This window comes from Aphelocoma coerulescens, unplaced genomic scaffold (assembly GCF_041296385.1).
Source record: "Aphelocoma coerulescens isolate FSJ_1873_10779 unplaced genomic scaffold, UR_Acoe_1.0 HiC_scaffold_151, whole genome shotgun sequence".
Classification (NCBI taxonomy): domain Eukaryota; kingdom Metazoa; phylum Chordata; class Aves; order Passeriformes; family Corvidae; genus Aphelocoma; species Aphelocoma coerulescens.
The window spans coordinates 196,844-267,303 of record NW_027183501.1 but is presented as its reverse complement, the minus strand read 5'-3'; the positions used below and the strand labels follow the sequence as shown (position 1 = coordinate 267,303).

The following is a 70,460-nucleotide window of genomic DNA, read 5'->3' as shown; positions in this document are numbered from 1 at the left end:
AAAGCTGAGGAAAGGGTGAAGATGCAGAGGAGCAAGTGCTGTAAACCCCCCTGGCACTCAGACAGAGCAGACCTTGCCGTACTCCCAGCAGATCTCTTGGAGAAAGTGTGGGATGGCAAGGTTTTCCAGGAAAGCAAAAGGAGGGCAGAGATGAGGGAATAGGCTTCCAGTTATTCCTTTAGCTGAAAGCCTGGGGGAATTGAGAGGGGCCACAAGAACTGTTTGTGTAGGAAAATGGGAGTTTGGGGGCTGAATCGGAGTTTCTCTCTGGGGCATTTTTGAGGGAAAAGCTGAGGTGCTGTTTAAGGGAGGGAATGCACATTTTTGGGGTGGAAAAGGTTTAATCAATATTGTAGAGGAAGTAAAATGTTGGGGGTAAAAGTGGATGCAATCTGGAGGGGACAGAATGAATATTTTGAAGGCAAAATGGGGAACTCCGTAGTGGACAGAGGGGGAACATTTTGGAGGCAACACTTGACAAACTCTCTGGGGTGGAGAACGAAGACATTGAGGGAAAAATGAGGTGGTGAGCAGTGGGCACGTAGGGAAGGTTGTGGGGGTAAATCTTGAGAAAAGCCCCGTGGTCTTCAAGAAATTCTTGAAATCCTCTTGGACGGAGGAATTCAGCGGTGGAAAAGCAGGGGAATTTTGCGGGGGTAAAACTTTAAAAGATCTAAGAGTTGAGAGTGAGTGTTTTTAGGTGAAAAGGATGTCTTGTTGAAGTTGGGCATCTGGATTGTGGCATTTATGGATCAGAGGGTGTGTTTCCAGAAAGTAGAAGATAAAGAAGACTCCCAAAGCCTCGGTAGCTGTGTTAAGAAATCCCTGCCAGGGAAGAAAGGTACCTAAACCTCCTAGAAGCAGGGACTAATTAGCATGGGAAGGGAAAAACCCAGCCCAGTGGGAGAGAGCAGGCCGGGTAAGGGAAGAGAAGGATGCCCTTAAGAAGAAGCAGGGAAGGGGAATTTCTCGGTTTGCTCAAATGTATCAAAAAGTTTGGAATCTGGGTCTGTGTGGAGGCCGGGATTTTCTCGGCCACATCCAGAGCCCAGCACTAGGAATAAAGTAATTCCAGGCTTTACAACGCCAAAAATGCAGTACCAGAGAGTTCTGTTGTCCCGAGGACTTGGGGGATATTTGGCAAAAATTTCTGGGGGCCCAGGCTGGACCGAGCTTTTCACACTCCCCAGATTCACGGGATCGGGGATTCCAGCGTGCCCTGCACGGGTTTTTCAGGGAAGTCCCAAATCCGTGTGAGCACGAAGCAGAATCCCCTGGGAGCTGAAGGCAACGGGATATTTCTTGGGAATTTTGAAGGATTAGGTGAGTCCTCAGTGTTAGGTTGGAATGAACGCAAATTGTCCGGGAGTTGCTGGTTTAGGGATGGCCAGGTCTGGATTTGGATTTGTGGGCACCGAGCGTTCCTTGTGTCAGCTTTAGGTCTGGGTTGGTGGGAATTGTCGGAGAAAAGAGAAGGGAATTGCAATGCAGAGCTCCATTCCTGGAGAAAGGATCAGGATGGGAGAGGAAAGGCTGTGGAGCTGCTGGGAGCTCCTGGAGACCAAAAGGATCTGAGGTCCGGAGGCAAAAGCTGTGGAACAAAGCCTGAAAAGGGTGCGGGGTGGGGCGGGAGGGGGAGGAGGGCACCGCGGGGGGTGGGGGGAAAGAGGGAAAGGATCCCTGCTCCGGGAATCCAGCAGGGGCCAGGAGAGGATCATTTTCCATCCACTGCTCTCAGTGGAATCCTAATAAGGAAGGTCGAAGGAAAGTGATTCATTTGTTTGTTCTTAGGTTTGGAATGCAAGGTGCTCTTCCAGAGGGGAATATTCACCTGTTAAAATTCTGTTGGATCCAGGAAAAGAGGGAGGCAGCAGCTGGGGAATGAACGGGTGGATTTTTGGCGGATACAGGCAAAGGCATGGGCAGGGGCACTTAGGTAAAATACACTTCATGGGCAGCACCAGGAAAAGCCTCAACTGCCCTTTTTTTCCAAGCTCTGACATTCCAGAGGAGTAAGCAGCGGTCAGCACATCGCTCTCTAGAATTCCTTGGATGGCCAGTGCTTTGTTGGGAAGAGGTGACATTTGGAAAGGAACAAATCCGGGGATATAATTCCTGATAGTGAGGCCCAGGTTTTGATATCCTTCCAGCACCCGAACGCGACAGAGGGAATCCTGGAGGAGGAGGTGGAAAACGCTGTCGCTCCGTTGGTGGAATTCCTGGGAAATGGAAAGCAGCAGAAGCAGCAAGAACAGAGTTGGAAGCAGGCTCCAGCCGGGTAAGGCAGACACCAAATCCTTTGGAATTAGAACTGGGCAGGGGTGGGAAGAATTAATTCTTCAATTTGTAGCCCATGGATTCCTGAGCAGGATCCTGGCAGGGAAGACTGCAGGGATCGGCCTGGGGACTGTTCCCGGCTGGGGGCAGCGAGGCTTGGAATTGGCTGGAGGGAAGAAAGGGGGATCCTTTGAGCACAAGGATCAGCTGTGAAATGTGGAGATGGCATCAGACAATTCCTCGGGAGGGTTCGGTTCCTGGGCCAAATGGATCTCCTGCCTTGTGAAGGAGCTCAGAGATCTGGGAATCTCCCTGGCTATTCCCTGTGTGAGTCTTCATCTCCATCCCGCCTTATCCTGATCAAATAAGGGCCTGAGATGTGTTTAGCAGCAAATGCATTCCTGTAAAGAAAGCCAAGAGCAAAGAGCATCCAGATGCAGAGAAGTCTTTAGAAAAGCATTCCAGACGTGCAAATGAGGGATATGTCTTCCTGCATCTCCCGTTGTTTTTCTCTGTCAGGTTTTGGAGGGGTTTCTCTCCGTGATTTCCCGCAGTCCAGGTGCGTCCCTTCTTTTGTCCAAATCCAGTGCCAGAGGATTGAACAGCTGACGAGGGGGGTCTGGGATGAAAAGGGTTCTCCTAAAATGAGGGAAACAATGCTGGAAGAGAAATGAGCATCCTTTTAATGCCTGGAATAAAAATGCTGGAATGCTGAGGCGTCCCAGGGAAGGCTGAGGCGTCCCCTGCCCGGGGCACTCGGCAGCAAATCCCTGATGTTGAGCGGAAAAAGGAAAGTTCTGGGTTAGTGGGAGGAGGTTTCTGGAATGGAGTTGGGACAGGTGCTGATCCACGCAAGGAATCACGGGGTGGTTTGGCTTGGAAGAGCCACCAAGATCATTTACGCTCTGTTTGTTGTCCGATTCCGCAGCAAAGAACATCCAGAACTGGCACCTCACCCTCACGGACAGCAGGAATGTCTTGCATAGCTCTTGGAATGGGAAGGGCCGTTGGGAGCTCTGGCAGGAGCAGGTAAGAACAGAAATGGGATCATTCCGGCTGCTGCTGGAGGTGGTTTTCTGCTTTCAGGCTGTTCTTCTGACTGATCCTTTCACAGCACTGTTCTAGGGCACATTTGAGGGTAATTCCAGGAATTTCAAACCAGATGAAAACTGGTGGGGAAAAAATGTGAACCTGATCCATTTCTGGTAATTCCAAGCTTCTCCCACAACACCGTTCCAGGGGAAAGCTGATGAAAGGGTGAAGATGCAGAGGAGCAAGTGCTGTAAACCCCCCTGGCACTCTGACAGAGCAGACCTTGCCGTACTCCCAGCAGATCTCTTGGAGAAAGTGTGGGATGGCAAGGTTTTCCGGGAAAGCAAAAGGAGGGCAGAGATGAGGGAATAGGCTTCCAGTTATTCCTTTAGCTGAAAGCCTGGGGGAATTGAGAGGGGCCACAAGAACTGTTTGTGTAGGAAAATGGGAGTTTGGGGGCTGAATCGGAGTTTCTCTCTGGGGCATTTTTGAGGGAAAAGCTGAGGTGCTGTTTAAGGGAGGGAATGCACATTTTTGGGGTGGAAAAGGTTTAATCAATATTGTAGAGGAAGTAAAATGTTGGGGGTAAAAGTGGATGCAATCTGGAGGGGACAGAATGAATATTTTGAAGGCAAAATGGGGAACTCAGTAGTGGACAGAGGGGGAACATTTTGGAGGCAACACTTGACAAACTCTCTGGGGTGGAGAACGAAGACATTGAGGGAAAAATGAGGTGGTGAGCAGTGGGCACGTAGGGAAGGTTGTGGGGGTAAATCTTGAGAAAAGCCCCGTGGTATTCAAGAAATTCTTGGAATCAGGACGGAGGAATTCAGCGGTGGAAAAGCAGGGGAATTTTGCGGGGGTAAAACTTTAAAAGATCTAAGAGTTGAGAGTGAGTGTTTTTAGGTGAAAAGGATGTCTTGTTGAAGTTGGGCATCTGGATTGTGGCATTTATGGATCAGAGGGTGTGTTTCCAGAAAGTAGAAGATAAAGAAGACTCCCAAAGCCTCGGTAGCTGTGTTAAGAAATCCCTGCCAGGGAAGAAAGGTACCTAAACCTCCTAGAAGTAGGGACTAATTAGCATGGGAAGGGAAAAACCCAGCCCAGTGGGAGAGAGCAGGCCGGGTAAGGGAAGAGAAGGATGCCCTTAAGAAGAAGCAGGGAAGGGGAATTTCTCGGTTTGCTCAAATGTATCAAAAAGTTTGGAATCTGGGTCTGTGTGGAGGCCGGGATTTTCTCGGCCACATCCAGAGCCCAGCACTAGGAATAAAGTAATTCCAGGCTTTACAACGCCAAAAATGCAGTACCAGAGAGTTCTGTTGTCCCGAGGACTTGGGGGATATTTGGCAAAAATTTCTGGGGGCCCAGGCTGGACCGAGCTTTTCACACTCCCCCGATTCACGGGATCGGGGATTCCAGCGTGCCCTGCACGGGTTTTTCAGGGAAGTCCCAAATCCGTGTGAGCACGAAGCAGAATCCCCTGGGAGCTGAAGGCAACGGGATATTTCTTGGGAATTTTGAAGGATTAGGTGAGTCCTCAGTGATAGGTTGGAATGAACGCAAATTGTCCGGGAGTTGCTGGTTTAGGGATGGCCAGGTCTGGATTTGGATTTGTGGGCACCGAGCGTTCCTTGTGTCAGCTTTAGGTCTGGGTTGGTGGGAATTGTCGGAGAAAAGAGAAGGGAATTGCAATGCAGAGCTCCATTCCTGGAGAAAGGATCAGGATGGGAGAGGAAAGGCTGTGGAGCTGCTGGGAGCTCCTGGAGACCAAAAGGATCTGAGGTCCGGAGGCAAAAGCTGTGGAACAAAGCCTGAAAAGGGTGCGGGGTGGGGCGGGAGGGGGAGGAGGGCACCGCGGGGGGTGGGGGGAAAGAGGGAAAGGATCCCTGCTCCGGGAATCCAGCAGGGACCCGGAGAGGATCATTTTGCATCCACTGCTCTCAGTGGAATCCTAATAAGGAAGGTCGAAGGAAAGTGATTCGTTTGTTTGTTCTTAGGTTTGGAATGAAAGGTGCTCTTCCAGAGGGGAATATTCACCTGTTAAAATTCTGTTGGATCCAGGAAAAGAGGGAGGCAGCAGCTGGGGAATGAACGGGTGGATTTTTGGCGGATACAGGCAAAGGCATGGGCAGGGGCACTTAGGTAAAATACACTTCATGGGCAGCACCAGGAAAAGCCTCAACTGCCCTTTTTTTCCAAGCTCTGACATTCCAGAGGAGTAAGCAGCGGTCAGCACATCGCTCTCTAGAATTCCTTGGATGGCCAGTGCTTTGTTGGGAAGAGGTGACATTTGGAAAGGAACAAATCCGGGGATATAATTCCTGATAGTGAGGCCCAGGTTTTGATACCCTTCCAGCACCCGAACGCAACAGAGGGAATGCTGGAGGAGGAGGTGGAAAACGCTGTCGCTCCGTTGGTGGAATTCCTGGGAAATGGAAAGCAGCAGAAGCAGCAAGAACAGAGTTGGAAGCAGGCTCCAGCCGGGTAAGGCAGACACCAAATCCTTTGGAATTAGAAGTGGGCAGGGGTGGGAAGAATTAATTCTTCAATTTGTAGCCCATGGATTCCTGAGCAGGATCCTGGCAGGGAAGACTGCAGGGATCGGCCTGGGGACTGTTCCCGGCTGGGGGCAGCGAGGCTTGGAATTGGCTGGAGGGAAGAAAGGGGGATCCTTTGAGCACAAGGATCAGCTGTGAAATGTGGAGATGGCATCAGACAATTCCTCGGGAGGGTTCGGTTCCTGGGCCAAATGGACCTCCTGCCTTGTGAAGGAGCTCAGAGATCTGGGAATCTCCCTGGCTATTCCCTGTGTGAGTCTTCATCTCCATCCCGCCTTATCCTGATCAAATAAGGGCCTGAGATGTGTTTAGCAGCAAATGCATTCCTGTAAAGAAAGCCAAGAGCAAAGAGCATCCAGATGCAGAGAAGTCTTTAGAAAAGCATTCCAGACGTGCAAATGAGGGATATGTCTTCCTGCATCTCCCGTTGTTTTTCTCTGTCAGGTTTTGGAGGGGTTTCTCTCCGTGATTTCCCGCAGTCCAGGTGCGTCCCTTCTTTTGTCCAAATCCAGTGCCAGAGGATTGAACAGCTGACGAGGGGGGTCTGGGATGAAAAGGGTTCTCCTAAAATGAGGGAAACAATGCTGGAAGAGAAATGAGCATCCTTTTAATGCCTGGAATAAAAATGCTGGAATGCTGAGGCGTCCCAGGGAAGGCTGAGGCGTCCCCTGCCCGGGGCACTCGGCAGCAAATCCCTGATGTTGAGCGGAAAAAGGAAAGTTCTGGGTTAGTGGGAGGAGGTTTCTGGAATGGAGTTGGGACAGGTGCTGATCCACGCAAGGAATCACGGGGTGGTTTGGCTTGGAAGAGCCACCAAGATCATTTACGCTCTGTTTGTTGTCCGATTCCGCAGCAAAGAACATCCAGAACTGGCACCTCACCCTCACGGACAGCAGGAATGTCTTCCATAGCTCTTGGAATGGGAAGGGCCGTTGGGAGCTCTGGCAGGACCAGGTAAGAACAGAAATGGGATCATTCCGGCTGCTGCTGGAGGTGGTTTTCTGCTTTCAGGCTGTTCTTCTGACTGATCCTTTCACAGCACTGTTCTAGGGCACATTTGAGGGTAATTCCAGGAATTTCAAACCAGATGAAAACTGGTGGGGAAAAAATGTGAACCTGATCCATTTCTGGTAATTCCAAGCTTCTCCCACAACACCGTTCCAGGGGAAAGCTGATGAAAGGGTGAAGATGCAGAGGAGCAAGTGCTGTAAACCCCCCTGGCACTCTGACAGAGCAGACCTTGCAGTACTGGCAGCAGATCTCTTGGAGAAAGTGTGGGATGGCAAGGTTTTCCAGGAAAGCAAAAGGAGAGCAGAGATGAGGGAATAGGCTTCCAGTTATTCCTTTAGCTGAAAGCCTGGGGGAATTGAGAGGGGCCACAAGAACTGTTTGTGTAGGAAAATGGGAGTTTGGGGGCTGAATCGGAGTTTCTCTCTGGGGCATTTTTGAGGGAAAAGCTGAGGTGCTGTTGAAGGGAGGGAATGCACATTTTTGGGGTGGAAAAGGTTTAATCAATATTGTAGAGGAAGTAAAATGTTGGGGGTAAAAGTGGATGCAATCTGGAGGGGACAGAATGAATATTTTGAAGGCAAAATGGGGAACTCGGTAGTGGACAGAGGGGGAACATTTTGGAGGCAACACTTGACAAACTCTCTGGGGTGGAGAACGAAGACATTGAGGGAAAAATGAGGTGGTGAGCAGTGGGCACGTAGGGAAGGTTGTGGGGGTAAATCTTGAGAAAAGCCCCGTGGTCTTCAAGAAGTTCTTGGAATCAGGACGGAGGAATTCAGCGGTGGAAAACCAGGGGAATTTTGCGGGGGTAAAACTTTAAAAGATCTAAGAGTTGAGAGTGAGTGTTTTTAGGTGAAAAGGATGTCTTGTTGAAGTTGGGCATCTGGATTGTGGCATTTATGGATCAGAGGGTGTGTTTCCAGAAAGTAGAAGATAAAGAAGACTCCCAAAGCCTCGGTAGCTGTGTTAAGAAATCCCTGCCAGGGAAGAAAGGTACCTAAACCTCCTAGAAGCAGGGACTAATTAGCATGGGAAGGGAAAAACCCAGCCCAGTGGGAGAGAGCAGGCCGGGTAAGGGAAGAGAAGGATGCCCTTAAGAAGAAGCAGGGAAGGGGAATTTCTCGGTTTGCTCAAATGTATCAAAAAGTTTGGAATCTGGGTCTGTGTGGAGGCCGGGATTTTCTCGGCCACATCCAGAGCCCAGCACTAGGAATAAAGTAATTCCAGGCTTTACAACGCCAAAAATGCAGTACCAGAGAGTTCTGTTGTCCCGAGGACTTGGGGGATATTTGGCAAAAATTTCTGGGGGCCCAGGCTGGACCGAGCTTTTCACACTCCCCGGATTCACGGGATCGGGGATTCCAGCGTGCCCTGCACGGGTGTTTCAGGGAAGTCCCAAATCCGTGTGAGCACGAAGCAGAATCCCCTGGGAGCTGAAGGCAACGGGATATTTCTTGGGAATTTTGAAGGATTAGGTGAGTCCTCAGTGATAGGTTGGAATGAACGCAAATTGTCCGGGAGTTGCTGGTTTAGGGATGGCCAGGTCTGGATTTGGATTTGTGGGCACCGAGCGTTCCTTGTGTCAGCTTTAGGTCTGGGTTGGTGGGAATTGTCAGAGAAAAGAGAAGGGAATTGCAATGCAGAGCTCCATTCCTGGAGAAAGGATCAGGATGGGAGAGGAAAGGCTGTGGAGCTGCTGGGAGCTCCTGGAGACCAAAAGGATCTGAGGTCCGGAGGCAAAAGCTGTGGAACAAAGCCTGAAAAGGGTGCGGGGTGGGGCGGGAGGGGGAGGAGGGCACCGCGGGGGGTGGGGGGAAAGAGGGAAAGGATCCCTGCTCCGGGAATCCAGCAGGGACCCGGAGAGGATCATTTTCCATCCACTGCTCTCAGTGGAATCCTAATAAGGAAGGTCGAAGGAAAGTGATTCATTTGTTTGTTCTTAGGTTTGGAATGAAAGGTGCTCTTCCAGAGGGGAATATTCACCTGTTAAAATTCTGTTGGATCCAGGAAAAGAGGGAGGCAGCAGCTGGGGAATGAACGGGTGGATTTTTGGCGGATACAGGCAAAGGCATGGGCAGGGGCACTTAGGTAAAATACACTTCATGGGCAGCACCAGGAAAAGCCTCAACTGCCCTTTTTTTCCAAGCTCTGACATTCCAGAGGAGTAAGCAGCGGTCAGCACATCGCTCTCTAGAATTCCTTGGATGGCCAGTGCTTTGTTGGGAAGAGGTGACATTTGGAAAGGAACAAATCCGGGGATATAATTCCTGATAGTGAGGCCCAGGTTTTGATATCCTTCCAGCACCCGAACGCAACAGAGGGAATCCTGGAGGAGGAGGTGGAAAACGCTGTCGCTCCGTTGGTGGAATTCCTGGGAAATGGAAAGCAGCAGAAGCAGCAAGAACAGAGTTGGAAGCAGGCTCCAGCCGGGTAAGGCAGACACCAAATCCTTTGGAATTAGAACTGGGCAGGGGTGGGAAGAATTAATTCTTCAATTTGTAGCCCATGGATTCCTGAGCAGGATCCTGGCAGGGAAGACTGCAGGGATCGGCCTGGGGACTGTTCCCGGCTGGGGGCAGCGAGGCTTGGAATTGGCTGGAGGGAAGAAAGGGGGATCCTTTGAGCACAAGGATCAGCTGTGAAATGTGGAGATGGCATCAGACAATTCCTCAGGAGGGTTCGGTTCCTGGGCCAAATGGATCTCCTGCCTTGTGAAGGAGCTCAGAGATCTGGGAAGAGCCCAACCAGTGCAGGGAAAGGACTGGCAGATAAAACTGCTGGGGAACAGTGGGGAAAAGCATCCGAACAGGGGGCCTCGTTTTGTACAGGAATGGTACAAAAAATTGTCTGAAAGAGCAGGAATCCAATGGGATTTACATGTTCCTTGGAGACCACATTCCAGTGGGAAGTCTGAGAGACGGTAACAAAACCTAAAAAGGCAAATGAGCCTAATCTGCCCAAAGCCTCCAATGGCAACATTCCCTGGCATTGCTGAGGAATTCAGCCGAGCTCCAAGCAAAAGGTGAGCCCCTATGGAATCCTTTCTGGGAGACCCTATCCAGCTGGGACTCTTCCTGGAGAAGGCCATGGGATATGGGTTATCCCAGGTCCAGAGAATATGTAATTTCCTGGGGAAAAACACTTGGATCACTGCATCACTTATTGTTTTAGGCTCACCAGTCACCCGGGCTATCCAAGTCCGTCCTCCCCAGCGGGGAGAGCGGGAGCGCGTCCGGACATGGAGAATTTCTGGGAGAGCCCGGGAGAAGGAAGAAGGCTCCAGCTTCACAGATCTGTGTCAACCCATCCTGTCGGCCGCTCCTGTTTAAACCTGGTGGATTGGGCCTCTTGGATTCAACCTGAGCAGCGCTAATTGCTGGGAATGAAGCAGCCTTTGGTACTTCTTTTCCACAAAACCTCTCCATCCTGCCCTTCAATCCTGTTGCAAACAGGGGAAAAACCTAAAACTCTGGTTTTTTCCCCCTCACTCCTTTTCACTTTGCCTCCTCTTTTCTTGCAGGCTTTGGGCTATCCAGGCTTGGATGTGGATTAGGCAGAGCACCCTGTAAGCTCAGCTCCAGGTGGGATTGCAGCGGTGTTGGAAGCACCAGGGATTCTCCCAAGGTTTGGTGTGAGGAGCTGCATCTTGGGAGGGGCTGGGATTTTGTGCACTTCTGGCTGTCCAGGTACAGGGATGGGTTCCTGGGCGATCTAATGATATTATATAACGATCGTACAAGGAGATCTATATAAAAAATCTTCCATTGTCATCCTTCTCCCAGCCCCGCTGTGTTTTCAGGATCCTGGGGGCAGAGTTTGGGTCTGGACAAGGCTCTCGGGCACAGGGTGGGATTCTTGGGGTGCAGGACCAGGATTTGGACTCGATGCTCCCTGCGGGTCCCTTCCAGCCCAGGGAATGCTGCGATCCTGTGCCTCTGGGGGTGAAAGAAAGGGGATCGGTGGGGGTTTTGCCCGCTGTGTTCACGGCCCCGCCGGCTCCGGGCGGGTTAAAGGCGCAGCTGCCCCGAGACAGCGGGACCGGCCGGGGCTGCTCGCTCCCGGTGCTGCCGCCTTGTGGGGAGAGCCCGGCACTGCAGCCCGGAACGGCGCTGGACACGGGATCGGCGTGGAACAGCAGCCCAGGGAATGCTGAGGCACCCCAGGGAATGCTGAGGCGTCCCATGGAAGGCTGAGGCGTCCCCTGCCCGGGGCACTTGGCAGCAAATCCCTGATGTTGAGCGGAAAAAGGAAAGTTCTGGGTTAGTGGGAGGAGGTTTCTGGAATGGAGTTGGGACAGGTGCTGATCCACGCAAGGAATCACGGGGTGGTTTGGCTTGGAAGAGCCACCAAGATCATTTACGCTCTGTTTGTTGTCCGATTCCGCAGCAAAGAACATCCAGAACTGGCACCTCACCCTCACGGACAGCAGGAATGTCTTCCATAGCTCTTGTTTTGGAATGGAAATGGCTGTTGGGAGCTCTGGCAGGACCAGGTAAGAACAGAAATGGGATCATTCCGGCTGCTGCTGGAGGTGGTTTTCTCCTTTCAGGCTGTTCTTCTGATTGATCCTTTCACAGCACTGTTCCAGGGCACAATTGAGGGTAATTCCAGGAATTTCAAACCAGATGAAAACTGGTGGGGAAAAAATGTGAACCTGATCCATTTCTGGTAATTCCAAGCTTCTCCCACAACACCGTTCCAGGGGAAAGCTGATGAAAGGGTGAAGATGCAGAGGAGCAAGTGCTGTAAACCCCCCTGGCACTCTGACAGAGCAGACCTTGCAGTACTCCCAGCAGATCTCTTGGAGAAACTGTGGGATCACAGGGTTTTCCAGGAAAGCAAAACGAGGGCAGAGATGAGGGAATAGGCTTCCAGTTAAGAATGGTTTGGTGGGTGTAGGAATGATTCTTGTATGTGTGATGCTTCCCTTTTTATTCCTGAATAATTAAAAAATTCTTGCTTTAATAAACCATTTAAATTTAGGAATTTAAATTTGAGAGGGAACAGTGCAAAAATAATACCGGGGGAGGTCATGGAATTATGGAATGGTTTGGGTTGAAAGCCCCATCTCTGAGCCTGTTCTGGGCAGGCTCCTGCCCATCGGCCACTCGGTGCAGGTGGACATGGAAGTCATGGAGGCGTTCAGGGAACGCTGATTGTTTTTCCCTGCCTCTGGCAGTCAGGTCATTACAAAGACTAATTGACCTCTTCCAGTGGGGAGACATTTGAACAAGAGGTGCCAAAAAGAATTGGAGCTTCTGCACGATGAAATCTGCAAGAATCCAACTTAAAATCCCCCCTGGATGGTCACCGGTGCGATTCCCACGGACTGGTCACCTTGGCCAGGAGTGTCCAATCCTGCTGTCAATGCACTGGACCAGGATGTCATTTTCATTTCATGTAAAGACCCTCTGGGTGCCCCCCAGTCACTGGAAGGACCGGACTGGGCTCCCAGGGCAGTAATTCCAGGTGTTCTCTTCATGGGAATAGCACAGGGGCCTTCCCCTTGCCCAGAGGAGCAGCCAGTGCCTCCCTCAGTCCACAAATCCCCAGGACAGAACACAGAGAAAGTAACAGGAATATGGAAATCCCCCACAGTGGGAGATTCTGGTGCTCTGGATTAAATTTTGGATTTATAATGTTAAAGGGAGGGGGGTGTGGAGGGGTTTTTCTCCCTCTCCTGTTCATTATTGTTACCACTGCTCTTGTTGCTCTCACTGTTATTATGTGTTGTCATTAATCTCAAATGATTGTATTTGTCTTGGTTTCCATTCTTAAACTGTTCTGAGCTGGAATTTTGTCTCTGGTCTCTTCCCCATCCCACGGGGGGTGAGGGAGCAGCTGCTGGTGCCCAGCTGGGGTCCAGCTGTGGCCCCGGGCACTTCTGGGGGCTCCGAACCCGAGGGACAGGAGCGGTTTTGGGCTCACAAAAAGAGACCCAGTGCTGCGTTTCGGGGGCTCAAAAGCAGGCGCAGAGCTTAAAAGCAGAGACTAAATCCTGCATTGTGGAGTCCTATTACCGCAGGCCGAGGCCCTAGGGTATATCACTGTGTCCCGCAGCCGCAGGGAGGAGGAGGAGAGAAGATCCAGCAGGCAGGAATTGTGCAGCAAGATTCATTTATTTAATTATTTTACAAACTCTATTATAGACTTTTTTCTTCATAGTCTAATTGGACAAACGATCAGCCTCCCCTTGGGGGTGATTGGCTAAAATCCTAAAACATCCACTCTCAAAATATTTTTCTACTGTACCATTATCAAGACTTTTCAAGGTTGCAGGTGGTCGTTTGGTTGTTTACATTCCCTGCCACCTCTTCTGTGAGAGAGAGAAGTCTCTCACAGACTTAGAAAATAGCAAGAGAACCCTTGCTAACAGCATTTCTCTATCTAAAGAGTCCTGAGAGCAGGCTGGTATGGCCAGAGCTGGGACTCAGAAACAGTGACTAAATCCTGTTTTCAGGGCTTGAGGAAGAGAATGAGTCCTGTGTGTTTGGGCTCACAAAGAGAAACTGAAGTGCTGCGTTTTGCTGGACCTGAATTAAAGCCTAAATGCCGTGTTTTGATGCTCAAAGCGGGCTCTTCGGGCCAGGGCGAGTCTGTGTCTCTGAGCTCCGAGTCCTGCCTTAGGCACAGCCCGAAGCCGGGCTCCCCGGCCTCACGCAGAGCTCGGGAGCAGCGACTCAGCGCCGCGTCCGGGGCTGGCGGCAGAGCCCGGGGCCGCGTCGTGGGGCCCAAGGCGGGCTCCGGGAGGGGCTCAGGGCTGAGCGGAGCCCGGCCCGGCGCGTCGGGCCCGGCTCGGGATCCCGGGGCTGCCCGGGCGCTGGCACAGCCCCGGCTCCCCGCGGAGAGCCGGCCGGAGCAGGAGCGGCAGCGCCGGGCTCGGCCCCAGCGCCCGTCCCGGAGCGGCTCCTCCCGGTCCCGATGCCAGCCCCAATCCCGCCGGGGAAGAGGCGGCGCCGCCCGGGACCCGCAGCGGCCGCCGGCAGGACCCGGAGCCCCGGTCCCAGGAGCGGCCCCGGTGCGCGGGGCGGGCCCGGCCCGGGAGAGAGGGGCGGGGCCCCGAGCGATGGAGCCGCCCCCGTGCCGGGCAGGGCGGGCCCCGGGGCCGGGCGGGGCCGGGGCTCTGGGGCGGTCCCGGGCGGGGCCGGGGGCGGCTTCAGGGGCGGCCCCTAATCCGGCTCAGGTGCGCGGGGCGGGGTCCGCACAGGTGCGCGGGGCCCCAGCGCGGCTGCGCGGGGCGGGGCCGAGGGGATTTAAGGCCCGGAAATCGCCCCCGCCGCCATTTGCGCGCTCAGAAGTCGGTGAGGCTGCCGCCGGGCCGGGCTCCCCCTCTTTCCTCCCCCTCTTTCTCCTGCCCCTATCCTCCTCCTTCTTCCCCCGCTTATCACCTCTTTCCTACCCCCCCAGTTCTTTCTCTCCCCCACACCCTCCCTTTCCCTCCCAGCCCCCCCTCCTGCCCTCTCCCCAGCGCCCCCCACCCTCTCTCCCTGCTCCCCTGCGCATCCCCGACCCCCCCAGCCCTCCTTTGTCCCCCAGCCCTCCTTTCTCCCCTCTCCGTACCCCGCTCCCCAACCCGACTCCCCTCTCTTCCCCTTCTCCCCCTCCTCTGACCATCATCCCTCGCCCTCACCCGGCCTTTCCCTTCCCCCCTCGTTCTCCCCAACGCACCCCGACTCCTCTCCCTACCCTATCTCATTCCTTCCACCTCCCCGTGTTCCTCTTCCCGCTTTCCCCCTCTGCACCTTGACCCCCCCCCACCTGTGCTCCGTCCTCGTCCTCCCCCCCCTCCTTTCCTGTCCCCCCACCCCGCCTCTCCCTGCACACCCCGAACCCCCCACCTGCCCTCCTTCTTTGACCCCCTCTGCTCCCTTATTCCCGTCCTCTGTCCCGTCTTTCTCCCGCAGCCGCGGGGCTCGGGGCGCCGGAGAATAAAGCCCAGAGGGCCGGAGCCCGGCGCCCCTGCCCTCGCTGGAGCCCCACACGGGGCCGGACCCGCTCGGCGGGTCCCCTGTGCAAACAAGAACACCGCCGGGGCTCCGGCTTTCCACACACACACTGGGGATCCCCTCCTCAGGAGGGGGTCCCGGGAGGGGGGGGTGGGTTTCAGGGAGGGTGGTGGGTTGGGGTGGGCCCCCTCCGGAGGAGGGGGTCCCGGGGGGGGTGGGTGGGTTTCGGGGAGGGTGGTGGGTTGGGGTGGGCCCCCTCCGGAGGAGGGGGTCCCGAGGGGGGGGGTGGGGGGGGTGGGCCCCCTCCGGAGGAGGGGGTCCCGGGAGGGGGTCAGGGTGGGCCCCCTCCGGAGGAGGGGGTCCGGGGGAGGGGGGTGGGGCGGAGGGGGGACTTTCCCCCCCTCCAGTCCCCGCCCCCTCTCCCGGACCCCCTCCTCCGGACGGGGCTCCCCCAGGCCCCCTCCCCGGGGCCCCCTCCTCCGGACGGGGCCCCGGGGGGGAGGGAGGGGGGCGGGTGGGGTGGGGGGGAAGCAGAGGGGGTCACGTCGCTCTGCAGCATGAACAGACATAGAGACCACAGGCCAAACCAACAGCCCCTCCCGTCGAGCCCCCCCACCCCACCCGCCCCCCCCTCCCTCCCCCCCGGGGCCCCGGTCCGGAGGAGGGGGTCCCGGGGAGGGGGCCGGGGGGGAGCCCCGTCCGGAGGAGGGGGTCCGGGAGAGGGGGCGGGGACTGGAGGGGGGGAAAGTCCCCCCCTCCGCCCCACCCCCCTCCCCCGGACCCCCTCCTCCGGAGGGGGCCCACCCTGACCCCCTCCCGGGACCCCCTCCTCCGGAGGGGGCCCACCCCCCCCACCCCCCCCCTCGGGACCCCCCTCCTCCGGAGGGGGCCCACCCCAACCCACCACCCTCCCCGAAACCCACCCACCCCTCCCGGGACCCCCTCCTCTGGAGGGGGCCCACCCCAACCCACCACCCTCCCTGAAACCCACCCACCCCCCCCCCCGGGACCCCCTCCTCCGGTGGAGGGGGCCCACCCTACCCCAACACACCCCCCTCCCTGAAACCCACCCCCCGCCCCGGGACCCCCTCCTGAAGAGGGGATCCCCAGTGTGTGTGTGGAAAGCCGGAGCCCCGGCGGTGTTCTTGTTTGCACAGAGGACCCGCCGAGCGGGTCCGGCCCCGTGTGGGGCTCCAGCGAGGGCAGGGGCGCCGGGCTCCGGCCCTCTGGGCTTTATTCTCCGGCGCCCCGAGCCCCGCGGCTGCGGGAGAAAGACGGGACAGAGGACGGGAATAAGGGAGCAGAGGGGGTCAAAGAAGGAGGGCAGGTGGGGGGTTCAGGGTGTGCAGGGAGAGGCGGGGTGGGGGGACAGGAAAGGAGGGGGGGGGAGGACGAGGACGGAGCACAGGTGGGGGGGGGGGTCAAGGTGCAGAGGGGGAAAGCGGGAAGAGGAACACGGGGAGGTGGAAGGAAAGGTGGGAGACAGAGGGGGAGGATTGAGGGCAGGTGGGGGAAATTGGGAGGGGAAGGGGAGCAGGGTGAGGGGGCAGGGGGGACGCGGGATGGGGGGGGGGGAGGAACGGTGGAGGAGGGGGGGGGGATGGAGGGGTAGGGCAGGGTTGAGGCGTGTAGGGGGAAAGGGAGGGGGGATGGGGGGGACCGGGCCGGGGGGGAGGGAGGGGAGGGCTAGGGGGGAGAGGGGGGGGGGGGTTGGGGGGGGGGGGGGTGTAGGGGGTGGGGGAGGGGAGGCAGAGGGGGAAGAACAGAGAGGGTTAGAAGAAGAGAAGCAAACACAAATATAAAGGAAAAGAAATACAGAGACACAGAGATATATAGAGATACAGAACCCGGTCCGGCCGCAACCTCTCCCACCGAGCACCGAGCGCGCAAATGGCGGCGGGGCCGATTCCCGAGGCTTAAATCCTCTCGGCCCCGCCCCGCGCAGCCGCTCTGGGGCCCCGCGCACCTGTGCGGACCCCGCCCTTCACACCTGTGCCGGCCCCGCCCCGCCCCGCCCGCGCCTGTAAATGCCGGCGGATCCGCGCCCGCTCCGCTTTGTGCGCTGGATGCTCATCCTGCTCGTCCCGGGCTGCGGCGGGACCGTCGTTCGGAGCGCTGTGCGGAGCCCGGCCCCGGGGGCTGCTCCCGGCGCTGCGCCGAGCCCGAGGCGCTGAGGTGGGACCGGGAACGGGGTCCGGGGATTCGGGTCCGAGTCCTGTCGGTGTGTGCTGGGGGTCCCGGGCCGAGCCGCTTGTCCCTCGGCGGGCGGGGTGTGGCTCCCGGGCTCGGAGAACTGAGGTGGGATTGGGGATGGCATTAGGGATCGGGATCGCCGCGGCTGGTTAAAAGCCGCTCCGGGATTGGCGCTGGGGCCGAGCCCGGCGCTGCCGCTCCGGCTGCGGCCAGCGCGGGGCTGCGGTCCCGCCGGAGCTCCGGCTACGGTCCCGCCGCGGCCGCGGGGAGCCGGGGCCGTGCCGGGCGGGCGGCGCTTCCCCGGAGCAGGCGCTGGATCGCGCCTGGAAGCGGGCGGGGCACGGGGACCGCCCGTGCTGGCCCCGGCACCCCCAGAGGCCGCCGCTCCCGCAGCGCCGCCCGCCCCGTGGGGCGGAACCGGAGCGGTGGCGCTCCCGGCCCGGGCCCGCCCGCAGCCCCCGCGGGGACGCGCAGCTCCCCCAGCCCCGGCGCTGCCGAGGCCGCCGCACCCCCTGCGCAGAGCAGCGCCCGCCTCCCCCCGCCCCGGGGCCGCTCCCCCGGGGGCCTCCCGCCCGCCGCGCCCCCGCCCAGCGAGCGCGGCTGCAGCGCCGCGGCCGGGAGGAGCCGCTCCCCCGGGCCGGGCGCTGGCGCCGAGTCCGCTGCTGCCGCTCCTGCTCTGACTGCGCCCGCTCTGGGGCCGGGGCTCGGGCCGCTCAGCCGCTACCTGATGCTCTCCTTCCCCCCCCCCCCCCACTTTCTCTGCGCCTTGCACTCTCCAGTGCAAAAACCTCTGGCTTTGAAAGTCCAGTGGAAACTGTTTCTTCTTTATTTCCAGAGCACAGCATCTCCTGAGTGGGAATGGATACACAAGGAGCACCAAGTCGAACCCTTATGTGAATGCCTCATCTGGGCCTTGAACCCACACCTGGCCATTCTCAGCACCCTGCTCCAACCAAGCCAATCTCAGCTCCTGCCAATGTCCTGCCTGGCATGGCAATGCCAAGTGCCAGCAAGGTAATTCCTTTGCAAATACAGCTCCTTCTTTTATGCTAATGCTGCTTTACACCCCAGCCCCTGCCATGGCCACAGGGCAGAGCTCCATGGCCAGCACCTGATCATGGAACACCACAGGTGATCGTTTGGGGGACAGCACAAAACTCTTCCCATAGCCCTGATTTCCTGCCCTTTCCAGGATTTCCCCAACAGCTGTCAAGGTGCTCATTCCATGTCCCTTTCCAGGGAGAAAGAAGCAAGGCAAGTCCTGAGGGTTCACTTGCTCCATGGCCAAAGTTCTGGAGAGTGTCAGAGCTGCTCCTGCCTGCAGAGGGGCATTTCCCGCAGGTGAGTGTTCACAGGCCAAAATCACAGTGGCGGCTGAGGCAGCTTTTGTGGCCCAGAGCTGCACAGAGCTCTCAGTGACTCCTGCTCATTGCCAGGAGTGTTCCTTGGTGCTCCTTCTGTGTGTCCCAGCTGGCAGGGAACGGGGGGGAGGGAGAAGGCCAGCAGCCCCAGGAAGGGAACCAGCAGCTCTTGTGCTTTGGATTTGCAGAGAGGAGCTGTGCCTGCAGTGTCCTGCCTGTGGCACACAGCATGCCAAACACACATCCCGGGAACGGGCACTGGGCTGCCTGGGCAGCGCTGGGATGGACATGGATAAAGGGCGGCCCCTCGGCCAGGGGCTGCTCTGAACAGGCACCCGGAGATGCTTCGGCCCCGACAGACCCCACTGACGCCCCAAAAATACCCCAAGGAACAGCTGGCACCGGGGAATGTCGGCACGGGCTGTTTGCAGAGGGGCTCAGACAGCAATTCCCGCTGCCGACCTCCCACACACCTGCCAGCTATGTCCCAGCCACCCAAAATGCCTTCCCTTCCAGCCTGAGGACATCATCCCTCAGCAGCGTTAAAGCCAAGGCAAGCTTCCCCCACAGCAATGAAATGCCAAGCAATGCCCTCAGAGATGCCTTCAAATGAAAGGTCAGAGGCAGAGAAATCTCTTTGGATTGAGTTGGCAGTTTTTGGGGAACCAGCTGGAACTGCACAACTGATGGAAAGCTTTCACAGGTGGCTCACACTGCAGGTGCCCTGAAGGCAGGGATGTGCATCCCTTTCCTGAGGGAAAAGAACTTCCAGAGGCTCTGCAATGAAATTGCTCCTGCAGGGAGAGAAGTCCTCCCGGGGGCACAGGGGCTGCCTCAGCACGGGCTGGGAGCGCGTCCGGCCAGCGCCTTCTCCTGCTTCCAAATATCACCTGGAGCCCAAGCTCGGGGGGTGCAGGCAGCTGAATTCCAGGGAACTCTGTCAGGTGCCCCAGGGACATGGTGGGGGGGGCTGGGGGATGAGGGTTACAAACAGCAAATTCTATGGAACATGAAGCTGTCCTTGCCCTGACCCTGCTGAGCTTCCCTGGAAGCTCTGCTGCTTCCTGACACCTGCTGTTAAATAGGCAGCTCTGCATGGGAATATCCATGCTCCAGGAGGCACTAGGAGGCTATTCCAGTGGCAATTCAGGGCTTTGGGTAGAATTCATGTGAACTAGCAAAGCCTAACCCCAAATCTGGGCACCACACAGGGAACAACCTTTGTGCTGCCCTGGCAGCCAAAGCCCCTGGGCTGGGAAATGTCAGCAGGCAAATGGATAGAATGATTTAAATCCCAGCATCCCCCAAAGGGACAATCCACTCACCTCCCTTTGCTCCCAAAGTGTCCACTCTGTTCCCCACAGGTGCCCTGGGGATGCCAGGGAGGTCCCTTTGCCCACAGTGCCTTTCTCCTGCCCCTCTCCAGCCTGAGGCCTCTTCTCCCTTCCCTGCCAGCTGCTGCCAAGGAAGGAGGACACAGTGAGTCCTGAGTTCACCTCCAAATAGTCCTTCCCTCACCTTGAGATGATCTGAGACTTTACCCCCAAAATGTCCCCATCTGTCTCCTTCTGAGTTCCTCATTTTTTACAAGGAAGCATTCTTTCTCTGCTCTGGAGATTACCACAAGATTTGCCCCCAAAACTTTCCCCACCTGTCCACTACCTCTTTCCTCATTTCCACCTCAATATTCTCATTCTTTACCCTACAGACACTTTCAATTTTTACCCCTCAGAACTTCCCTACCTGGCCATAAAACCTCAGTTTACCCCATCAAGTGCATTCTCTCTGCTACAGATCACCTCAGATTCTACCCCCGACATTTTCTGTACCTCTCCACCACGGAGTACTTCATTTTTACTTCAAAATACTCCTTTTCTACCATGGAGATTCCCTCAAGTTTTACCCCCCAGATTTACCCACCTGTCCACAGCAATTCCCTCAGTTTACCTCAGGATGCTCCTGCTCTCTCCTAGAGATGACCTCACATTTTACCCCCTCAATTTTCCCTACCTGCCCAATTCTGATCACCTCCTTTTTACCTCAAAATAGGAGTTCTTTCTTCTACAGATTAACTAGGATTTTATGACCAAAATGTCTATTTTGTCCCCTGTATACTGACCAGATTGTAAAACCAAAACCACGCAAGTTCTGTCTGTCTTATCCCCAAAATGTTCATTCTGTCCCCTACAAATTAGGTCCGATTTTTTTCTCAAAAACACTTACTGTTCCTCCATAATTACCTCAGGGTTTGCCCCCCAAATTCTACCTCCTCTTGACTACTGGTCACCTCATTGCTTCCTCAATATGTTCATTCTCTGCCCTACAGATCTTCCCACGTTTTACACCCCAAATTTCCTTGCCTAGCCCCAGTGACTGCCTCAGTTTATGTCAGTGTGTCATACTCTCCCTAGAGATTACCTCAAGTTTGACCCCCAAAATTTTCCTTAACTGTCCACAACTTATTACCTCATTTTTACCTCAAAATATTCATTCTCAACCTCTAGATTATTTCAAGTTTTACCCCCCCAAAATTCCCCTACCTGTCCACTACTGATTCCCTCTTCTTCCTTCAATATTTATTTACTTTCTACCACATAGCTTCTATCAAGATTTACCACCAAAGTTTTCCATCTGTCTACTACTGATGACCTCATTTTTACCTCAACATGTTCTTTCTACAGCTTATTTAATGTTCTTTTTACACAAGTTTCCCTACCTGCCCACAACTGATTCCCTCATGTTACCTCAGTGTGTTCATGCTCTCCCCTAGAGATTAGCTCAGATTTTCCCCACATGCTCAGTACTCATCACCTCATTTTTCCCTCCAAGTGATCATTCTCTGCTCTTGAGATTTTGTCACGCTTTGCCTCCAAAATTTTCCTTATTTGTCTACTCCTCTATGCCTATGCCAAAATATTCATTCTGTCCCCTACAGGTTACATCAAGTTTTACCCCCCAAATTTTCCTTCCTCTACAATATTAACTCTTTTCTGCCCCAAAAATGTGCATTCTCTCTCCTAAACATCACCTCAGCTTTTCCCTCAAAAATGCCACCTCGCTCCCCTCGACATCCCCTCCCATTTTCCTACACAAACAATTCTTGTGTCCCCTCTCAGTCACCCCAGGTTTTCCCAGTGAGGAGCTGCAAGGAATTCAGGCAGGGCCAATGACACCAGGGAACAGCTGTAAATTCAGAGGCAGAGAGAGAAGATCTACCAGGAAAGGGGAAAGGTTCAGAAGACATTTCTGCAATTAATTAATTAATAATTATTTCCAGTTCCCCACTGAGAAGAACACAACCTCACAGCTGTTAAGGCCTGACGGTTCCCTGCAGGGAGAGCTCAGCACACGTGCCCGGAGGCAATCCCAGCATCTGAAAGAAAGAAAGAAGCAGCAAAAGGTGATTGCTTCTCTTTCCAAGTTATTTCAAGTGCTCACACCCAAACCAACCTTTGCTCTTGATTCTGGCCGGGTGCATGGTGAGCGGTGGGCACAGGTCATGTCATCCATGCTGATGTGAGTTATGCTTTCTGGGGGAAATCAGCTGATTTCCAAAGTTCCCTTCCTGCCCTGTGCCTGATGTGCACAGGAGAAAACCCCTTCCCTGAAGGGACTTGTGCTCCCTCTAATCCCATTTGCCCAGTCTGTTCCATGGGGATATTGCCAGCCTGGGGCAGCAGAGGCACCCGCAGCTCTCAGCACTCTCTGCTCCAAGCACAGCTCTGGGCTCCTTTGCAGACTGCCTCTGCCGTGGGGTTTTCTCCAGGAGAAGCCAAGGAATTGCTCATGGAAGGGTGGAGATTAAGTTAGCCCAAAGGGAAGCAAAGAATAAGTACTCCAGGAAGAGCCCTTGGGAGCTGCTGGGCTGAGGTGGGAAGGGGACATTCCTTGCCTGCAGGGCCAATACACAACAACCTCCAACCCAAAGCACAGACTGGCAGGTGGGGTCTGACAGCACCACTCTGACAAACCTCCTTGTCATTCTTCCCTGCAGTGACTTTTGCAATCAAACTCTGAAGCTGACAAGCCCAGCAGCTCTGTCCATCCACTCTGGAAGGAAAGGATACTCCAGGGATGAGGCCCATTCCCAGCAAACGCTCCCAACACAGCCCGGAGGCACCGCTGGAGCTCGGGTGTGGGGCTGGGAAGGGCTGCCAGGAGCACGCAGCCCCCAGGTGGGGTGGCAGCGGCAGCAGCAAATTCCCACAGGCTGATGGCACAACAGAGAGACAAAGGCCAGCAGTGTCCACGGGAGGTGCAGGGTTAATTCTGCTCCCTGCCCTGCCCCATCCCTGCAGGAAAGCTCCAGGGGGGAGAGAAACTCTCAGGGTGCCCAAAATGCAGCATCTGTCACCCTGATCCCGCTTCAACTCAGAGTGTGGGGCCAAGCTCCCCCCACAGGTAAACACTGAGCTGACCTGCTCAGGCTCAAACACAGCCCCAGTTCTCACCTCCAGCCTGCTCCTGGGGCTGCTGCCACATTCCTGACAAGGTGCCAAAGGCCCCTTTGGACAGGGCTCTCTCTGTCTCAGGTGCTGGGCACTGCAGGGACCAGGGCAGCCCCCTCTGGGGACAACTGGGGATTCATCCCACACCACGGGCAGGACCAGGGGCCCTCCAGTACAGGCTGGTGGGGCCAGAGCTCCTTGGGTTTGGCTGCTCAAACACCAAAGCTTTTGGCAAAGATGGGACAAGTTAAGTGGGTTTTCCTGCCCTGAGAGAGAGAGGAAATTGTTAAAATTAAGCATGGAAATTAAGTTCACTGTGGAAGTCAAAGGCTCCTGGCTTTCCCACTCCTGTTCTGATTGCTTACTAGAGGGTTTTATCCATAAAAAAATGAGAGGTGGCACCAAATAAAAGAACTCTTTTTCAACATTTTTCCCCTACTTTCTTTCACACATAAAAAGGATGTCCATTTTTACTTAGTGCATTCTTTGCCTAATTTTAACAGAACTGTTTTCCTTCCAGGCCCCACTTGTGGGTTCTTCACTCCTTTGCCATCGGACTTTGGACAAAGGAAGAGAAGGATCGGCTCCACACGGGTGTCATCCAACGGGGAACACCCCCTGTACCAGCCCCAGCCTTCTCCAAGCACGCTGCCTCACTTTCCCCATTCTGGATGCTGGCTCCAATCCAGTCTGAGTTCTCCCCTGTTTTCCATGTCTAAGGACAGGAACTTGTCCTGGTCAGGGTGTAAGGCCTTAAACTGCACATTGATCTGGGGGGCTGTGACTGGGATTCCAGCAGGGAATTCACTGTTTTACAAATAAAAATTATTCCAGGGAGCTGCTGCTTCACCACACAGTGTCAGCAAAAGAGAGAAAACACTAAAGGTGTATCCAAAAACAAGGATGAAATGATTCCTCCTGCTTTTAGTGGGATCAGGGCTTATGCTGCCCTGGAATGACAAAGAACTTCTCCCTCAGCCCCCCAGAGAGCCCTTGAAAAGCCAAAGTGCAGCAGGGAAGGAAGGAAGGAAAGGCACCTGCTGGGGCAGCACAGGTCCAGCTGCTCATGGGGACTGGGAATGAGTGCGGAGCCAAAAGCACCTTCCCAGGCTGGAGGGGCTTGCCTAAAGCACCACCTCTGGGAAGCAAAGGGCTATGGAAGAAATGGAGTGGGAATTTACAATAATAATCATCATGTATCGGGAAAGAGCAACAACAGAAGCAACAATCATTCCAAGAGAGCAGGAGGGATGCGGAGCTTGAAACGAGGTTTGAGTGAGGCAGCAGCTCCTGGGAGTTCTAACCCACAGCTCCAGCTCTGCGATTCCAGGAGCACTGCAAGCTCCTACTGCCCCGTCCCTGGCTTTGCCTCCTGCCAGTACTCGGCACCTCGGGCACGGTTGGGTACGAGTGCTCCAGTGCTGCTGCCCCGAGGGAGTGGGAAAATGGCCATTAAACCACTTCCCACTGGGCTGGCTCCGAGCTCTGGCTGGGGAAAACATTTGGCACCCCTGGCATTTCAATGAAATCAGTTTCCATCACTTTGAAGAGGCACTGAATAAACCCAGGGCACATAAGTAAACCTCTCCCCATAAGGACAGCCCCAGGGAATACACAATTATTCCTATGCCTGGCCAAACAAACCAGCAGCCAGGTTTTGGGAAGAGACTCCAGACTCTTATCTCCTTCCCTGGCTGTAAAACACTTGCAGAGGCTTTGGAGTTCATACAAGCTTGTCAGGATTTGGATACTTCATGTAAATTCCATTCAGATACTGGAATGAAAGTGTCCTAAAGGCACCTCCACTCAGACTTTAATTTTAAGCCCTCTACCACCAAAGAATTTAGATGTTCTTTTCTTAGGAACACCCCACCTCTGCTTCTTTAGGTGTCTCCACGTGGGACATAAATTAAATGTGGACAAATTTTAGAATGCAGCTTCCAAGTCAAGTTACCTGCTAGGAAATTACTTCAGCTCTCTGGTACCTTGGGCTGTTTTAAACACAGCCTGACCCTTCATGGCTGAGGCTCTGAGCTACACAACTTGTGAGTGGGCAAGTAGCAGCAGCTGAGGTCTCATCCCAGCTGTACACAAAAACAGGGAGTGGGGGCTGCACTTGGATACGTGCAGGCAGGGTTGGGCCCCTTCTGAAAGCTTCAATCCCTGTTTTCCAGAGATTCAATCAGGGATAATGACATTTTCACAAAGCTCTCTTAAGGCACGTGAAAACCCGAGTAAGAAAATGGAATCAAACCCTTTGTTCCACTGGCCTCACGCCCCAAATTCCAACGGGACAGACAAGTCCCTCTCCTCGGAAGGCAACGTCTCCTACCTGGATCTGTGCCTTCTGCAGCCTTTGGTGGCCGCTGTCTCCATCCTCCCACACCTCCTCATCTTCCTCCTCAGCAGGCCTGGCTTCCTCATCCTGCAGAGCAAGCACAGGGACAGTCACCAACCTGCTCATCCCAAACCTGGCCAGCAGGGATGGACTGCTGGGACCCCCTGGACGGTCACCCCTCTGCTGGGCACCATCCCTGCTCTGCAGTCCATTCCCGTTCCTGGCCTGGCATCTCCTTTGAACGGGATGTTAAACCACAACCACTTGCTCGGCTGGGTTTTGGGACAGCAGAGACTCCCCCAAGGCAGTGGACAAAGCTCCTGTTCCCACACCCTCTGCCTCCCAAAGCCCTGCTAGGGCCAGGCAGAGCAAAGGAAATCCCTCACTTCCTGCTGGAAATTTCCTCTTGTGCCCATAAACCCAGGGAAATCGTGGCTGCCCCATCCCTGGAAGTGTTTGAGGCCAGGCTGGCCGGGGCTTGGAGCACCCTGTGGATGGAATGAGGTGATCCTTAAGGTCCCTTCCCACCCAAACTATTCTGCCATTCCAGGATGATTCTGTGATCTCTCCCTGCATTTATTTTGCATCGCTTCCTCTCTAATTTGAATTCCCAAATCAAAATGAGTTTTTAAAGAAATCATTTAAAATTATCCCAGGAATAAAAAGGGGTGCATCAAACATACAAGAATCATTCCTACCTCCATCAAATCATTATTAATTGGAAGCCTCTTTCCTCATCTCTGTCCTTAGTTTTCCTTTCCTAGGAAACCTTGTGATCCCATAGTTTCTCCAAGAGATTTACTGGGATTGCAGAAAGCTTTGCTCTGTCAGGGAGGCAGGGGGGTTGACAACACTTGTTCCTCTGCATCTTTATCCTTTAACCAGCTTTCCTTCAGAATGGTGCTGCAAGAGAAGTTCAGAATTACTAGAAACGGATCAGGTTCACCTTTTTTCCTCACTCTTTTCCAACTACTTCCAAATTCTTGGAATTATCCTCAAATGAGGCCTAGCAAGCTACTGTGAAAACATCGGTCAGAGGAACATCCTGCAAAGAGAAAACCACATCCAGCAGCAGCCAAAACAATCCCATTGCTATTCTTACCTGGTCTCCAGGTGCTCCTGCCAGAGCTCCCAACACCCATTGCCATTCCATGAGGGTGAGGAGGCAGTTTTGGACGTGTTCTTTGCCATGGGATGGGAAAACAGAGCCCAGAGGGTCTTTGTGTCCCTTCCAAGCCACCCCATGATTCCATCAGCACCTATACCAATTCCATTCTGGAAAGCCCAATTCCATTCCTCCCATCAACTCAGAATTTCTCCCTTCCTCTCTCTGCTCCACATCAGGCATGTGTTGCCACGTGCCACAGGCATGGGATGCCTCAGCATTGCCTGGGAATGCCACTCAAGGCTGCCCTTGTGGCCTCAGCGCTCCAAAATGCCCAGCTGGCTCCCGTTCCAGCTGGGAATGTCCCAAACAGCAGCGTGGGCTGTGCCCTCTGCCATCCCACCATTGGGGCAGCTCCCATAGAATGTGACTGACTTACTGGGTTTGCAATTCCTGGCTTAAAAGTCAGGTGGTGGAATATCCTCTCCTGGGAATATCCAGAAGACCAGAAGGCTCCCTGGAAGCCACAGGTCAGGGACAGAGTCAGATGAACGATCCTGAACTGGTTTTCAGGGGATGCATCCCCAGCCTGTGGCTGCAAAAACTCCAGAGCTGTTCCTTCCCCTTGGGACAGCCAGGGAAAACATCCCCAGCATGGATTTCTGACAGGAAAAACCTCACTGCTCCAGGCTACTTGGCTCCTCCCAAATCCAGGCCAGCACTCCAACAGGCTCTAAGGACAAAACAACAGGAAAGACCATCTCAGGGCACACGCCACAAGCTGGGCGTCACATTCCTCACTGGAACTGGGCTGTTCCCACATCCCTGTGACAGTTGGGAGCATCTCCCGTTCCTCGCTCTTCCATTCAGGACAAAGAGACAACAGAGCTGTCAAACAGCCAGTGTGTAACCCCAACAATCCAGGGAAAACCACCTTGCTCTGGGGAGAAACATCATGCCCAGTTATGGAAAAAACCAAAGAGCGGTACTGGGAACACTCCCAGGCATGGAGGCTCCCAGCTCCGGAAATGCAGCTCACAGGCTTCTTCCCATGGGAACCCCAGTATTGCCCGGGATTGGGCTCAGGGAAAAAGTCCTGCCCATTCCACCACTCTGGCACAGACACCCCAGGAAGGTGTCCCTGACCATGGCAAGGGGCTGAACAGGATGGTCTGTAAGGTTCTTCCCAGCACAGACCACTCCAGGAGTTTAAGGTGGATTCGAGCAGCTCCTGAGGACATGAACACCACCCACACCTCCCACCTGGCTCAGCCCAGAGTCCATCCAGCACTCACAGAGAGCTGCTGGGAGCTGAAATTCTCCCTGCTCCCCCTGCCTGGGAAACCCTGCCTCCAGCTCCTGGGAAAGAGGAGCTGCATCCTGCTGGGTGCTCCCGGCTCTGGGCAGCTGCCGCCTTCAGGCGGGGGGATGGCTCGGGCAGCTCCGGTGACTGTTCCACCTCGATGATTTTGTGTTTTCCTGCATTTCCCTGGGCTGGAGGGGAGCAGGGGGTGCGGTGGGAGTGCGGGAAGGCAGCGGCAGGGAGGGCAAGGAGTGCGGCCGGGCACCGCACAGCGCAGGGGGGCTTCTGCTGGGAGTGGAGGGGCGCAACCCGGACGGAGACGTCCCCGCCGCTGCCGGCCACTGCCCATGGGGCTCCTGCCCGCCCCCGGCGCCACTGACTCCACACCCCGTGTCCCCACACTGGGAACCACCATGGAAAATCATGCTGAAACCTCTAATCCTGAGCCTGAGCCTTGACCTTTTACCCCCCTGACCTTTGACCCCTCGACCCATTCCTTGACAACCTGACCTTTGATCCCTGACCCCTGACCATCCACCTTTACACCTTGAGCCCTGCCCTTTGACCCCCCCCAAACCTGAGCCCTTTGACCCTTGCCTTTTGACCCATGACACCTGACCCCAGGACCTTTGACCCCCCTGAGCCCTGTGACCTTTGCCCCAACTTTCTACATGTGACCTCTGTGCTTTGACATTGACCACCTTGACCTTCGACCCCTGGACTTTCACCTTTGATTCCCTGACCCCCCAACCTATGCCCTGACTTTTGTCCCTTTATCCCCTAACCTTTAACCCCCTCTACTTTATACCCCTCACTGCTATTGCTGCCTGGAACCCCTCACTCCTGCTCTACACGCCCCAGCCCTCAACCCGTACCTGTCACTCTCCAGCCTGCAGCTGTCATCCCTAACTTTTTGGTGTGGGGCTTGTCCTCCTCTGAGGGTTCCAGGGTTATCCCAGCACCAGGGTTACTGAGCTCTGCTGCAGTGAGGGTTCCAGGGTTGCTGCACTGTGCTGCTGGTGGGGGGAAAATGGTGCTGTCAGGGGTGGTATGAGGGCTGGTGCACCTTTTCCCTGTATTCCTAACCTCCACTGGGTACTCTCCACCCTGTTAGGGAGGCTGTTTGTTTGGCTGCACCCAAACCTTGGCGATGAACATCACCTCGCAGACAGGACGGGACCAAGGAAAAACAAAACCCAGATGGGGGAAAAAAAACCTCACAGCTGGCTGTTTTCTTATTATAAAGTTAAAAATCAGTTGAAAAAACTGGAAGGCAAAAATCCCACACACAAGGTTAGAACCAGTCACACACGCTCTCACAGACTGACACACGCAGACACAGACAGACACACACTCTCACAGACAGACACCCTTCTTCAGCTTACACACTGACTGCAGCCCTTACTCACAACACTCCACCGATGAAGACGCTTCAACACATCTTCCAACTGCTGCTCCCTGACGTGGAAGGGTAGATTCTGGGAAAAGCGGTAGCATCGGTGACTGCAGGGATCAGAATCGGCCTCGGGGACCTGCAAGACAACATGAGACAGTCTACAAGTAGCTGACAGCTCGGAGTTATCCCCATACACCAGGCCCATAAGTTTTCTACACAAAACCCCACAGCCAAGAGATGAACCACAAAGTTTTACAACTGTTCGACCCAGCCACGACTCTAAGTGCCAGGGCAGGGCAGCTCCAAGTGTAAGCACACCAAATAGAAGCAAAGATGACACGAGGACTTGAGATAACTCTCCAGAAGATAAATTCTAGACCCGATATGCTTTGAGGCAATGGAACCTATGGAACTACCACAGTGAGGAGGGTCTAATACACTTCATAGAGAAGTCCATGGCCCATGAAAGAAAAGATACTACCAAAAGTGAGAAGGAAGATGGAGGAGAACATCTTGTGTACTTCTCCTGGTCTCCAAAAGCAAAACTGTAAAGATGCCGGAATGAGCCCGATCTGGGAAAGCACGCGAGCAGAGACCCCCGCTGCCGCTACGGCCCAGAGCGAGGCCCATAAAGCACCGAGATGTAACAAAGGCCTGTGACACAGGAGAGGATGGACACAAACTACAGAACACAGACACCCATGACATAGCACAGACACGAGCTGAAACTGCCCAGCAACGGGCACAAGATTGCTAGTGGTGCCATGAGGATTTTTGCCTTTTCTTTTATACCCCTGTTGTACCTTTTTACAAATTCTGTATTCCTAGTGCTTTTTGCCTACATTCTTGGACTTGTTTGTCAAGCTGAGAGACTCAACATTTTAGAAGCTTCGTAGCTAGGGATCAGTGTGCCCCAGACCCCACGGTCCTCTCCAGAACACATTCTGTAAACCAAGATAGAACCATCCAGGGGAAGGTTCCTTGGGGAGGGGGGCTCACTTGAGCCTCTCATTGGGGAATCTTTGATAGATATGCTAATTAGTAACACCTATAATGTTACACCTAATGTTGGGGGAGAGGGGGGGACACAGAGACTCGGCGGGGTGCATCTCGATGCATATGACCTGGACGTGTGCACCTAAGGATCCTTAAAATAAATACCAAGGTAAAATCCCTTTTCCCCTTCGAACCGTGTATGACTCTTGATTTTAAGGCCAGGAAAAGGCATCATTTAATCACGTTTCCCTCATTAGAGGAGACAATTAAATGACCACTCAGGTGCACAACCACTCCTGCAGAGCACTTCACTAGACCCCGTTTTGCAATAACTCCCCCAGGCTGCAAAGCCCCGTTTGCCAGGGACCTGAGAGAAGAATTCGGTAGTTTTAAAGGAATGTCAGCAACTAGGAATACACCTGAGAGGAGTTCAGTAGCTGGGAGGGAGCCCAGGTGACAAATAAACACACAGGCCCCAGCAGAACCAGCTCATTCCAAAGAGTGGCACTGAGGAAGGGCCTGGGCAGTCCCACAGGGGCAGGTGGGTGCCTGGCTGCCAGCACTGGGAACGTGGGAATGCTTCAAAGCACCGGCACTCCTGAGAAAATGACCAAACAAGGCCGTCATAAGGCAAGAGATGAGCCGGGGGGACAGTGGGTCCCACACCTGCCCCTTTTCCCTTTCCACTGTACAGCATCTGCCCAGGCTGTGAGCGAGCTTTGGGCAGAAGCACTCAGTTCTCCCCCAGAATCCAGTGAACCACTTGCTCATCTCCAGAAGAGAATCACAGGCACAGCACTGAATGCACCGATACCCGGCTTACACCTCTCAACACTTTCTCGCTTTGGTTTGTTCATTGAAAAATGGCAAAAAAGGAAAAAAGTCAGCCCAGAGCCCAGGAACGTTAAGCGACTGCTCTTTTACAAAGTCCAACACAACCCCCCCCAAGGATGAGGCTTTACGTAAGAGCCACCTACTCCGTCCGGACGGGATTGTGTCCGGACCCGCGACTCTTCCCTCGCTGACCTTCGGCAGCAGCCGGCGGAAGCCAATTCCCCGAGCACGGCAGCCCCGCGGAGCCGCCCAGAGCCGCCGGCCGCCCCCAGAGCCCCGCAGCCCGTGCCGGTGCTGGCCCGCTCCATCCCGGAGCGGCTCCGGCCGCAAACCGGGAGAGCAAAGGGGAAGGAACAAAGCCCTGACAAAGCCAATGAGCGGAACACCATTCAACCCATCAGCGGGGAGGGCAGCGCAGCGGCCCCGCCGGCCCCGAGCCCGCCCCGAGTCCCCGTTCCAGGGAATGCCCCGGGTTGCGCTGCCCGGGGAGGGACCCCCGCCCTCCCGGGGTGTCCCCCACCGCGGGGCGCGAGCGCGGGGAAAGCCGCGGGTCCCGGCGGGAGCTGCGCCTGGAGCGGCCGATGCCGCCCTCGGGCCCGCCGGTGCCGCCCAGGGGGTGCCGGGATGTGCCGGGAGTGCCCGGGGCGGGGACGGCGCGGCCCCGGCGCTGCCCCGGTGCCGGCGGGAGGCCAGGCCCGGCCGCGCTCACCTGCGCTGGTCGCTCCGCTAGGCCCGCACCATCTCTTGGCTGCCGCCACCGGCGAACGACGGAGGAGCCGCGGAGCCGCCGGCGAGTCACGGAGCGCCGGGGGGGGCGCGGGGCGGGCCCGGCGGAGGGAGGGGGGGGGCGGCTGCCAAGCGGGCGGCCGATCCGGAAAGGTCCCGGCGGTCCATGGCGGGCTGGCGGCTCGCAGGGCTCGGGCAGGGCCGCGGCTGCGCTGGGCCCGATCCCGGCCCGGTCCCGCCTGGCGCTTCCCGGCGGCTCCCGCGCCGCCGCCGCCGCCGCCCCGATCACGTGACGCGCGGGGAACCACGTGACCCCGGCGGAGCGCGCGCGCAGGGGGCGTGGCGCGGGTCAGGCCCCCCCTCCCCGCGGGGCGGTGGGAGAGTCACGTGGCGCAGCGCGCGCGGAGCGACACGGGGAACAGCGGGACAGACCGGGAAACACCGGGACACCCCGGGACAGACCGGGATGCACCGGGACACCCCGGGACAGACCGGGAAACACCGGGACACACCGGGAAACACCGGGACACCCCGGGACAGACCGGGACGCACCGGGACACACAGGGACACACCGGACACCCCGGGACAGGCCGGCAGAGGAGCAGCTTCGGGGTGACCCAGCGGGGGCCGCCCAGTGCCTGAAGGGGCCGCAGGAAAAGATAGAGAAAGGATTTCCAAGGGACGGAGGGACAGGACACAGGGAATGGCTTCCCGGTGCCAGAGGGCAGCGATGGATGGGAGATTGGGAATTGGGAATTCCTGGCTGGGAGGTGGGGGAGACCCCGGCAGAGTTCGCCCAGAGCAGCTGTGGCTGCCCCTGGATCCCTGGCAGTGCTCAGGGCCAGGCTGGACATTGGGGCTGGAGCAGCCTGGGACAGTGGGAAGTGTCCCTGCCCGTGGCAGCGGTGGCACTGGATGAGCTTTAAGGTCCTTCCAAGCCCAAATCGTTCTGTGAGTCTTAGAGCCCTGAAATTCTCATGACAGAGGTGGAACTGCAAGAGCTTAAGGTCGCTTCCCAAAAAAACCCCATTGCACGACTCTGCAGCTTCTGGAGCCCTCGGTCCATTGAAATGCAGTTTCAGAGGAGCTCCGAGGAAATGGTGCTTTGGGGAGAGCAGAGCGGCTGGAACAGAGGAACAGGAACAGTCTCCTGGAGCGAGCCCTTGTGTCTCAGAGAGCGGGATCGGCTCGTTCCTAACGCACCTGGTGACTCCCAGAGCGGAGGATGGAAACGCAGCCCTGGTCCGAAAGAAACCCTGCCCGGGAGCGCGGGCTGGGATTGGGAGCCGGCAGAGGGAGCTCGGTGTTAAAGAGGCTCTTTTGGCTGTAAAGGTGCGCCTTTGTCTCTCTGCGAAGCACCCGGCCGTAGCGGCGTTTTTGCTGCTGTCTCCTGATTTTATTAAACTTTCATTAAACTGTCCCTTTTCTTCAACTTTCCTTCAAATTCTACAAAGAGTGAAGCTCGTTTTTCACGGCCGCGCGGTTGGAGCGGCACCAGCGCTGATCCCTCCGCGGGCAGGATCGCATCACAAATAGTCCCTCCTGGCGGATCACTCCGCGTGGGGCCGCATCACCGGTGATCCCTCCGCGGGCAGGACCGCATCACAAATAGTCCCTCCTGGCGGATCACTCCGCGGGCGGGCGCCATCACCGCTAATACGAGTATTTATAAATTCCAAAGAACTCGTTAACGCAGAAGAAAGCAAGTACGCTTCATGCTGGGTGGGAAACATAGGGTCTAAGGGATAAGAATTTTAAAGCTGTCAGAGACCCAAGGAAAGGCGCAAAGGGGAAACAAGAAAGAGAAGGGCTGGGACCCCTGGAAGCATCGCCCCCTCCATTGCCGCCTGCCCCCCCCAAGCCCAGGCTCCTGTGGCGCCGCTCGCAGCTGCAGCGCCGCTCCTGAGCCCGAGGTCCCGCCTGTCCCGGCCCTCAGGCACCGCCCGCGGCTCCACCGCTTGTCCCAGCGGGGCGGCTCCGCCGGTAGCCCCGGTGTTCCCGCCGCCCCCTCCAGCCCCTGCGGGCCCAGCGGTAGCCCAGCCCCCCCTTACGTTGTCCCTGTGCCCGTCCCTAGCCCAGGGTTTTAAAAATCCTCAGGATATTAACTGTGAATTTACGTTTTGTATTAAGAAGACTAAACATCATGGAAACAGCTGAATTTAGGACAAACAATAGGCCAATAAATACAATACTAGTGCTTTAAAATAATTAAATAACCATTTGTTCTTGCATCTATGTTGCTTCCAAATACTGGCAGAATTCCTTCAAATAAACAAACTGCTAGTTTTTTTGTTTTGTTTTGAATTTTTAAAGATTGCATGTTGGCAGTCATTCAGGCAAATCTGGACATTTGTTCCATTCGTCTGAAGTGAAAAAAAGCGATACATCTATCACATTGCACTTTCTCTCTTAGGAAGCCAAAACTAGGGCCCTCCAGGGAACAAGAAGTTTAATTACAAACTATCACTGTACAACAAGACAGATTATTGGGCAACAGTGCGTTCTGAAAGGTATTTGTCATAATGAGGAATGGGCAGGGTAATTGGTGTTTGCCAACTGACAGGCACTCGGTGATCGATGCATCTGAAGGGCCAACAGAAATTCTCCATCCTTGCTTAGGCTCTGCTGACAAGGCACTTTCAGCACTTCTCTCAGTGTTTGGTATCTCTCATTCCAAGTTCCTGCTACGTCCTGAACAGTTTTGGTGAGTGGTAATTTGTAATAGAGGATGGATGATCAGCAGGTGATTCTTCAGTCAAAAGGACTAGTTTTTCCAATTTATCTGTGGGATTTACTTGAAGTGATATGTCATGTAGTACTCAGATGACCTATTTCTACAAAGAATGAAAATTACTCAGCTGCATTAACTTACATATATGAGTGAAAATACAGTTAGATATTACTTAGCTCATAAATGTATAACTGAATAAAAAGTGTTCTCTGAAGGATACAAGTAATCTTTACTGCCATTTGGCGGTAGACAGAGAGAAGTGACACACCAAGGTTACTCTGCTCATCAGTGGCAGAGATGGGAAATGATCTCACCTGAGCTCCAGGGCAGCATCTTATGCATGAACTGTACTGCTCTCCTCGTTCATTTGGGAATAAGGTTAGCATCCAAAGATAGAGCAGAAACACATTCTCTGGTCAGGCCTGTAACTCTTTACAGTGCTCCTTGTACATTATTGTGAAGCACTTGACACCAGGCACAATCAAAAAAGGGATACTAGAATACCCTGACCCTTAATTTTATCTAGAGCAAAAAATTGTTACGTAGCAAAGTTCATGTCTTAGGTAGCTAAAGGACAGCAGCTTCTTCATTTCACAAGATTTAATAGAACAGTCAAAGCACTAGAATGCTACTGAAATTAGGAAATGCTGCAATAAATCACAGAGTTCTACTGCTTGCATTAAAAAAAAAAAAAGTTAAAGTTTCTGGATTCCCATTTTAAAAATAGACTTCACAGTCATTAAAGAGTACTAGGGGTCTCTGAGAAGAATAAGCACAGGCTTTAATCTATTGTTTTTAATAAAGGAAGTCCTGCCCCATCTGTAGGGTCAGAATCACAAATCATCTATCTTATTATCTGAGAATAAAGACTGAACATTAGTCATATTCTTTTTATAACACAGAGTGACCGATACTTCAAAGCATTGTCATCACTGCTCTCTGGCTGTAAATGAAAACGTCATGGTGCTTCACTCTCATCTTGTATTCATATGCTTGACAGACAAGTTAAATGAGAATTGTCCAAAGCTATGAACCAAACCATGACAAAAGTAGCTCTTAGAGTGGTTTTAAATCACTCAAGCTGACATTCCTCGGCCCCAAATGTCAGACCACACAGTGCTGCGATGCACGCAGCAGGCAGAGCGCACTGTCCTGTTCCTCGGCTCCCAGCTTCAGAAGTGGCTACTTGAGTAAATAGAAACCTCAGAAACGTAGTTATGGAAATAGTGCATGTCAGCAGACTTCAAAGGGCAGAACATATTGATAATTGCAGAAAGAGGCCCAAAAGGGCTTCAATCACTCCCTGTCCCTGCAGGTTTTTTTGTTGTCCTCTTAAAGGAGCAATGACTGGGTGAGGATGAAACTGCCTTCCTGCCCAGCTGACAGAGGCTTTACAGGCATTCTAATGCTTCTGTTTGCACGGCTGCCCTTCCAGCTCTGTGCTGTCTGCAGCCTGAAGGCTTCCCCAGCTCTGAGAGCACAGACCAGCACTGGAAACACGACCAGCGCCAGAGGAGCTCCAGCGGTGACATCTGCTGAGCCCCCGGGCTCGCATCCTGAGCCATCGCAGGTCCAAGGGAAGCACCCGGCTCTGGTGGCTCCTTACCTGCCAGCACTGAAGCAAATGGCTGCTGGGGATCGAACGGCATTTCAACCTGCCAGACTCCAGGTTCTGGGTATCCAAACGGAATACCATTTCCTGAGAATAAACACAAATTCATTATCCTGGTGTGGCTACAGAGAAAAACTCACTTAGACAGCCTGTTCTGCTAATGTACAAAGTAAAGATGTGTTAGATCGTGCAGCTGTCATCACAGCATTGATGTTTACAGTCTGTGTCTGTTTTACATCTGTATATTTTCATTCAGTGTTTTACTGTATCCTGGTCACTCTATAGTGAAACACAAATCTTAAAAAAATACAATTATTTTCAAAAAAAAGGAGATGCATTGTTCATTTCTACTCCAATGAAAAGCTGGATTGTACTTAAAAGGCATTGGCTTCTATTTGGGAAAGTGCTGATAGACTGTGTTGCAACAGGAGACCCTGAAGGGATTCTGGCTGACTCAGAAATTTCTCCAGGGACTGCTGAATAATGTTCACAGCAGACACAGTTCAGACTCTTTTAAAATGAAAGAGCATATGCTCTCTCTTATTATTTTTAACAAGGCTAACGATACAAGAGATATCAGAATAGATTTTTCCTTGTCATTTCCAAATACCGTGTGATTAATTCCTGGGCCACAGAACAAGGGCATAGAGGAAGATAAAGAAAATAAATTATTTAAAAATGATTCCCTATGTTTTCAGTGGGTAATCAACAAGTCGATTCCTGTAAGCATCCATTTGAAGCTTTCTTATAGTTCAGAATTGCCAACAAGGGCTCTTTTACTTGCCCCTTTCAGTGGTTTCCTGAAAGCACACTTAAGCTGAAATCCACTGTGAGTCCTGCTGAAGGCAAATTGATAGCTCAGAGGAGTAAAGTGAACTCTCTGCAGGTATAGAGACTTGATCTTCAGAATTGTCCTGCCATTAAGAGAAGGGAGATTGCCTAGAGAATGGCTTTTAACATATTTTCATTCACCATGCTTTCCTATCTACTGTGATACTTAAAATCCCTCTAGTACTCAAAAACCCATTCAATGTGGATTTAATGTCTATTGTAGAGAAAAAACTTTAGAAGCTAGTTTAAAAAAAAAATCAAAACACCTCCATGGTTTAAACGATTAAAAATAGGTGAAGTGATTTTAATTATTTGTTTCCATACCTCTGACTTGCAAGACGCCTGGAGAGTACAAATGACAAGCAAGTATGTCCAAAGATGGCCACATAGGATTAGACTTCACAACACATTAATTCAATTCATCCTTAATGGACATCAGATTATAAATGACCAAACCTTTCTATGTTATTGAGGTGCCTCCTAAACTCTCTAGGCTCAGAAGACAAAAGCCCAGGATATTGAATAATTAAGCTCCTTAAGAGAAAAGAAAAATCAATTCCAATCCGTGAACATAAATTCAGTTTCCTCCAGCCGTCCTAGCTCATACAAAGCAGAATTTAACCAGCAAAAAACTCGTTACCTTCCCAAACCTGTGGAATATCCAGCAAACCAAATTCTCAGGCTCCTACAGTGAGCAGAGCAAGGACAGAACTAAACTGATTTTTTTTTTTTTCTTACAATGCTACGCTGGTGTCCAATTGTCCTTAGTTCTAGGATGTGCAACCCTGAGCTGCTCAGGGAACCCTTGCCTTATCACATGTGAAGAGGCTGTCTGCAAGCCCAGCAATACTCAGGGGACCAAGGGAGTTACAGATCAACATCAAGTATTTCAGGCTTCACCCCGACAAACTAATGGACACTACCAAGCATTCACACAGAATTAACCTCCTGCTTTCACTTCGGGCAAAGCTTTCAAAGAAAAGAGCATCCCTTGGAGAGCTGTGGCTAACAGCACCAACCGGGCCAAGCCTCTTCTTCACCAGCCAAGAGAAGTTTTGGCAGCGACTCGAGCAATAACAAGACAAGGACTTTAATCCCCTTTAATTGTGTGATTCTGTTGGGGATTTGTGCTGCTTCAAAAGCAGTGTCTGCTGTGGTTTTGAGTCACCTGATCCACACTGTTTTCCTCTCTGTTTTCACAGCTCTGGCACTGGCCAGGAGAGCACTGTGCAGATCCACGAGCAGCTTTCAAAGGTCAGCACAGCACTGCCTGATTTCACAGCCTCCGTGAGGCTATCTCAGGGCCTGGCTCTCCCAAGCATCCCACAGCTTCCTGGAGAGGTTGCTAATTACCAGACATTCATTATCTGTTCTTATAACCCAGAGATTTAAATTGAAAAAAAAAAAAAATTAAAAAGGGGAGGGACGGAAGAATGAAAAAATACTAAGAGAATGGATCTGCACTAAAAGTGCTTTGACTTATCCTGTAGGACTCCTGGCTTCAGTTCCTACAAGGAGACATTTTCAACTGCCTGTCAAATTCACATCACTGGGCCTATCCTCAGCACCCTCCAGCCTTGTCACATTTATATGGAGAGGTGGTGGAAGGATGGTGGCTGAAGGGTGTTTGGGGCTCCAAGAAGGAAAGGGAAAATATGCCTGATGCCATTCAAGGCTGATAACTCAGTAGGAGGCTGTAGAAGAGCTTCTCTGTCAGAAGAGGCAGGAGCAGTGCTGAACACTGCCCAACCTACCACTGCAGCTGAGCAACCAGGAGGAATGTGGGAGAGGCAGGACTGGGAGACAGTGAGGGGATTAGGAAACACGATGCCAGGATTCTTCTTCCATTTCCTTTCTAAGGTAATTGGTCCTGTCTAACTGAGACAGACCCCTTGTCTAGACTGGCTGCCGGACTGAACAGTCAGACCAAATCCATAATTTCATAAGGTCTGGTGAAAACAACCTTCACAAATGAAGTAGTTAAAATGAAGTAGGGCAATGGTAGAGTGAATAAGGAATCTTGCTAATGAGCCAGAGGTAAACCAGAGCCTTACTTACACTCTTGCTGAGAGCTGTTCTGTTCCATTCAGCTGTGTATTTGATCATTCAGCTAAGAAACCAGCATGATACAAGGGATCTAAAACTTCAGTTGCTTCAACTGGAATATTTAAAGTAGCAAAGCAAAGAAGCCAACAAATTATTTCATTGTAAGCCAAATTATACAGGATATACCAGACAATACCAGGAGCATTAATGGTTTATTAGGGAAAGAACACCACCAAGTAGACCTCTCATAGCTTCGGTTTTCTGTTGCATAGGCAGCCCCTCTGGGTTGGTCATCCAACACACAGATTGGGGGGTACATAATTATGGGTCTCAGTCTGGGCAAGCTTAATCACTTTTTTTTCCATGAGGACCTTCCCTCGATTCCATGTGTCAGTGATAGAACAAGGGGGAATGGCTTTTAATGAAATATGGTAGGTTTAGATAAGATAGCAGGAAGAAAATTGTTTCCTTTGAAGGTGGTGAGGCCCCGGCACAGATTGCCCAAAGAAGCTGTGGATGCCCCATCCCTGGAAGTGTTCAAGGCCAGGCTAGATGGGGCTTTGAGTAACCTGGTCTAGTGGAAGGCATCCCTGTCCATGGTAGGGAGGTTGAAACGAGATAATTTTTAAGGGCCCTTTCAACCCAAACCATTCTATAATTCTATTATTCTGTTTCAGGTTATTGCATTTATTAACTTTAAACCTCATTTCCTATATTCCTATAGAATTTCACCAAGCCCTGAAGAAAAGAGAAAGCTATTTCTATAGCAGCATAGGAAGCCTGCACCACAGGCAAGCAGAGGGACAGGTCACACACATCTCAACACTGTCTGAGAACAGTATCAGTGGGATAAATACAGCCAAGGTGTGATACATATAGGAGTTCAAAAGAGACTTGTGTACTAAGTGGCTGCTTGACACAACACTAAAATTCTTCTGTTGTGGGGGTTAGGTCTCAAACATTTACCACTTAGGATAGTGATTTCTTTGTCACCAGTAAATGAAGACCAGTCAGCTGCTAACTTCAGCTCAGGAATATGCCACTAGTGATGGAGGACATCCAAGACCTGCTTGGTGACCAGACTGCAACACACTGCAAAGTCCTGAGATGCTGTCTCTGGACTCAGGCTTAGAGAACCTTTTCAAAGTGTTTATTACTCTCACGCACAAGGCATAGGAAACCCTCTGCGGTATATGTACATTAAAAGACAGAACCACAAGTTTCATCTTGAACTCTGAATGTGTGTGCGCAAGGAAAGTATGTGCAGAAATGACTTACTAGAAAGGAAGACATCTGGGTCAGATGTTCTCTTCACTTAGTTAATCACATGGAAGTGTCATTCTGAAGAACTTTGTGTATTAAGCCTGAGGAAAAGTGCTTTGTTCAAAAGCGATATGCACATAGCAAATGTGAGAACAAGAGTTCCCGTCTGACCCACAGAATCCACCACTTACCCTGTCATTTATGCAAGCTGCTGTCAGGTCATTTTTTACACACTCACATAGTATTTTCCAATCTATGATGAATGCTACACAAGATGAGGGCTATTCCTTGACATGTCAGACTAGTGAGAAAGTTAAATTACCTCTTTGTGAGTTCCAAGCTCAATGTATCCACAGAGAGGGTGAAACGCTCCTGTGCCACAGACATAAACATGGGTCCAGTTGTACGGCTGAAGAACTCGGATAAAATTGGCACACTCTGTCTGTTGGGAAAAGAAAGATAAAGGTTACTTTTCATGTTTATTCTTCTCTTTCACATTATACATAGAATATAAGTTACAGCCATATAAGCTTATATAAGTTACAGCCATAGCATTGGTGTATTTAAACTCAGAACTACTGTAGCAGAAACTGTTTACAAGTAGTTCAAACCTGTTAGGACTATAACTTGACAGTGGCTATCTACCAGGCAGTTCATCAATCAGACTTGCAAACCTAATTCTGCTGTATGCTTACAGCCACGAGAAACTGTCTGCTCACACCACGGTTTGGAGGGAATCTGTTCAGCCAGTGTTGTAGCAAACACCACCCGTCAACAATTGGGCAGAGGTCGCAGAGCCACTGGGTTTGTCTGGCTACCAGTCTTCCTGCCTTTGCTCCCAGCTCAGGGTACTGCACATGCTTTAATACCAAAGATCACATGATTAAAGCGACTGTGGTGGGCTGAAAGGCTTCAACACACTTCCAAGGGCATGCTTTGTCTCTGCACCAACCACATCTTACTGGTGACTTTTATTTGGTCATTTCTGAGTCCAGTGGGACGTCCTGGCTCTAGCTGGGCTTGCTCCATGTTGTTGTTGTTGGTAAGTAGCACAGGCATGCTTGCAAGGATGATACATGGGGCTGGGGGAAAAGCCTTGATTTAGCCTTGCCCAGAACGAAATGAACACAAAAACACATAACAGATACTTCAGAGGGAACACACAGGATTTGTTCATATGTTCAAGCCATCACCCTGCATCTAAGTGAGAGTCCGAAACAACTATTTCCCTCTCAGGACCTTCTCCTTTTTCTCTTAGTGTAGAAATAGACCAGCACAAATCTTCCACATGCACCAGTATCAGAATATTTCCAATGCTCAGCATTGTTTAGGTTCTGACTGCTGTAAAGGTAAGGGTAGTAACAAGTTAGAATAAAAAGCTAAACTCTTCAGGCAGAGAGCTGAGAGCATTTTGAGCTGGAAGATACCTTGGTAACCGACATGCTGGAGATTTTTTTTTGGAGAGAAAAGGAAGAAATTTTATTTTACAGCCAGGAAATGTTTACATTTAGAGTGGGCTCTAGACACATGACGTAATCTGTGCTGCACAAAACATATAAAAGTTGTATTGTGTACACATATGTACCTTAAATATACTTCCTAAAGAAGATTTGTGGTTTCTGGCAAAAGCCATTGAGTCTGAGATTTTTTTTTAAACCCCAACTGCAGCTGTCTGCAAATTAAGTTGATTTGTACACTGCTCTACTACTGTTTCTTTAATGAATTATAATGAAGTTACATTCAGGATACACCCAAGAAAAAAAGAAGCATTTTAATGTGAGAAAAGAGGATTCCAGGGAAATACTGCCTGGTATACATTTTTGAGGAAACGCCATTCATCTCTCAGCTGCATTTATTACACAAAAGAACAACATATCATGATTGATGCCTGCAAGATTGAATTTTTTTAAGTATTAATATTTAAAAACCAACAGAAATGTAACTTTGTTTTTCAATTAAGAAAAAACACTTAGGACATTAGTTCAGAAGAAGTGTAACAAGAGCTTACTAAAGCATTTTTTGCATTTAATAAAAAATACATAGATATGCATAATCCTCAGCCATAATAAAAAACATACATCATACTTACATGGGCATCTTTCCCAGCTAATTTGCATAATTCTACCTTTTCTTTTGCTGCAGGCCAGTAAATCTGTAATAGAGTTAAAACAAGACAAAGATGATGAAGATTATACACTGTCCTGTGACTGTAGATTATTCCAGGAATAAACAGTTAAAACAGATTTATGCATGTTGAAGGACCTTGCATGTAAATTGAAATGAACATGACTTCAAGTACAAGATCCCATTACAAAAAGTTAAGAGGCTTTAAATCAACCCCCCTGATTCTTGTTTATTTCTTCATTGGCTACATGTACTTTTAAAAAGCATTCAGTTAATCTGGCCGGGGCACCTTGTCACCATTATGTGTTTCTCTCAAAGTTATGATGAGCCAAATCATCTGGAAACGAAACTGATTGCAAAGCCAGGCAAATTACATTTGTAAGAATTTGGTCCAGTGGACTTGGCAGAACTGTTATAAAAAAACCACTTAGCTCTTTCTGCCAATTTTCAAATGAAAATAATTAGGTTCAAAAAACTAAGGACAGCTGAAGGGAAATTTGTAGAACAAAAAGTACATTTGGCAGGAATCAACAGTGCATGGTTTAAAAACATCAACATTAACTGAGTTTACTGAGAAAATGACACAGAAGTTTAGAGAAGAACTGTGGACCTTAGATAATTGCCAGTATATATTGATACTGTTTCTCTTTCTTTTTTAATCTGCCCTGCAGAATTCTACAAAATAGGTTTTGATGTAGATAAATCCAGATGACAACATACTATCAGTTACTGTAATCCAAATTGTGTTGGTGAAGAAATGTCAGTGAACAACAGTGCAGGTTCTGCCTCACTGATTTCAATTAAGCAGTCAAAACTGGATATGATTGAGTACATCTGATTCTATTAAATTTAAAATAGAAGCTAAATACAGATTCTTCTCGAATCACTGTGTTAAATATGGATATTTTGTACTTCTAATTTTGACAAGAAAAAGCAATTGTTATTTCTCATGACTAGTAATAAAAACACCACAAATCACACTACTTTTTAAGCAAATATTGATTAGTAAATTGCCTGAAGTCCCAGGCACCAGTCAGCAGGTCATTAGTAGTCACAAATGCTTTATAGTAGTCTCCAGTCATGCTTTACAAAATCTTAAATAGCAAATGTATAGGAATGAAGAATTATTATAATATGCACTAGAAATAAAAACAACATCAAGGAAGGACGCACAACTCAGTGGCATGCAAGAGGAGTTGACTGCTGTCATATTCCCCTTCACCCAGCTGTTGGCACCTTACTGGAAGTGGCTTGACATACCCAGGCTCAGTCCCACACAGGTAAGGAAAGCAAAAAGCAAGTGGCCTCCCTCAAGTACCTTTATCACTTTCCAAAACCTACAGTCACTGTTTCTCTCAATCTGGAAACAGTCTGGATTTTACTTCTTTCTCTTTCCTTCCCAGTGAAAATGGATGTATTGGATTTCTGCAAGGAAATTAATTTCCTCTCAAGTGAACTCCGTTACCTTCCTGATAAAAAACCTCTTAGCAGAGACAATGTCGTTTAAGTTACTTAAACCTTAACCCTCTGCAACAATATTTACATGGAGTCAGAGATAAGACAGTGTAACAGCATTGCAGCACTGGAGCACAAATTTGCTTTCCCAGAGCATTTTCTCGGAAAGATCTGGTCAAAGCACCCAGGTATGGAAATGCAATCAGCCATCCCAGGGATGTGTGGATGGCACAGAGCACAGTGCCAGGAAGCACAGAGGAAAGTACTGGAAACATCATGAAGGGCTGAAGGTAGGTCCAGTCTGGTCTCCACTGCAACACAGAGAAGTTTAAGAAGAAAAGCTGATGAAAAGCGACCCGTGAAGAAAAGCTGATGAAAAGGAACAGACAGAGGAATGTAAGATCATGGATCTCCAAATACATTTGGCCACGGAGATTTGTCTGAGATCTGATCCTCAGTTTTCTTGTACATAAACTTTATGCCCAAGATCCCTGAATCACTTACAGGAAAGCCTCGAGGTCTTCAAGGGGTTTGGGAGATTTTTGGCCAAAGTTTAGTTATCCAATGAGGTAGACAAGATGTCCCTTTGTAGGCTTTTGAAAATGCCCACCTGTCCTTGCCAACTACACAGAAGAACTGGAGGAGTTAAAAACAGAGACATCTGCTTCAAGGCTTCAGAAGTGTTAATGGACTTGAGTTACCCTCAAATCTTCTACAGATTCGTTCATGGGAATCAGTGTTTGTCCTACAAGGCTGAAATACACACATCCCCCCTTCTATGATAATTGACCACAGACAATTATTATTTAAAAAATCAATTGTTTTACTCTCTAGTTACTCAACAGCCTCAGTATTTAGCATTATATAAGGCCACATTAGACAATGAAAAGTGAAGCTAAGTGATCTAACTTGAAAATCAATTTGCAATTATATATGGGGGAGTAAAAGTGATATTTATTAGCTTACCATATGAGAAATGAGAGATTCCCAGAAACTGTCAGTTCTAAATCGTAATAGATCAAGAAAATTGCATCATTTGATGAGTTGCATCATAAAAATTGCATAAAATAATGAGTTGATGTGCTGAGCAAAAAAGCATGAACTTCATTTTTTATTACAGGACATGCTGTGTAACAGTGCCACAAGCCTGGTTCCCTCAAACACTGGCACAAGCAACATTATACATGTGTACTGACTTTTCTGTAGGGGGTGAAATTAAATTGTACCATTATATTTTATTCCAATGTGTTACTTAGTTTCACAATATGCCAAAAAAGTAAGACTGGAGGCTCCTGTAGTTTCTTTCAGATTTAAAATCATTTAGCTTGTAAATGGTTTGAAGCTTTGAAGTTGGTCTTTTTTTTTTTTTTTTTCTATTTATATGCTTTATTCACAATGGTAACATCTTATTAACAAATTCTCTTTTATTCCCAAATTTCTCAATAAGTAAAAACCTCAAGGAATGGAAAAAAACCCCCAGATAGCCAGGCCTTATATATTAAAGGTGACAACAACATTGACTTGTAAAGTTACAATAATTTTGTGTTACAATCAGTACAAATTATATACTTAATATACTTTATAGTTGTATGTATCTGAAATGTCTGGAGAAATCTTAGAATAGCTAAGTGGAGTTACTGAATTTAAGGCAAGAATGCAACTAGTTGGAATATGTGAACTATATACTTAAACAGGATTCTTTTCTTTTCTTAATCTTCGGTTTATTTTCCTTTTAAAATAACCATATCAAAATTCCAAAGGTCAGCTACTGTCATGATTTCTAGATTTTCTCTTCTATTGCCCAATTAAAAGAAAAAAAACAACCTCACCATTACTTTTAAATCATTCTTCAAATATTTTCTTAAATTTAGGAATGGGAAAGAAATTAAATTCTCCTAATAAATGGAAGTTAATAAACTCTTTTCTATCAGAGAGAAAGAAGACCTCCCAGGAGTACAAAATTAAGCAGTACATAAGTGTAGGACAGATAAGGTATCACTTTAAAGGGTAGCTGGAAATTGATTTCTGATTAAAACAAAACATTTAAAACCACAGAGGTCTTTTCCAGATCAGGAACAGTGAATTTCTAAAAGTAACATTTTCCCTTCCTCCAAATATGCATTTTACTATAAGAAAGGAATGAAAAAGGAAGTAATTTTTTTTAATACATTATTTATATATAAATAAATTGGTATGTGAATGCTATATATATATATATATGTATGTATGTATGTATGTATATATATATAAAAATAATATCTGGATCCACCACTAAGAGCCAAATTTCAGCTGCCATCTGTCATGAATTAATAATACTGGTATTTTACTCATTTTTATGTATGCATCTTTCTCTATCAGATTTTGTTCCTAGCCTAACACTTAAGATTATAAATCTTCAGGAGAAGGGGTGCTCAAAGATAAAACAGTGAAATCTGATTACAAAAAAATGTGTGAAAGTACAGCTTTTTCAAGAATCACTTCTAATTAGGCTACTAAATCTAGGATGGTGCAGAACTTTACAAAATGAGTGGAAAATGCTATCTATTGTCACAATACAAAAGAGGAAGATCACAAGCTATCTAAACAATTTAGAAGCCCACTGGTCTTTTTTCATCTGTTTTTAAGGTTTCAGAACAAGTTTTTAGTTAGGGAAGAAATAATACAAGTTTCCAATGAAAACGGAGTGTGGCAGAGAAGACAACAGAACTTGGTAAACAGCCACTATCCCACTCTAATATTGTACTTTTCTTAAATAACCTAGCTGAATTACATTAAGGTGGTAGAGCTGCTCTTCATCAGGGCTCCATTTAAGTATTCACTACATTGTCACATGGAAACTGATTAGCTCAGCTGCCAAAAACAGGCATTAGTACAAGAAAAAAAAAATGGTCTGATAAGTAAAGAACTTGAGGTACAAAGTTACTCGTGCAGTTCCCCAAGAAACAGTGTCAGAGCTCATCCTATTTCATGCACCCTTCAGTAGCTTTGGTAAAAACCCAGAACTCTCCAACAACCCCTGCAGATGACACAAGGTTGGGAAGCATCACTAAAACAAAAGAAGTTAAATTATGCAGGAATAATCAAAGGGCTCTGAAGACCAGAATTATCAACAGCCAGAGGAAATGGGTATAAACTGCTAATAAATAAATATAAATAATAGATTGTAGATTTTAACAAAAATCAAATCTGAAACATCGGCGTAACAAGGATCTGTTCCAGAGCAACAACATTCCTAAAGAAGTTGCATGAAGTATCCCAAAGGGCCGCTTACAACAGATGATGATTTGGGACCCTGAGCCAGTGCACGCTGGGACAGATGAAAACAACTTGTTCCAAAGCTGCTGTTGGGGATCTGACATGTTTATCTATTTGGCCCACATGGGGCTGTGTCTTCTAGCACCGACAGCTCCTGCAGGTTGGCAGCTTTTCAAAAGCTTGTCAGGCCTTGACAGCATTCCTATTCCTGCGGAGCTGGGCGGGTCGCGCTGCAGATCACACCGTGATGATCGCGCTGACGTGTAACCCCGCGGGCACTGTTAGCACAGCCACAGAAAGGGGCACCATTGCTTTGCAGCTATTTACCCACTGTTTACCCAGCTGACAACATTTTGTATTTCGTATTTATTTAGCGCAAGGAGTAAAATAGAAAAGGCTTTTGCAAACTCACAAGAAACTTCGATGTACTGACGTCATGTTTCCAGCAGGATCCCAGAGGTTGGTGCTCCTATAGAATTTCTTTGCCAGCTTTCCAGCCTCTCATGCTATTAAACATCTCTCCGTTTTACACTGCACTTCTGGTGGTAATGGCACAGAGGCCTTCAGTAGAACTACTTTCCTTTGCTGACCATCTTTATTTTACTCACAGGAAGAAATCACAATTTTTCCAGTTTGCAAATAGCTTGCAGAATTTGTCAGGGACACTTCATAATGCCATTCCTGCAACAGGAGCTAATGGCTTCTGTACAGGAAAACTTCAGAGAAAATACATCCCTGTTACAGAAAGAAGATTATCCATTGCTATATTTTATATATTTATTGACTATAATCACTTTCGCTTTCTGCATTCATCTGTCATTCTGGAGGACTTGCTCATTACACTGTGGTACTTGCTGTTGTTTTATAATGAGGTTTACAAGCACTGGAAACCAGACAGATTTTTTTTCAAGCTGCCAGCTAAGGAAATTTTCAACCTATTACACAATACATTTCATAAAAACTACAATGATTTAAGAAATTCTGACTCCAGCAGAACTACTGATTTATTTCATCAGGAAAAATACACCAGGAAATAAAGCTATAACTTAATATATGTAAGTCAAATTAACTACTTTAGGTAAATTAATAGGTTTTAAAAAGGAAGTTATTAAATTATATATATGTATACATTAGAGAAGGGAGCAGGATACAATGCTTTGGATCCTTCTTTGCCAGAAATGACTTAATATAGAGCATTAGACTCTAAAATATAATCTTGCCAAGTAATTGTATCTACACATGAGAATAAATTGTTGGGGATCCTGACTTAGCTTTTGGAGGTATCAATAGCTCCTAACAAAACAAATATCTGAAATTGAGAGCTTTATTAAAGTAAGAAGTTCATGTTCAGCTTTGTTTTAAAGAACGGAAACCCCAAACTATGCACAATCTTGCACTGCAGTCTCAAAGCTGTTATGCCTCTCTCGCCCCATCAGCGTGCTTTTAACACTCCTTCCACAAAGTCCACAAATGAACACATCATTTATAGGCAGAAACTAAATATTCTAAACAATTTCTGCTCGTTTTAGTAGCTGTATGTAAGCAGATCATTTTTTCCAGATGACTCATACTCCAGAGGAGTACAAAGGACACACTTCAGACCCTTGTAGTCCCAACATGTGTGGTTTCCCCACACTGGGAAGGCCTGGAAGTGAGCCGCCTGGCCCAGTGCCAACCCAGACCACGCTCAGTCTAAACACAGCACCGGCAAGTGCTACTTTCTGACACTTCACTGCTACTGTAGAGTATCCTTTAGCTTCCTCCTCAGGGGCTGAGATTTTATACACAGCTCCTCACGCAACTTCCTTCATCTCATCCCTTCCCTCCACTGCAAGATTCAACCAGCCAAGCACAGTGGAATTAAAGAGAAACACTCACGTGACATTGCCTTGTGTTACCTGGGCATTTAAGCAAGAAGATACATTTATAAAGTTGTTGAATGCCCATGGAGACCTGGGAAATCAGCACACCAGGACGTTCTGCAAGGCTTCTCAGTCAGTTCTACCCATTTAAATATATTTTGCCTCAGTGCTTTTTTGTGAAAAGTTAAATATTATCTGAATAGTTAAACTATTATTTTACTACTAAAAGAAGTATTTGAACCTGCACACATATTTAGTCCAGATACGCAAGTGGTTAGGAATTTTATTCCCTCCTTTCTGGTTACCACAGATACGTAAGCATGCATTCTCTATTCATCTTAGGAAATCCAAATTTTCTTTCCAATACAAAGTGAGTCTTTTCTCTACCACATCTATACCAAATGGCACTGTCTGACTGCACATTAGTGCTCCTGGCTCCATCTGTGTTCTGCTCTTCTTGGAAAGCACAAGGTCCGTAATGAACAGCGCTGGTTTGGCCAAAGGGAAAATGTCACCAGCTTGGACTGAGGGGTGGCTCACACAGAGTGCTGCCACCTCCAGAAAGGTCTGGGCTCAGAAAGCCCCACTGAACATAATGGGAGGTGACAGCACTCAGCATCTCTCAGGAGGCAAGCAGAAGCCCACAGAAACAGAAGTCTGCTTTTCACACAAACAAAATTTGTCTTCTACAGAAAGCCTACACCAAAAATCAATTTGTGGTCTGAAAATTTGCAGTTGTGAGTAGTGCTGTTATTAATGCAATATCCTGGGAGGGGTAGTGGATTTTGAATCAATTACTGAGATGACAGAAGCAAGGTAAGTGCTTGATAAAGCATGCCAGGAAGACATTTCCTGAAATACCCAGAATCTGAGTTTTACAGAAACTGCCATGTGCAGCATTGCTGAAGTCCAGATAAGGAACAAGATATTCAGACTGGTACTGTATCTCTTCTATACAATGACAGCAAGCGTTGCTCTCAAACGTGAGGGCAAAATAGTCTCTTGTTCCACCTGTTCAGCTCCTGCCTGCAATCACATTAATTCAGGGTCAGTTACCTCTTCAGAGCTGGCAGCAGTACGTAGGAATTTAAAACCACCCTCTGGTGCCTAAAGAAAATACCAAACACAGCTGAGAATTCAGATTTTCTTCCTATCTGGGACAAGCAGGAAACCAGTTTTCATGTGTTCCTGTTGCAAGCATCTGGTTTCCACTCATAGCAATCAACTGTGCTTACAAAAGCTCCAGTTCACCATGTCTGCTAGAAATATCGAAGGCTAAATTGTCATCTTATTATCTCAAGTTAACACACTGTCACCGGGCACAGGCAAGGGACTACAGGAGATCCCAGTGGAAGCTTTTCCTAAAACTAGTCATTCTAGATATTAACCAAAATGTTAAAATTGCCACTTTTATTTTACTATGATTTAAACCATCCAAATTGCCTCTGCTCTGTTCAGTATTAGACTAAAGTAATCCCAGGGATGCCAGGAAGCAATGAAAGAGCTGTCTTCAGTTATTTCCTTCCAAATGCTTTGAAATGAGGAGGGTAACCATGACCAGAGGAATTGAGAAGTGAACACTCTGAGCTGCATTTTTCCTGTCTGCTGATATTTTGATGCTATTTTCATGCACTGCAGGGCTCTTCCACACAGCTGATCTCTTGCAGGTCATCAGTCACAAAGGACATCAATCAGCACAAGAAACTCAATTGATTAAAGATAATCTGTATAACTACGGCAGGTGAGATGATCAAATCTTGGTAAATTTCATTGCACAACGAATCTGCAGTTACCCAGAGAAGAAAGAAAGAAAGAAAAACACAAAACCAACCAAACAAAAAGAATTTAACAAAATTTAACTTAGGAGATAAACTCCGTGGAAAAGGCACTGACCTTTTTTACATTTTTGTTTACATCAACCAAGTTGAGCAGGAAGATGTGGTCCTTTGCCCCGACTAGTAGCCGGCCCCTCTCCTCATCCGGCAGCAAGGTTCGAAAATCAAGCCCCTCTGTTGAGCCCAGGAATGGGATGCAGCTGTTTGAAAGCAGCAAGTCTGTGGGAAAACGAAGAAAATCTTTATAATCAAAATGTTTATATATGACTCATCAGTGTCTTTTATAAATACATGCAACCAGCATGGAGTGTACCAGGGAAATGAGTGCAGTCTTGGAGCATGTCTTTCCAGAGTCATAATACAATTCCTGTTAACTTCGGGTTCTCTGGGGTTTTTCTTACTTCCAAATTGGGCAATATTTACTTGCACAAAATATTTTTCTACATAAAATTTTCTTAACAAATTATCTGTAAGGCATAAAGGAATGAGAAATTCAACAGAAATTAGAAACCAAGAAAGACATATCTTTGCAAGATGTGTGCTATATCTTTCCTTCATCCCAAGAAAACGAATTCTGTTTATATCACCATACTCATGGATACACATGATCAAGGATCAATACCTCACCGTATTTGGTGCTCCAGATATAAAGCAGCGAAGAAGGTCAATGCCAGCCAAGAATAATTAGGAGCAGGAAACAGTGGGTAGGAACATTTGAAGATCATCCAGTTCAACTCCCTCACTATGAGGAGGAACATCTTTCACTGGACCAGCTCGCTCAAAGTCCCACCTAACACAGCCTTGAACGCTTCCAGGGATGGGGCATCTGCAACTTCTCCGGGCAACCTGTACCAGTTTCTCACCATTCTCATCATAAAAAATGTCTTTCTTCTATCCAGTTTCTATCCACTCTCTTTTAGTTCAAAACTATTGCCCCTTGTCCTGTCCCTAAAGGCTTTGGTTAAAAAGTCCTTTTTTCCTTTTTTACATCTTTTTCACAAGCCCCTTTTATATATTGAAAAGTTGCAATAAGGTCTCCTCAGAGCTTTCTTTTCTCCAGGCTGAACAACCCCAAACCTCTCAGCCTGTCTTCATACGGAAGGTGTTACAGCCCTCTGATCATTTTCAGGGCTCTTCCTTCCAAGGTCCATGTCTTTCTTGAACTGGGTGCCCCAGAACTGCATGTAGGACTGTAGGTAATTAAGAAAAAAAAAAAAAAGCTCTATGAAACTAATGAAAGAACCTATACTGTTGCAAAAAAGCTAAAAAAGCTGTAAAATAAAAATTCTGTAGCATTTTGCCTAATGAATACTCTGTGGACGTAATTCTGGACGAGGACACAAACAACATATAGAAAAGAGCACAAGAATATTTAAGTCTTGTTGGGTAGTCATTACTTTGGGGAAAAGAAAATAAACATGTGAATCAGTTCTTCCACAAGCCAACTCTCCAAGCTAAACTATTTGGAAATCTTCAGACAGAAAGGCAAATCCTGTATTTAATGGGAAGATAAAATTAAGGGTATTTCCACCTTCCTGGCACTGGATGGACAATGTAGCATTCCTGCTAGAAAACCCAGACTTACCGCACAAGTTATTGGCATATCCTGATCATGATGAAAATTCGGGCCAGTGTTTTGGAGAAAAAAGTCCTGAATTAAATAAAGGGAAAAAAACCCCACCCAAACATTTTTCTCCAAGGTCTTACACAAACCAAGTGACAGGCAAGAAAAGATTAAGTTCTAGTCCTGGCTAATGAACAGAACCATGGGAGAAAAATATTTTATCATTATTAATCTGACTACCTGGTATATAATTATGACAATTATTTTTTGGCTCAGTCACTTCTACTTAAGTTTGTGTACTTTTGTCTGGCTCAGTGCAGGATGTTGTTATGGTACAATCTGAAAACAAATTGTCATGCATTGCAGCTCCTATTCCCCTAGGTGAGATTTATTTGGCAGTACTTTGGGAAAAAATCTTGCTTCACACTGAAAAATTTTATCTGATGCTGAGCATTACATTACTATACACCAGCACTGTCCTTTCCCACATACCTTTCGTGAAGGCAAAGATGTCAGGATTTGTTTTCTAAACCAGTAACACTTTAAAAGATGTTTATTAATTGCCAGCAAGACCACTTTGGAAGCAGCTTATGGTTAACATGGTACTATAAAAACCTCAGTCCTCACCTGCAGAACACAAGTAACTAGCATACAGAATATGAGGAAAAATTCCTTCTCCTCTGCAGTCACAGGAATTTGATCTAAGGATAAATTACATGCTTGTGCAAATGCTCTAAAGCACTTTCAGCACTTAAAGCCATGCAAAGCATGGGCCTCTGCAAGAGTGTCAATTGCAAAAATATGTGGATTTGATTCTTCTCCACATACATGAAGGACGATGACTGAGACTGCTGTCTACTTCCAGTTTCCTTATTTGAAAGGAATGATCTCTGAAGAGACCATCCCAAATGGACATTTGTCATCTGTTGTTTAACAGTTCTAGAATTTCTCAGTAAAAAAAAACCCACCTAGAACAGCTACAACAGTGAGGGAAAATGCTGCCTCATGACTGAAATGCCCAAGTGGGAATGAACCCTGCCTGATGCCTTGTACAATCATTTATTTCACTGCATCGTAAGGAAAACATCTGTAGAATATTCCAGATTGAAATGACAACACTGCACACTCCTTTCTTACTGGTGCAAATGACAACACAAGCTGCAAAGTGGTGAAGAATCACGTTTGGTACCTACTATTGAAAACAGCTTGGAAATAAGACTCTGAGCATGGCCACTGATAAGATTATAACTGTAATATGACCTAATAAAACTTTACCAGCAAATATTAACAGAGGGTTGATTAAATTTCAGCTAGATTAATAATTGTTCTCAGTCTATAAAACAACGCATTTTAATCTTACGCATTGAAATTTCCCTTCACAGCGAGACATATTTACTATCACCAAGGATATTGCACTGGAAAAATTTACTGTGAAAAGCACATTTCCCAATGATTCTCAAGCTTAGAGCAAGCTGTTGATTTGAATCACTGCATCTCTGTAGCCTGGCTAACACAGAACCAGCATTCTCACAAGGTACAGTAACAAAGTTACAGGGATGGTCTTTCACGAGTACGTGTTCAGCACTCAGTTTATGGTCTCTATTTGCTGTTTTCCTCAAAATTAAATACTTTTTTCCAGCCCGGTGATTAACTAAGTATCCAGCTAACTCCCCTTCTGGGTTAATATTTCACTGCTGACTGATAGAAGCTGGAATAGTGACTGGGTTTTATTCATTTCACACAGTATCTCGGTGGACTTGGCTCAAAACAGCATGATCATTGCTTACTTATAAAATCTCCAGCAGCAGAGCCACAGCAAAGAGACTTCAAAAGTAAAAATCTCATTCTGTTCTGATCATATGTATTTGCATTTATAAAACATATTTACACTTGTTAGCATCAAGTCACATGTGTGGTGACCATGTTGCCATTCCTCAACTCCAGCATGCTGTCACAATGCAGCAATGTAGAACCACTTGGTTCAGAATCAGAATGCCCTTTGTGACTAGGTACAGATTTTTTTTAGTGACAAGCCATGCCTAAATTAGCAGAAAGGGAACATCTCAGCCACTTTCAAAACAGTTACAGACAACTTTGAAGGACTCTGAAACTAAAGGCTGTATAACTTTCATATACAGGAAAGAACAAAGGTTGCATCACTTGCCTTTAGGGAGGAGCAAGTCCTTTCTCATGTTGGAGAATACACGTGAAGGTTTACATGGGCATTGTAGAAACTCAAGCAAATTTCTGGGATAAAGAAAAGTATTTCTAGCATGACTGCAGCAATTTATCCAATTCCTAAGGTATGCTGAGTTTAAAGTTGACCAGTTGACCCCAGATGTATTGGTATGAAGGCAAAGAGAATAAATACTTCCGGACTACTACCAATCTCTACAATGTAGTGCAAGAAGTAAATGACATTTTGTTTAGCTGCATGTCACCATGGACAAAGCTGTGCATGTGAAGTGGCTCTCATTGATATACAATACTATTAGGCCTGGTGAAAAACGTAATATTCATAGAACAGCAGGGCCTCTCCAAAAGGATACAGACAACTGGGAATAGAGAAAACATGACTTTCTGTGTTCACAGTTTTGTGTTAAAACCTTGGTTATGAGAAGCCCAGAAAAGAGCTGTGTACTAAACCACATGTTTTGCAGTTAGGGACTTCTCTGTTCATCTTTCAGGACGGAATTGTTCCCCAGGAGGGTATTACAGTTATAAAAGTGACTGTGAAAAGAACACTTTTCCAAAGATTCCTAAAAAATTCAGGAGTACTCTGCTGTAGAATTTCAGGCATTTCAGGGCATTTTCACATCAACCTTCAAGCATCTCTATGGGTTTGCTCAAGAGAGAGCACACGCAACATATCCAACATCTCTGTTTGCAAAATGGCATTATTTCAGGCAGGTATATAGGAACGACGTTCTCTAAGATACAGAGGCTTAAATATAAAGAATGTCACGTTTCAGGCAATTTGAGACACTTCTCTCCTTTTATTAATTTTCCAAACATAGCTATCCAGATATTACTGAAAAGGAGACAATCTACTATAGTAGGGTAGCTCAATTTCCTAAACTAAGACCAACTTTGCAAAATAGTTGTACACTGATAATAATAAAGGACCTCTGGAAGCAATGCTAATAAAGAATTCCTATTATAAAATTTTGGACTACCTATTCTCCTATGGTAAAGTGAGCTACAGGTCACTGAACAACTACATCAAGTCCCTAACAGGCCAGTTTCATGTCTTTGAGGTGTGCCAAGCAACCTCTCTCAGTTCGTAGTCTTCTGTAAGGATGTGCAGGTGGAGCCAGTTTCTGCCTCGTAGACGTAGGAACATCACAACAGCACCGTGGTAAACTGGAAGGTGAAGGGCAGGGCAATGCAGAGATGTGTGTCTGCACAGTGAATCCGTGTGCCGCAGCATCTTCCATCCACGGGAGCAGGAAAGCAGCTTCAGGATTGCCAGTGAAAAAAGGAAGAATTATGCAGTGCTCACGTGGCTGCCATCGGGTGTGAGCCCCCCCAGCACAGCTCTGTGCAGGGAATTCCTCTCAGTGGCCGGAGAGCAGCATCCAGAGGCGAAATCGCAGCTGACCGTAAGCTCGCATCGCCTCTGCGTGGGCGGCCGGATCTTGGGCCAGGTGCTCAAAGAGGTTGAGCGGCTCGACCGCTCGCATTGCCGGCGGCAAGCTGATCTCTGCAGGAAGCCTCTGGTTGCCTAGGACAAAGTGCTCCAGGCGTTTCAACTGCAGGCAGCGGCGCAGGTATGCCATGATGTCCCACAGCCGCCGTGCAAATTCCCTCCTGCGCCACTGGGACAGCGGTACGGTGGTCAGCACGTGCATGACCACAGTCTTCCAGGTCGAGCTGGAAAAACCTGTGCCCCTCAGGATGCAGGTGAAGAGCTGCAGGCATTTCAGGTGCAAGCTCTCACACGGCACCTGCCTGGCGACGTGCTGGAAGAATTTTGCCTCTGCCACAGCGTATGTCTCAGGCCACGCTGTGCTTGCGATGGAGTCGGCCTCGGCGGGATGGCTGCTCACAAAGATGCTGGAGCCGCCTGTCTGGGCCTCTGTGGGCTGGCTGACCGCAAAGATGTCGGAGTCCCCGTGGCGCACCCCAAACAACATCTCCACCACCAGGCTCTTCTTGCCTTTGCTCAGCCGGAATTGGCAGGACCGGCTGCAGGGCTGAAACACCAAGTGCCATGAGTACGACTGAGGCAAATGCAGCCACGAGCATCTCACCAGCTGGTAGAACCAGTGGGAGGTTTTCTCCACGTCCAGGTAGGAGCCGGTGCAGAGTGTCTCTAGGAGGCTGGGCTTCTGCTTCTGCCGCAGCTCCTCCTGCGAGTGGTGCAGGAAGCACAACAGCTTCTCGCCCAGCTGCTCCCTCTCGCACGTGCACACCAGCTCCACACGGACGCAGAAGGTCCTTGCTGCCATCTGCCCTCCACTGTTCAGCTCCAGGTGGAAGGCGTGTCCCGGTGGGGGATTCAGTGGGACCAGCACGCGGTACACCCCATCCTGCTCACGGGGACTCCAACCCTCAAAGGCACTGCCCACCCCGATGGCTTCTTGAGGCACCGGGTAGAAACTATTGCTCACGCTGTCAATAAAGACACGCGTGAAGCTCTCCATCAGCTCAGCTGCCACTGAGCGACCTTTCTCCACGTCCTCGACGGGACACTGTATGCGATCCACTAAAAGGATCCCTCGCTTATTCCCAGCATCACGGGCGTCTTCTTCCTCTTCAATTCCACCACGGCTGCCTTTGCCCTTGCCAGCATAGCCTTCTTTTTCACTGGCAGCCACATGACCTTGTTCTCCTTCTTTTGCATCTTCATTCTTCTCTCCATTCGCATTTGCATCACCCTGTTTCTCATCTCTGTTTGCAACACTGGTCTCTTCATTTCCAAGGTGAGTGGTTTTTTCTTCAGTTGCAGCAAACCCACTGTGGTCTATTGCCTTCCCACCATCACTGTTGTCTTCCTGCCCAATCCAATCACTGCTTTGTTGTTCACTGGCATCACTGCTTCCCTGCACCTTCACATCTGCTTTTTCTTCCTTTCCATCTACCTCGTATACTCCTTTATTTACATCATCACTGTTGCCTGCCTTCATATACGCATCATTGGTTTTTTCTTCATTTCCATCTCCGTCTTCCTTTCCAGCATCCTTGTCTGGCTCCACCTTCACATCCTTGTTTTCTCCTTCATTTACTTCATCTAGGTCTTCCACACCTCCAGTAACATTGCCAGGTTCTTCTTCATTTCCTTCGGCAGTATTGTCTCCTGGCATATTCCCATCACTCCAGCCTTCATCTTTCTTTGCATCATGGCCATCGTCACTTTTAACATCACTGTCTTTCTTCAACTTCACATCTTCATCTCGTTCATTGGCATCATCATCGTCTCCTTCATTTGCAGCCACAGGACTGCCTTCTTCATTTCCACTGCCGCTGTCATCTGCCTCCACAGTCACATCTATGGTTTCTCCATCTCCCTTGGAATCCAAACTGTCTTCTTCCTTTTCTTTTTCCTTCTCCTCTCCCAAGATCTTGCAGGAGCTCTGGTCCTTGCCGCTGCTGTTGGTTTCGCTGGCTTCAGGACTCCTCCTGCAGCTAAACCACAGGCCCAAGAGGAGCAGGAGTCCAGCAAGAGCCCAGAATGGCCACTGCTGCAGGGCACCAAAGAGCAGGGCTCCCCAGCCCTCGTCCTGCTGCTCCGGGGGCCCTTGCTCCAGCTCCTGCAGCAGCCGAGCCATCTCGCGGTCAAGCAGCTCCTCACGCTCCTGCATTCGCCGGTGCGTGGCCTCATCCAGCCCATCCCCAGCTGGCTGGGGGTACTGGATCAGGCTTTGCACGAGCACGAAGAGCAATGACAACAAAGCCATGGTCTGCAAGAGGACACACAGAAGGGGTTCAGTAGGGCCAGCATGGAGGCAGCCAGTGGGGGGCAGGAGCCACAGGGACGTGGCAGCAGGAAGGAGAGGGCCCCCGGCAGCTGGCAGGAGGCAAGGCCTGCACCGCTGCCCCAGCAAGCACCGAGCCTGAGCAAGGCACTCCCACCAGGGGCTGGGCCCTGGATGCAGGGACAGAACACACGCCCCCGGTGCCGGCGCTTCTGCCCCAGCCCTCCCCCAGCCCTGCCTCCCCACCGCCTGTGTGCACTCACCGCTTGCCCAGGCTCTACTGGGGCAGCGGCAACCCATGGGGCCTTTAATAGCTGCCCCCATTGTGACACGGCCCCTGTGCTGTCACAGGCCCCAGAGCGCATCACAGGCCAGCCCCACCCACCATCCCCAGCCCGGGAACTCATCATGGCCCTGGGCACCCAAAGCCTCAAGAGACACAAAGTGCAGACCCATCAGTCGTGAACCTGGGAACCCCAGAGCTTCCCTGTACAAAGCAGGCACAAGCGCCCTCCCACACAAACCCTTGTCAAATATAAATATGGGTGACATGATCCATGGATGCTCTTGGTATATAGGTGTAAGCTTTTATTTAATCTTGGAGGGGGACATTTTTTATTAATAATATTTATATTGATTACTTTTGGGGCAGTATGTCATATAGGCTAATGTTTTGTTACAGATTTAGTGAGAAATCTTTCTGAAAGAAATCCAGGCTGCTTGAATGATGCACAGGAAGATCTAACACCCTCCTTTAAGAGGCCCAGTAAGTTAATTACAAAATTTTGGTGTCTTCAGCAACCTCTCAGCTCTTAAAACTCTATGGTTCAACACAGTGCAAAATTCTGGGATAGCCAGGATTTTGTTCAGAAAGTAGAATGTCTCCTTTTTCAAATTTGTAGCAAAGATGTACATCTGTCACTCCCACCATCTTCAAAATTGTCTGCCTTAAACAGAGTTAACCAATCTCTCTGACTTGTTTGATGTTGCGCTGGTTAAATAAAGGAAATTCTGACTCTTTCTGCTATCTCTGTGTATTTATCTCCAAAGGACTGTGAGTACGGAAGAGTCATCCCCTATATTCCTCAGCTCTTCTTTGGGGAACTCACCTAGAAATGGAACTGCAGAAATGGGGAGGGAGGAAAAAGAAACAGGATGTGAATCGAGCACCTGCATAGTGACCACAGATGTCCACTGCTAGACAGACACTGACGTCAGGCAGATCGTGCCCTCCAAATAGTGCTCAGAAAGAGAACAAGTTTGGGATTTCTGAAACTGCTCTGAATTGGATTTGCTTAAACACATGTCATTAGTAAAAGTAATCAAAGAAAGAGTTTTGATCCCTCTTCCAAGCTGATGCCACTTATCATGTCTCTTCCCTGCATTCTTCTAGGGAAGCTGTTTTTGATGTTGTCCCGTCCTTCTTTTTATAAGGGAGCAAAAATCCTTTGTCAAGTATTACTCTTTCAGTTTTGTTTCCTCTCATCTTCTGAGATATAGTAAAGTGAACATTCAGCAGAATAGTTTTGTATTTTTTGAACACAATTCTTCTTTTATCCAATTGAGGCCCTTCTGTGATCATGAAAAAACAGCCTCCAGTCAGTGACATCAACAGTTTACACTCATAAGAGCTTGACATGGGTCAGTTCTCCAAGGTTATTCTTAGTTCAACTGCTATGTAAGCTGTTGATGTCACTGACTGGAGGCTGCTCTTCAGGACATGATATATATGATAATTATATGACAGAAAATGCAACATAGAGTTGAATCTGACCTTCAAGTTCACTAGCTTAAAAAAGGAAAAAAAATGTCTGCAAGAAATTTGCTGCTTTTCCCATTACTAAGATGTAATAAATGCCTTCAAGTTTATACTCGGTCGACGGCATATACACATGGACAGCAGCACCCATCCATCTTCAAGCTAGGGTACATTTTAAGTCTCAATGATCACTGCCTCCAGAAAGCATTTTTGAGACAAAACAGGCAAAGTCTTTTGCATATCTAGACAATCATCCAATACTAGGATCTTCACTCTCACATAAACACTTCATGTTTTTCCATAGAGGAATCTGAGATAGATTTTTCTGACAAATAACAGACCACCAAAAATTAATTAAACGACAAACAAGGGAAAAGCACCACTTCCTCACTCAGCACATTTTCCTTGATTTTCATTAAGCATTCAGATTTACAGACGCTGATATTGCCACAAGAGCAGTTTTTTTCTGGTTTTACTTCCTCTTCTAGTAGAGCAAGCACAGCTGCAAAATGCAAGCTCATTTCTAGGCTCTCTTACACATCACCAGTTTACCACATTCCAACCAGTCATAGCTGTGCAACACCCCGTCAGGGTACTGGGATTACTGCAGTGTCACAGACAGCTTAAGTGAGGCTCATGGAGCTGTACAGTTTTAACTACGTTTTAGATGTATAATTAAATGATGCATGACATGGAAATAAGCCAGCTGTACTGAAACTGAACAAACTAACTGCTGTGATGCAACAGTTAAGCATCTCATCAGTTATAAAATGAAACAGGTTTAAAGCAAAAGCAATATAGAGAACAGAATGCTTGACACTGTTAAATAGCATGTTCAAAGGATAATTTTTGAACATTAAGGAAATGTACTCACCCAGTCAAATTTTCAAAAGAATTCCTGGCACCAAAATGTTCTCTGTTTGCTTTTTCACCATGTTTTAAGAATGGATCACTCTTAGGGGGAAGAAAATCCGGTGTGCAAAACACTGCGGGAAACTAAACAATCCTTAAACATGGCTAATTGCCATGTGGAGCTGATGGTTTAGCACGGTCATCCTTCAGCAGAGGAGAAAGAACTGCCTGTCTTTAGTTTACTTAGGTAAGATGAAAAAAGTGAGGAGTGTGAATTTGATCTCGCTTCAATTTACTTCAGTGGAAAAACTCTTGCCATGACTTCAGTGAGAGTGAGACTGCACCTTAATTCATTCTATATGGAGAAAAACAAACCAGCTGAGAATAATGCTTTTGTTTATTAGATTTAAATTACTACCATAGTCGTTTTGAACAGTGCTAAGTAAATCCTGCTTTAAAAGCCAAACCTTGCCTTCAGTCGTGCTTATTCCTCTGTACTGTGTCACAGTGCAGGATTCCTGGTCCTCTGACCAAGTCACGGCTGTCACAGTAAGCATGGTTTGCTCTGGGGAATGGCCACATTCCCACACGGGAATGATACATGTTTGTGGATATCACTGGTGACAATGCCCAAATCTGGCCTGGTGCATGCCCCCCAGCCAAGAAACTAGGGTGCACACTTTGGTAATATAAATGCATTCACTGAGAACACAGACTACACTTACTGAAATGTCCATGAAAAGCAGCCAAGTAAATCAAATCAATAGGGTTAAATTTGCAATTTCTCTCTTTCTGCAGGAAAATTTTAGGATAGCCACAAATTGAGAAAAATTTGATTTTTTTTCTTCTTTTTCTCAGAAGGCAATCAACCTTCTGGGTCTGGCTATTCTTTACTTCTCCCTATGAAGTAAAATCTAAAAAGACACACACGATATTTATGGAAGGACCTCCCAATGAATTAGGAAAAATTATTACTCAGAAGATAAAACAGAAACAAGACTGTCTACACCGTATGAATTAAACATACAAGAATTAGGACACAGAGCCTTCCATCCTTTAGTAACAGAACTGATGCTGTCCTGAAAATGACATGAATGAATTAGACTGATGTATGAAAACCTTCTGCATCTGCTCTAGAGGTTGGAATGAGGATGTCAAATGAGGCAGCAGACAACAAGGATGTGCTGCTTAGGGAAGCTGTGGTTGTGGAGTTCTGCAGTTTGGATGAAGGTCACAGGTTATCTCCATCTACATGAAAATGAGTGATAAATATACACTGTCGGTCTTAAGACTGAAAGAGTACTAGGCAAAGAGGGTTAAAATATGGAATATTACTCAAAATCATCCCCTGGTTTTCTAAAGATCCTAATCTTCTATTAGAAGACAGTTTGTTACCTTCTCCTAATATTAAAACTACAGTAATAAAAGCACCTCAATCTTGTAGAAGTATCTAAGATACACAGATTAAGTAAGGTATATGCACTGAGAGCACCCTAAAAACATCACAAGAGGAGTGACAATTTCTGGGATAGTAATGACATGAACAAGTATCTAACTTAAGTCTGAGTGAATAAGAGAATTTTTCAACTAATGGATATGGGAAAATGTGAAAAGATGAGATACATGATTAAAGATCATAGTGGATTTGATTAACACAGGTGGAGAATATATGACTTTGATTCTGTACTACAACGTATTTTAATTGATTTGTGTGTAGTTTTAGTTTTATACATGCACAGTTTTTTTAGAACACATCTTTAGACTGGGACAAACAATAAAGGAAATCCATTGTACGACTTTACATTGATCCCGACATCATTCACTGGAATATCTTAACATTTCCTGCACAGATTCCCATTCGTTAAGATGACGACCTTGAGAAGAAGGAAACCTATAGCTGCCATTCAGAGAAGGTCTAAAATTTTAATTGCTGTTTGAACACAAAGGAGCTTTGACATGCTGTGGTTTATTGAAGCACTCCTGCAGTTATAGACACATCTTTAACCACCCTACCCTCTCCCTCTTCCTCCATCCACCACTGATTGATGCAACTGGAAAACTCAGTAACTGCAAAGTCCTGCTTACTTCCAGCTCTCCTGCCCCAGCAAATGCTCAGCTCTTCTGGGAAGATGGAGCTATGCCATAAACACATTGCACATGAAAGGAGACGAAACCTTCCCTTCAAAGACACGTGTGACCAGGTTTTTGGAACTGCCTGATGTGGCCAGTTCTCATCTGTTTTCCATAAAGAAGGAGAAGAGCCCTGTATTCTCCTCTTCATGATAGTTCAAGTATTAATTCCAAAGAACAGAGATGCCAGGACTTGTCAGTGACATGACTAACAATTTTATGACAACTGGCAAAACAGTTCATTTCTCCTACATCTTATTCTCAGAAACCTTGGAATTGTTTTGTCTGAAAGATTTGGGGGGAGGAAGGTAGACTTAATTCTCACAACTATATTAAATACTCAGTATATGTGATATCCTGTTGTCAACACACAAAATATAGTTTGATTATGATAAGCCATACTGGAATCATTTACAGTACATAAGTGTGAAAAAACAGCATTAAATTGTTTCTTGTTCCATGTGGAAAAATATACACCTTCCAACCCCCCAAGAAAGTAAGACAAAGCACAATAAATTCTGGTAATTCTCTTTCTTCCGACTTTTCAGTTCCATCACAGCTCTCAAAATTAAGATTTATGTGCTATTTTGCATCTGCATCTGTTGTTGATTTCCCCCCCCTACGGGGATATAGGTGAATAAGTTTGGACAGGAAACGGTATCCCTCAAGCCAAACTGAAAGGTTTATAAAGTTGCTAATAAAAGTTTGGATCAGGGCCTAAATATCAATCATCTGCTCATTGTCTTTTTAAACGAGCTCAGGCATTTCCCCAACTGTTCCCAGCAGGTCTCTGCCACTATTTTAAACTAAGATTTCAGCCTTTTTTTTTTCCCTGTGTTGACCTCAATAATTTTTCTTTCTCCCCCTCTTTACCTGCCAAAGGCATCCATCAGGATTTTGCCAAAGGCTATCTGCTTTTGAAGTTGAGAGGAATTCACTAATCGTGAGTGTCAAATCCACAATAAATGCCGTCGCCATGTGGTACATGCTGCTTTTGGGAATTATCTCAAAAGGCCTGGCTGTGAGAAGGCCGGCTGTATGTTAGGAGGGTTTTACTGCTAACTTTCGTAACTCACGTCAGGTCTTTCAGTTTCTCTATTCATTGGCTTCAGTGAGTGCAACTGTTTCCCAAAGTAATAAAAATGTTGTCAAGATCCCTTGATCTTGCTTCCTCTGTCTCTCTCACACAAACACATCCAAACACATTTATATACACAGTGGAATAGCATGCCCAGTGGCACGCAAATCTAGCAAAAGAGAAGCTTGTAAATAAATAGCAAGTCATTCTGCTTACTCAATAAATTTCTCTGGGTGTTAAACTCATGATAAACATATCATAAGCCCCAATGAAGGCTTTACAGCCTGTCCCATCACACCATCCTGAGTGTAACTCTGCAATGCATAGGAAGACATAAGTTTGAAAAACAGAGCAGAAATAGCTCCCATAAGGGCAAGGTGCTGACACAGCTGAAACATAACTAATGGGAGAGCACTTGTTTTCACTAAAGAAGAAAGTATCAGTGACACACCTCTGTGCCTGTGGAGGTGTGCTGTACATTCAAAGCAAAAAGAAATCTACCTTCTTTAAAAACTTGTCCATTAATACATAAATATGTCTGTGTTGAAATCCCTCGGTACCATTCTTAACAAGAACTACACACAAGACTAAGAAATTCTGCAGAGAAACACGCTTTTGTGATCCAAAGAGGCAAGGAGAAAGAAAACCACCTATGAAGAGTTTAACATACCCACTTAGTGATAGAAAAAGAATTATTACAAAAATAAATGTCAGTCCCCTTGAAACACTTGAGTCAGCTCTCTCAACTTCCTCTGATGCTGTAGGAAGGTGTGAACGTCCTCCATGTCTCACATCATCCCTACCAGCCACATAGGAATGTCTCCAATGCACCTCAGAGTGTTTCAAGTACCACTCCCCTCTAATTTATGTAGAGTCTGTTAACATCCTCTTGGAGCAAACAGAAATAATACTTTTAAAAGACAGTTATACTTCAGAAACATGTGCCCCGACACAACAAAAAGCCCAGATTTTAATACTGCCCCGAGGCAGAATTCATCCATCTTTAAGGCTTCTATTGTGTATTTCCTGGTTAGTAATACAAAAGAACTGCTGGCAGTATCACATCAAAACGGAAGTGGCAGAATCAGAAAAACTACTGAAAAGTTTACCTTTATAGGAAAGCTTCAGTCTTGGGATATTTTGTTTTGACATTCCAGTGACTGGAAGGAACAGCATCACTAAAGACAGCGGGCTGCAGGCACGTGGCACTTGCAAAGCTCTCATTCTGCTCTCCTCTTCTGTACCTTCTTTTGTACTATGGTGAAGTATCTCCCCACTTTTCAAACAATCCAAGTTTTATCTGGAAGAAAAAAAGAAAACATCTGCAGATCTGCTTTACTGCATAAGTAACAATTCTGTAAGCAAGCCAGACCTATCTTTAAGGAGCACCTCAGTTAATTTCTTTGCTACAAAAGTATTTTTCCTCTAGTACAAGTAAATATGTTTTGTTTCCTTAATACTAAATTTACACATTTTGACATTGGAAAAATATGTAAACTTTTCAGACACCAGTGTCTAGCCTAGCTAAAGTTTAAGCACAAATTAAATTAATGCAGTATCCATAAAAAGAACATATGACATTCAAAAGTGACCATGCAACTTGATAGTTAATACTAGTCCATTGGATATCTTATATGTTTTATAGCTCTTTTTGTCTCAGTACAACAGCTATTGTGTGTTTATGCTATGACTAGAATGAACTGTAATGTCTCAGATGCCATGGGGGTACAAGCTGAGTTAACAGTGAGTACATATCCATATCCATCAAAAACTTTTCATAAATAAACTAAGAAAACTGGACAGAGCAAGCAGTTGTGTTTCGTTTTAATAGAGAAAAAAGTCAAAGCGGATGATGGATTTAAAAGTGTTTTCAGTATGATATTTCCAGCAGAATAACTGCCTCAACTCATCCACCAAAATGTCCTATAAACTTTAATGAGTGTTTCAGGCTGGAGTCAATAGGCTGATATGGGATTTTGTTAGCACAGTGTGCAACTAAGCCAGCTTTGCAACACTTTTCACTTAGTAAGAATCATTCGTAGTCCATAAATCTTAAAGTGTTTTACAAACGAAAGCAATTATCACTGCCCTTATTTTCCCTATGCAAAAACGGAACCATAAAGCTGCAATGAACCTATTTCCTCAAGGTCACACAGCCAGCACAGGAGTTGAAAAGAAAACAGCAACAGCAGTCCTGCTGTCCTTTGTACCCAGCTATCAAGGATCCCTTTTGCCCAATAACTCGACTTTTGCACGTGAAATTATTTGAAACGGCATCTTGAGTTCTGAAGGCAAAACTTCACGGTTAATAAATCACAGAGATCAGAGTATGAAAATATTTGTGAGACCAGATCCTTCCCCCTGCAAGTGCCTGATGCTAGAGGTCAAGGGAGATGGCTGGTGAAATGACAAATGTCAGTGTTTGAGTAATGCTGGAAAACCAAGGAGTAAGGAAATGTTATGGTTAGTCGAGAGATTAATGGCTCATGATGTGCCATGAAAATTCTTTTCTGAAAGGAACTGGAGCTGCCTGATTAAAAGAGCAATCCTAGTGCCCACAGCAGCCAGCACTTGCACAGACACCAAAGGAGAGGCTCCTCGCAAGTCCATGAGAGATGCAGCACAGCTTGTGGCCCCTGAGCCTTTCCACTGGTCTGTTATTTGAACTCCTGCAGCACTAGGTCTTGCAATTCTGTGAGCTACAGCAGCACCCAGAACCAATTCAGCACGTCCTGATACAGGCAGTTCATCCTTCCTGGCATGAAAGGATGGAAACAGAATCCCTTCAGTTCTCTCTGACACAGGAAATCTTGCTCAGATGAAACTTGGGCTTTCTGAGCCTCCAGACTTTCGCTCAGTAGCAAAAGACAAGGAAGTGTGCAAGAAAAGCATGATGGTGAAAAAGAGGGAAACAATCCGTAAAATCCCCAAAGCATAATTCCTATTGCAGAACACTAAGCTTCTTTCTTCTCAGTCCCCTCTTCAACACTCATATTCAGTGTCTGAATGCACTACTCTTGGCCAAGCGTGAGTACACGTTCATGAAATGACATGGAGAGAAAACAGACAAACATGAAATGCCTGTTTCATCTTTCTCTTCCCTTTATTACAGTATCAGATCCTAAGAGAACACCCTTAATTTCTTCTGTGCCAACACATCTATTTGAGGGTGGACCACGAAGGACTGAAGTGGATTAGACCATCCCAGGGTTAAATCGCCTTTAAGAAATTTATTTAGAGGTGAAAAAGGGGAAAAGAAGGAGAGGGGAGGAGGGGGAAGAATATGTGAAAATGAGACACCAGCCCTGTTCATCTTCAGCAGGATGATAGTGACAAACCATACTTCAAAAAGAAGCAATTAAGAGGGAGCCAGTCTCACTGCAAGTATGTTGAGAAGTCATGGCCTGAAGCCATGGGCCTCAGCCAACAGGGAACTCACCAAAGGATATGGGGCTCATTTTCTTGAGGCAAATTACTGTGAAGAATCAGGACTAAATTTGACTAAAAAACCAGTTGTGTCAATGCACTGTCATTTGCTGAATTGATTGAGAATCAGCACCAAACTCGGGCCTTCGGCCATAGCTCACAACCTCACTTTTTCATGTAGGCTTTTTTTGCTAATGGGAACCTTCCTTTGTTTTGGTTGGTTTTTTTTTTCCTTTTCCCCTTTTATTTGAATAAAGTCTGTGAAAAACCATTTGCTTTCACAAGGCAGTTAGTTTACACTCGAGGCAGCTGCTCTGTGAGCTCGAGCCAACCCTGTCCTGTCTTTAGATTCATTGCAATCTGGCCAGATTGTCACATATATTTTTAGTTTATGATGGTCCTCTAATACAATTCCACACAGAGTCCTTCCAACAGTCTAGCTCAGGTTAATGAACTTCAGGCCAACTAACTTGCCATTAATCGTCAGGAAATGCCCTTCCTCTCTGTAACACATGCAATGTCAATCAGTGTCCTGTGCTGAAAAGACCCACGGTCACGCAGCTCAGTAGCAAACAGTTCCATAGGCAGAAATAAAACATAAAACCTAAACGCAAATTTGACTCCCCCATTCCTTCCTCCCCTCAAAAGTAAGAAGAATTTGGTCAGAGAAGGAAAAATTACTGGTTTGTTCAGTTCTTCGATACTTCAGCTAAGGACCAACACATTGTAAAACCTCCTCACCATGAACAGATCCAAAATAACTGAGGAAAAAGAGTCTGAAATGAAAAATGCTGAGGCTAAAGCTGGTTTCCCACCTTGGCTTCAGCTAGGAAATAGCACCGCACTGTGTTCATTATCACCTGCAAGACCGACCAGGGAAGGAAGCCAGGCATACACCTCGCTGAAACAGGGGCATTTCCAATGGAATAAAGAAGCTTTTATTTGCCCCATGTAGGGGTGGGAGGCACAAGGCTGAGGAGGGGCTGAGCAGCCTGGCTCCATCCTGCTAGGACCTCCCTGCGGGGCCCATAAATTGGGAACAGGCCGTAGGTTAAATGCCAAAAGACAGAAAGCTGAACTGCTGGTGCCCGGCCATCCTGACAGAGAGAGGGGCTGGACCTGACTGGCACATGTGGGATGCCACGTCTCTGAAATGAGGTGTCACCTCCCTGCAATTGGTCAGATTTAGTGGAGCCTATAAAACAGATTGCTCTGAAGCTACTGTCTGAAACAAGAAAACCTGGGGCCAATTTACTAAACATAATTTATTCCAGGCCCTTTGTGGCAATAAACAGAGCTCTTCAGCCTTCTCAAACACACAGACAGTAAGGAGTTCTGTGCTTATGGGAGCTTTTTCAGATCGTTCAGCTCAAACCTATCTAAATGCAAAGTCTTGCATTCACAAATACTGTGTAGTTTCCGACTTCTCCTGGCATCATGAAGTCCAGAGCTGAAAGGACTGTGACCCATCTGCAAACACACGCTTTATAAACTGTATTCGTGTAACTCTTGGTTAGTTCTGTAAAATAAAAACCTTTATGGAATTGGAGGATAATTTAAAACCTGTTTCCAACACTAGGTTTCCGAGGTCATTTTGAAATTCAGAATTTTACATTCAAATAAAGAGTTACGGCTCAGTTTTAGTGAACCTAACAGCAATGCTGCAAATTGTGACAGCTGAAAATCTAGAGCAACCCAGTCATCATAAGCTTATAAATTCATTATAAACTTAATGAGTAAGTTGCCTAGGCCACGTAGCCTCAATATCTAATTTACTATCACTGATGCTAGAGTTTTTCTTTCTTTCTTTTCCTCATCTATCCTTGTTTGAGATGATCTCGAGGTTTTATTTTGTCTATGGAGTCAGAAGCCAGCAAAAGATGTCCCTTCTAGACATCAATAAAATAGCATGAGTGGCCTGTCAGACAAACACACTGCTTTAAAAGATTTAAAACTAATCACCTACAAGAAGAAACAAAAATTACCCCGCCTACAATTCAAATTGATTGAAAGGTACCTTATCTCTTTATGATCTCTTCCTTAAGTATATGTACTTTATATACATGCACACACATTTAAAGCATGTTACTTTAACTGCAAATATACAAATACGTGTCCAATGCATTATGTAGATGTCTCACCTTGAAATTATCATACATATTCCAAAAGAAAAATTACTATTGAGTGGTTCAAAACTATACTATAATCATGAACTGGATATTGAATTGTCTTTGTTAATAAGAGAGAAAACTATAAGCATACATGACTCAGATTAGTAACTTATAAAATCAAATAGACTAAAAGTAAAATTGCATCATTAGACTTAATATTCTTAACTTAGTTCTGCAATAACAAAGATGACATTCATCCAGAGCACAATGAAACTATGTTCTTGTACCACTTAGATAGATGGTCTGTTGATATATTATTTGGCAGAAGATGCTTTTCACTTTACCGTGTTCTATTTTATTTCATTGGCACCTCGCGCGTTGCGCCGGGCGGCTCATTCGGGGACATGCGCCGGCTCCCACAGCGCCCCGCCCGCCGCCGCTCCCCGCTGCTCTCGGGAGATCGCACACCGCAGGCGGCCCAAGCCCCGTCTCGCCGACGGCCCTCGCCACCCGCCGCCCGCCGCCGCGTTCTCCCGCTCCCTACCGGCACGAAGCGGCGCCGGAATCCCTCCTGTCCTGGAAAAGGTGCGCTAAAGAAAAAAAAAATGAACTCCGAACTTTCCACAAACGTCCCAACAAACGAAGCCGCTGTGAGGGGCTTCGAGCTGGGCCTGGTCCCTCAGGGAACGGCGCTTTCCATTGGCTGCCGGAGTAGCCAGGGCTCCTATTGGCTGCCGCACGCTGCGGCGCTTCCGATTGGCTGCTGCCCGACCCGCCGCCCCCGGGCCGCTGCTGCTGGGGGTCTCGCCAGGCGGGCTGCAGCCAGAGCAGGACACAGCGCAGCGCCAGCAGGCGTCCGGCGGTGCTCCGTGTCTGTCGGCGTCTGCACTTCAGACAGACAAATTGCATCCAAATTGCCGGCGATTTCCACCACCTGCTATTTCTCCTCTCTTTTCCTGGATGGATTTGACAGCGCTTTCTTTCCCCCCACAGAGTGGGAAAGCAAAATGCTCAGCTGCCCCTTGGCCATCTCCGCTTCCTTCCACAGCTCCAGCCTTGTCCCTCTTTCTCTCCCCTTTCCTTT

At 48.2% G+C, this 70,460-nt stretch overlaps 3 protein-coding genes and 1 long non-coding RNA gene across 4 annotated transcripts; 1 reads left to right on the top strand and 3 right to left on the bottom strand.

Annotated features, from left to right (window-relative positions):
- The first annotated feature begins 17,780 nt into the window (after positions 1-17,780).
- LOC138100898 (uncharacterized) lies at positions 17,781-23,077 on the top strand. The gene is made up of 2 exons (XR_011146957.1): positions 17,781-19,857; positions 21,656-23,077. It is a non-coding gene; the product is annotated as an uncharacterized lncRNA (long non-coding RNA).
- Positions 23,078-35,427: 12,350 nt separating this feature from the next.
- Positions 35,428-65,252, bottom strand: LOC138100900 (semaphorin-3D-like). The gene is made up of 6 exons (XM_068998726.1): positions 64,949-65,252; positions 50,597-50,757; positions 42,097-42,159; positions 40,330-40,449; positions 35,862-35,954; positions 35,428-35,496 (listed from the first exon to the last, which is right to left on the bottom strand). Exons 1-6 carry the CDS (start codon positions 65,061-65,063, stop codon positions 35,428-35,430), a joined length of 621 nt encoding a protein of 206 aa, XP_068854827.1. The 5' UTR covers positions 65,064-65,252.
- On the bottom strand, positions 54,954-57,231 carry LOC138100907 (inositol 1,4,5-trisphosphate receptor-interacting protein-like 1). The gene has a single exon (XM_068998729.1). The coding sequence runs from the start codon at positions 57,229-57,231 to the stop codon at positions 55,660-55,662; it is 1,572 nt and encodes a 523-aa protein (XP_068854830.1). The 3' UTR covers positions 54,954-55,659.
- LOC138100911 (17S U2 SnRNP complex component HTATSF1-like) lies at positions 57,254-58,002 on the bottom strand. The gene is made up of 2 exons (XM_068998739.1): positions 57,351-58,002; positions 57,254-57,273 (listed from the first exon to the last, which is right to left on the bottom strand). The coding sequence occupies exons 1-2, from the start codon at positions 58,000-58,002 to the stop codon at positions 57,254-57,256; spliced, it is 672 nt and encodes a 223-aa protein (XP_068854840.1).
- Positions 65,253-70,460: the final 5,208 nt, after the last annotated feature.

Bases quoted from the DNA above. Each gene is read 5' to 3' on its own strand.
- LOC138100907 (XM_068998729.1), bottom strand. From the start codon at position 57,231: ATGAAGGCAGGCAACAGTGATGATGTAAATAAAGGAGTATACGAGGTA.
- LOC138100900 (XM_068998726.1), bottom strand. From the start codon at position 65,063: ATGAGAGCTTTGCAAGTGCCACGTGCCTGCAGCCCGCTGTCTTTAGTG. The intron at 42,160-50,596 runs GTCAGTGCCTTT...ACTCTATTACAG, and splicing joins TAAACAAAAATGTAAAAAAG to ATTTACTGGCCTGCAGCAAA. The intron at 40,450-42,096 runs GTAAGTATGATG...TTTTCCCAACAG, and splicing joins TAGCTGGGAAAGATGCCCAT to ACAGAGTGTGCCAATTTTAT.
- LOC138100911 (XM_068998739.1), bottom strand. From the start codon at position 58,002: ATGGCTTTGTTGTCATTGCTCTTCGTGCTCGTGCAAAGCCTGATCCAG. The intron at 57,274-57,350 runs GTGTGGAAGACC...GATGCTGGAAAG, and splicing joins ACCTGGCAATGTTACTGGAG to GAAGACGGAGATGGAAATGA.